Genomic DNA, 71,636 nt, shown 5'->3' with positions numbered 1-71,636 from the left:
GCTATATTACAATTGCCACTTCAGATAGCTGTGAAATTAGGTGATTAACTAGTTGGTACCTAACCTTCTAATTTCTGTATAAGTCTAATTACATGAAATAGAAGTGGGGGTTTTGATTTTTTACTTTGCTTTTCTGTTTGGAGTATCATTGAAACTACTGTATTGTAAATGACAGAAAATAATTGCATATGTTAAAAAATAAATTGTATAAAAATATTATAAAATGCAAATTTAAAAAAATAAATAAATACATAAAATAAAATAAATAAAAAATAAGAAAGGTTATGTAGCTTGCTCTGTGCCACACAGGACTCTGGAGCCCAGATACACAGATACAGAAGCTGAGGACATATTGAAAAGCCGGGTCTCCTGACTCCTTCGGGGTGGGGGGGATGGGGGGAGGGGGCTCTTTCCACTTTGCTGCTGCCACTTTCTTGCCTAGAATGTCTCAGTACTGCTCCTCACCATCTAAATCCTCCTGTCCATCCTCAGGGGCCCATTTCCTGTCCCCTCTTTGCTCAGACTGACTCAGAGGGTCTATCAAGGTCTAAAGCAGTCACCAGGACGTTGATCACAGGCCACCTTGTGCTAGAAATCCCACTGCGGTCTCCCCTTGCTGTTGGAACCTCTCCCACCCATAGCTAATACTCTCCAGTCCCCCCCGCCTCACCTCCACTTTGCTTGCAGCCTGGAGTAGGGGTTCAAGCCAATATTACTTTGATTTTGCTGCACCAGGCAAAGCACAGACAATCCTTCCTCTTTCCAAGGAGAGTAAGAGCAAAACAATAAACTGAGAGTTCCTCACCCCAAGATTGCCAGACAGAGCAAAGTGGATTCCCATTCCAAACTCTTGCTGCAGTGCTGAAAATGCTAATACTCAAACCCAGCGATTCTAGTCCTAGTGGCCCAATGTTTTCTGATACTGGTCACCTCCCTGACTGTATGGAGTGATTTAATGAGGGGCCTCAACCATCCCTGTTAGAACTAGTCACACCAATTCATAGGATTACCTCCCGAAACACTGCAGGCTGGTCAGGGGTTGCAAACCAATAAGGCCGAGGTTTCAAAGCCACTACTGCCTGGAATGCTGAAGGACGGAAATCAAACATAAAGGAGAGAGAGGAAGAACTTCAAGGAAAGCCACCAAGCTGCCCTCCCAAGTACGGTAACACACATGCCAGCCAACAGGCAAGGCCACAGAGAGCAAAGAAGCCAGGGTGTGCCACCCTGCTGGCACCAAGCTATGACTCTGACCGTCAGGCAAGAGAAGTAAGGGGAAAACGCAGCCCGTTCCATACACACTGTCCCCAAGAGAAGAAAATATTAAAATACATCACTGAAATGTAAAAAAAAAACCTGGTTGCAGGAGAAAAATCTTGGTCCATTTTATTGCTCTGTTACATAATAAATACGTTCATTCATCATTTAGCCAGTGTGTCTTTTTGAAATTCTATAAAATGCTGTCTACTTCATCTTGAAATATCTGTGCTTGGAGAAGAATGTGCAGTTTAAGCACAAAAGCTTTAAAATGCCACAAGAGTAATATCAAAAATCAGCTTAAGAACTTAATGCAACAAGACAAAAGACCAATAAATCCCAAGTATGAGTGTGTGTGTGCATTTTAATAAGAGAACCCTTGAGCACAGTATTACAGTTTTGCTTGCCAAACATAAGACCCTTTCCAGTGTCCTATGTTCACAATTGTAGTAAAAGGTCTTATTGTCAATGCCACAATCAGGGGCAGGGGTGGGGGCATTTTAGATTAAAGGGTTTTATTAAAGAGGCTGATTTAAGATTGCTGGGAAAATTTACCACTGATATTCCAGCTCAAATGTAGGGTTTGAAATAAGGCAGTTGAGTCTTGCCTTTTACATTTTTTCCCCAACAGCTTTTAGTTTTAGTTAAAAATGGTTATTACTTGGGAAGCTCCCACAACTTTTATTCCCCTGCCCTTATTTTTTACTTGATCAGAGACACGGTATTTATACTAATGCCCATCCACACATTTACCTCGATGTGCTGAGGAATGCTCAGATGTATTTTTTGTGTGTGTGTGTTAGGAAAAACACTTACTTCTCTTTCAAACGTTCACTCCGAATACACAGGTTCCCATTCATCATTGCAGCAGGTGATGAGGAAAGATGGCTGCGTCCTAGCTTCTAGAGGCATTAGAGGGAGACTGCCATCAGACTCACATGGTCAGAAGACAAGCTCTATGTGGGGTATTGGGTCAGGTGGCCCTGAAGAGGTATGAGTTTGATTTCCTACATCCCCGAGTGGATGGGACAAAGAGCAAAAACAGCTCATTAGACACCACGGCAGCTGTAATGTCCTGAGAGATGGTAACATTGTCCATGGATAGAGGAAAAAATTAGACAAAGCATTATCTGCTTCCTGAAATCATGAGTAAACCTTCATTTTAGGATGAGCTCAAGGTGATTTATTTGCTGTCTACTTACTGTTATTGGGCACACACACATACAAACACACACATACACAATTGTTGAAACACTTTAATTATGCTTACAATGCTTGCCTTCCATCCCTAGAAAGCCCAGGCAGGGGAAACTCAGCCACTGTAGGTACCCAGGACAAAGTACTGGAAAGGTCACACTACTGAGGCTTAGCATGGGTCCCTGAGGTGTCATTAAAGACAAAAAGTTTGAAAAAGAATTTAAAAGTTATTCAGGAAAAAGGAGTAAGAATAAGGTACAGCGCCTCGTTTAGTCACTCTGCAACTCCTTTCTTGGGTCTCAAAGCGTATCATTGGTGTGTGTGTGTGTGTGTGTGTGTGTGTGTGTGTGTGTGTGTTGATAGAGAGCATATTACTTTCTATCAATCCCCTTTGGGCTCATAAGCAAGAGCTTGTTTACAGGAAAAGGAACAGTAGCTCTTTAGCACCTTATATCAACAAAACAAGCCATCCAAAGTGTATCATTGATCACCTTCCTGACAACTCAGTATCCGAAGGTCAAAATCAGAGAGGGGAAGAAAACTAGCTAGGGAAAATCCAGCAATTGGCCAAAATGCTTAGTGCTAAGTCATTATCTCTTCTGATCCCCAAAGGTGTGGAAGCAGGATCCCAACTGTTATCTCCTGGATTTACTTTTAGACTCACAAAGATTTATCTCCCAAAGGATCATGAACAGTCTCCAGTCCCTCTGCTTAATTTCACTATTGAGAAAGCTGAGCCCTAAGTAGGTTTTGGGGTTTCCACGACTTTCTTACAGTCTTCACAGTAGGCAACTAAGTAACAGAAACTAGGTTTCCCTGCTCTCGGTTTCGGTGGTGTGGGGGCAAGAACCTATCGCCAGCCTTGTCCCATGGTGGTAATGGCCATGTGCTCCTGCCCCTCTGTGAATGGTGATTAATATGGCCTCAGGAGTTTGATATGCTATCCTCCTGATAACCTGCATTCTTAGTCTACAGATCAGGAACTGAGGATCCGAGATCTGGGGCTACTCACCAAAGTTACGAAGCTCATATGTAACTCTAAAGTTTGCTCCACTGTTCTTCTCTGCTGTGTCCAAAATTTAAAACAGCTCCACTCACTACAGACATGAAAATCTCACAGAGATTAAAAAAAAAAAAGAAGTGGAAAGCTTCATATACCTACTCCTGACAAGCTGTAGTGAGGCTGACCCATCTCGTACACGCACACGCGCACACACACACACACACACACACATTCACTGTTAATTCACTGTTAAAACAATTGAACAGTACTTAGAATGCTTGTCTTAGATCAGTTTTCTGCACGAAGGCCAGCATTTATTATTACAGTGCAAATTGAATTGAAATTGAAGTGAGATCCTTCAAGGAACTCCATGATCCCACCCTGACTCATGGATTATTGTTACTGCTATGTGTTTCTTTAGCTTTTAGGAATGTCTAAAACTCACACTCCTTAGTAGAAAAATAGGATGAAGTTGCTATTGTTATTGCAGACTGTGGGCAAGTATCCATCCTTGAACATTTCTATTAAGTCATGGTTCATCTCTATGTCCCCAGAACTTCGTGGTGGAAAATGAAAAATCTGATATATTGTACCTAATCCTAAACCTAATATAACACTGCATGCTAACTATACTGGAATTAAGAAAAAGAAAGATAGGACATGAAAGTTTGACCCTACGCAAGCACCAAACACTGGTCTTCACATCTGGAGCCTCTCTGTCCAAAGCAGTGGATCAAAACAGCCAGATGCAGTCTTTTCGAGACTTGCCCCCAGATGCTGTTTGGATAGCAGCTGCAATTCCAGACCAGGGGGTCTGGTCTCTGAGCTGTGCTCAGAGCAGATTTCTATCATGTAAATGGATGTTCACATAAACAGATTGGTACATTAGCCAACACTCGGGGACATGCAAAATGTATTAGGTAATTTATAGCCCAACGGTTTCCTGTGGCAAAGGTAGAGAAACATTTCCAAAATAAATGTCATTTTAATTCTTAATCTAAAGAGAATCAGCATAACCCCTACTAGTTTTCCCTTTTATAATTCTGCATTATCACCTCTAATGGAGCATGCACTATCAAACTGACAACCTGCTACCCTGCCAATACTAGTTTAGCAACAGTTCAGCACTGTTCAGCATTACAATCATATCTCTCAAATGCACAAAAGTCCTTTGAATTCCCTGGAATTACATAAACCTAAAAATCTGGCATATTGTGTAGGCTCTGGTAGTATACTAGAGCTATCATACTCACATACTAAAATAGGATACTATGTTAGCATCAGTAATAATTGTCATTGCTAAAAATGATCTCCAATGGTTGTATATACTTACCACATTTAAAATACTCATGACATTACATTGTGGAAATAAAAGGGAAATTAAAAAAAAACTCTCATTACCTGCAGATACGATTCTGAGGAATGATAACTCTGTATTTTTTAATGGTATGGTAAAATTAGTGATAAAAAAGTAAATGGCTAAAATCAGACAAAGACACCACCAAAAAAGAAAATTACAAGACAATATCCCTGATGAGCATAGATGAAAAAAAAATCCTCAGGGAAATATTAGCAAGCTGAATTCAACGATATATAGAAAGGATCATACACCATGATCAAGTGGGCTTTATTCGAGGAATTCAAGGATGAATCAATATCTACAAATAATCAACATGAAACACCACATTATCAAAACACAGGATAAGCAATGTTAAGAAAAAAGAACAAAACTGGAGGTATCATCTATCTGATTTCAAACTATAATACAAAGCTATAGTAATCAAAACAGTATGGTACTGTCATAAAAGCAGACAGAAACATAGATCAATGGAACAAAACAGAGGAAATCAACCCATGTGTATACTGTCAATTAATCTATGACAAAGGAGGCAAAAATATGCAATGGGAAAAAGACTCTTCAATAATTGATCTTGGGAATAATGGAGAGCCACACACAAAAGAATGAAACTGGACCATGATCTTACACAATATATGAAATTAATTTCAAAATGAATCAAAGACTTGAATGTAAGAGCTAAAACCATAAAACTCCTAGAAGAAAACATAGGCAGTAAGCTCTTAACAATATTTTCATGCACCAGTTTCCTCAGGTAGAGGCAACAAAAGCTAAAATAAAGGAAATTACATCAAACTAAAAAAGCTTCTGCACAATGAAGGAAACAATCAACAAAACAAGTAAGCAACCTGCTGAACGCAGAAAGATATTTGCAAATCATACATCCAGTAAGAGGTTAATATCCAAAATATATAGATAACTTACACAGATAAATAAATATATGCTTATATATATTTAAAACAACCTGATTGAAAAATGGCAAATGACTTGAATAGACATTCTTCCAAAAAAGACATACAAATGACAAGGAGGCACATGAGAAGATGCTCAACACAACTAACCATCAGGGAAATGCAAATCAAAACTGTAATGAGATATCACCACACACCTGTCAAGTAGACTGTTATTTAAAAAAAGACAAAAAATAAGGGCACCTGAGTGGTTCAGTTGGTTGAGCAAACAACTTCAGCTCACATCATGATCTCATAGTTTATGAGTTCAATCCCCACATCAGGTTCAGAGCCTGTTGCCTTCTTCAGATTCTGTGTCTCCCTCTCTCTCTGCCCCTCCCCTGATCACACTCTGTCTGTCTCTCTCAAAGTAAATAAATATTAAAAAAAATTTTAAGACAAAAATTAGTAAGTGTTGGCAAGGATGCAGAGAGAAGAGAACCTTTATAAATTGGTAGTGGGAATGCAAACTGGTGCAGCTATTATGTAAAACAGTATGGAAGTTATTTTAATCAAAAGATTAAAAATAGAACTACCCTATGATCCAGCAATTGCATTTATAGATATTTATCCAAAGACAATGAAGACATCAATTTGAAGAAATATATGCACCTCTATGTTCATTACCGCATTATTTACAATAATCAAGATATGGAAGTGAAGCAAACTAAATGTACATCAATAGATGAATGGATATAGAAGATATGGTATACACACACACACACACACGTCTAATTAGCATCTATCACCATACAAAGGTAATGCAAATTTATTGACTGTATTCCCTATGCTGTACATATACATACATGTATACACACACACACACACATGTACATACAATGGAATATTATCATAATATATAAAAAGAATGGGATCTTGCCATTTGCAATAACATGGATGCACCTAGAGGGCATTAATGGAAGTGAAATAAGTCAAAGAAAAATACCACATAATTTCATTTATATATGGAATTGAAAAAAATAAAACCAACAAAACTTAAATAGGAACAGATTCATAGATACAGAGAACACACTGATAGCTGCCACAGGGGAGTGGCATGGCAGGTGGATGAACGAAATAGGCAAAGGGGATTAAAAGGTACAAATTTCCGGTTTAAAATAAGTAAATCACGAGGATGTAATGCACAGCATAGGGAATACAGTCAATAAAATTGCATTAACTCTGCACGATGACAGATGGTGACTAGACATCGTGGGGACCATTTCACAATGAATAAAAAATAATTTTTTTCACGTGAAAAAAGAGGCACAGAAGTTAATGCAGGTGATAGTGGATTCTACCGGTAGAAATTGCCAATAGCAGATAATACCCAAGCCTTCTCTTTGTTCAATTCAGCAAAGTATTATCTATCATCAAGGCTGCCACTGGCCTCTACAGCCTTTGTGCTAATTAGAAAGAGATGTTCTTGGGGCGCCTGGTGGCTCAGTCGGTTAAGTGTCCGACTTCGGCTCAGGTCATGATCTCACAGTTCATGGGTTCAAGCCCTGTGTCAGGCTCTGTGCTGACAGCTCAGAGCCTGGAACCTGCTTCAGATTCTGTGTCTCCCTCTCTGTCCCTCCGACACTCATGCTCTGTTTCTGTCTCAATAATAAATAAACATAAAAATTAAAAATAAAGAAATGATCTTTAATGGTTGTATATATTTACATTTAAAATACTCATGACATTACATTGTGGAAATAAAAGGGAAATGGAAAAAACTCTCATTACCTGCAGATATGATTCTGAGTAACAATAACAGCTCAGAGCCTGGAGGCTGCTTCGATTTTGTGTTTCGCTCTCTCTGCCCCTCTCCTGCTCATGTTCTCTCTCCCAAAAAGAAATAAAACATAAAAAAAATTTTTTTAAGGATGGGAAAAGTCTCTAGAGCGGTTTTAAAAAGTATAGTTTAAGGCAGGGGATGAGAGTTTGAATTCAATCTCCAATACCCATTAGTATATGACCTTGGAAAAACTATTTCACCTGTTTGATTCTGTTTCTCCTTTTATATCATGGGGTTAATCATTTCTACCTTAATGACTACTCTGAGCATAAAATGAGCTCGTGGACCTAAAGCACATCACATGGCACCTGGTACTTAATAGGTATACAATCATTTAGGTCTCGTTACAATGATCTCATACACCTTACCTGTCCCTAGCCAACAGCCTTATACATAGTAGGAACCCAATAAATGCTACTATCACTGTGCCGCATTAGATTTAGAAGATCCCGGATAGTCTCAGAGAGGAAATCGCAAATGTTCAATGGATGGGTAGGCTCTGGAGGAACTGCCTCGTTGGAGCCTGGACTGTGTTCACACAGAGCCTCTCCAAAGCATCCCCCCACCTCTTCCTGACCATATGTTTGGATGACTTGCTGTGTGTTTGGTTAATAGGTGGTGTCAGCCCCTGGGCTCTGCACCCTTCGTGGATGGACATTGAAAATCACAATCCCCGCTATGTGGGAAAGGGAACCCAGAGCTGATGGATGAATCTGGACTTTTTTTGAAAGCCCTTTTTATTAAATCACTGAAGTCAGCCACCCTTGGACTATTAAGAATAATGACAAACACCCAGCACTTATGAGAGGTTGGGCACCATTATAAACACCTTACTGATACCTGCCCATTTAATCCATGAGGATCTCAGTAGGAAACCGCGCACAGGGGACAGAATCTCTGTGAGGGTTGACCTCACAAACCTTTGGAGCTCTGACAGAAGGGGTTTGCAGTGATGTCAGGGGAGAACAAGAGGAGTCCAGACCCTCCTCAGACCGGGGACACAGAGCACACCCATCATGTTGAAGCAGGGAGCCTAGGAGACTTATGAAAAGATAAGCTCTTTGGGGCCATAATGTAGCTTGTGCCCTTTAAGAGGTTTCAGGGCTAGTATGGAAACGCCTTGGTGCTCTTACTCCTCTCTTCGGACTCAGACACTTCACCCTGCAACCGGGACAGCTTTCACATCACCTTTGTCTTCTCTAAGTTCTCCTGGCATTTTGCTTATCAAAAATACCAGCCGATCTGGGGGTGGGGGTGGGGGGATGGGAAGTGCTCTCTGGCTCCATCCTGTCCCCCCTGACTCGGGGACAATTGGAGACAGGGAGGTCACCTGCCACAGGGCAAAGCTGTGCAGGTGACATGTCGCTGGACGTGGGCACATGTGACTTTCAGGAAGTGAAGGAGAGGGTCCTCTCACTTGCCCAGGACCCTTTCAGAAAGCTGTTTATTCATTTATTTGCTTCTTGGTAGAGAGGGTTCCCAGAACCGCATGAGCTCTGGGCATCAAACACCTGGACGCACCTGGTACCCAGGTAAATCCAATGAGACCTACAGAGAAAGACCAAGTGCAGGCAGAATCGCGGGGGGCCGTCTCCTCACAGGCTCTGAACTCTGCTTCAAGGGCTTGGCATTGTTTTAAGGGTTTGGACTGAGTCACCTACAACCAGAGAGCAAGGAGTTATTTGTGGGCTTTTACTTTTTCAAGTGCTGGCGACTGCTCTCTGACAAAGTGGAGAAGGCTTCTTTGGGTGTCAGACGGAGCACTCCTTCGGGCAATCCTGAACGGCATAACAGAGCAGGACTAGAGCCTCCGAGAACCACCACTCCCTGGGCAGCACTAGAGCCCTTAAAAAGAAAATGAGAGAGAGAGAGAGAGAGAGAGAGAGAGAGAGAGAGAGGGATTGAGAGGAAAGCAGTGCCTCCAGTTGCCAGCGGCTCTTTGCCGGTAACTCAGTAAGACCACCTGTGTCCTTGGGAGGAGGCGAGTGGACAGCTTGCTTAGCAGCTGACTCCTTAGAAATTGCATCTAAGTGGATGGTGGTGAGACTCTGAATTGTTAGCATATCCTCAGCTCGCAGCCCCCCGCCCAGCTCTGTGGTGGCTTCGTGTCGTGAGGAACGCGGGAGGGGAGGTGGTGAACCTCTCAGAATAACAGCCAAACAAACCCCTCAAGGTGATTTCTTAAAACATTCAAGACCCTCCTTTGCATTGATGTATCAAGCTGCTCAGTACTTTGGAATGTTCCAGAACAACAACTCCCTCTGCCTTTTCGCATCCTAGCTGCTAGCCTTTAATAAGATGGCCTCATTCAGAAAAAGCAGCATAAAATTTTTTATATTCAGCATTATTACAACCACATACATATTTTATGTACCTTGGAAGAAAATACATCAAACTGCTACCAGCAGTTATATTGGATTTTTTCCCCCAAATTTTCTTTAATATACATGTATTACTTTATAATATAAAAGGGTCACAATAAATTGGGTGGGGGAGGACATTTTATTAGCAGTTCTGTCCCCAGTCCATGGCCGCCTGGAAAGCACACTAGATGTGCTGTTTGAATAATCCATAGGGAGAGATGGGGACGGCCAGACTTATCAACAGCTCTGAGCAGAAGTCACAGACATTGCAAGGCTATCTTGGTAGAGACTGTTGTCACTCTTCAGCTATTTTTATTAGGCTCTTCCTCTGTACAATTATTTTCCTGCTCATTGATATGGGCCCAGCAGAAAGGTAAAGATGTGGAGGACACACGATGCTACTGCCTTAAGTGACGACAGTAAGCAAATTACTTCTTTTCCCTAAAATTCTGAACCACCGAAGTGCTTATGCAAAGTTAATTTTTCATTTTTCAGCTTTTTTTTAATAGTAGTCATTTGCACAACAGAAAATTATGCCCCTCATTTCAATCAGATGGGGCAAGTATCAACTCAAGCCAACCTGGTAAAAAAAAAAAAATCGGATTTAATTCTGACTACCTGAGAGGTCCCTCCATGGGATAAATTAGACTGGCAAACCTTGTGTATTTACGTTAACTATTGTAACCTAGAAGTGGAGAAGCAGCTGTTTTGAGGAGGAAAGGAGAGAGAAAAAAGTGAAAGCAAGGTTTACTAAAGTTTCCTGATCTTGCCAGGGAGACCAGCCAAGGTCACTGGTACTGGTGATGCTGAGCCAGTGCCAACTTCGACCACCTTTTGATCAGTCTGCCTTTCTTCTGTTCTCTGTTTTTCCTCTCCTCAGACTCTCTTGCTCCAGTGGCTCTTCTGCCTTGGGAGGATTTCGCTCCACTTTGGCCTAGGCCAGGTGTCTAAGGATGTTAGTTGTGCGGTCCTTTGGTTCCCACCAAGAGGAGATTGGCCACAAATAATCCAAGTTAAGAGCCACCCAGTGGGAAATATCTCTATGGTAACTGTTGGGATGTGGCATGATCAGGTTTATACCAGTCTGGTTAACCACAGAATAGTGTCATGTAGAAACTAGGTCAGCCCCTGGTTTTTATATGGAGATCCCAAAGCCCATGGGGTGCCCAAGGCCACAAAACTAGTCTGTGTCAGAACAGACCAGGGAGCCCAAATGCCTCCCCGGCTCCTTCAGTTCCAAGTGGAAAGCAACTGAATATCATCCATGGGTGACTCTGAGAAATCTCAGCAGGTGCTTGGGTGCCTCACAGTGACTCTGGATGACCTCTTCCATCATCAAAGCCCGTCTGTCATAGATATGTTGGGGTATTATTTACCAGGGTGCTTCTTCAGTGGAATGATGATAACCAAGAACTTACGGTAAGATGAAACCTTGTTAACAAAAAGGAGTGGCAGATAGTATATTCCAAAAATGAGCACAACACTTCCAGGATCCTCATGCTCTTCTAGGACCTCACAATTCTCTCTTCAAGGGGTGGAGTCTATGTCCTCTCCTCTTTACCTGGGCGGGCCTTTGTGATGGCCTGGACCAATAGAGTGTTACAAGACTTCTGAGGGTGAGCCATAAAAGGCTATATGGCTTCCAGCTGTCTCCCTTCCTCTGTCCTTCCATGCACCTTTGGAGCTCTGAGCTGCCATGTAGGAAGTCAGGCTAGTCTCACTTTAAGAGCCATAAAAAGAGAGGGAGAGATGCCTCTTGAGTGGCCCCAGCTGTGAGAGTCTTCCCAGTCCAGGCACCAGACATGCGAGTGAGTCTTCAGAGGACTGCACCCCCAGCCCCTGCAACTGCTCCCAGCCGAACTCCAGTGAGTACTGGAGGCAAGAACAATCATGTGAGGAGAAGAGGGTGGGCTGGAGTGAAAGTTGCCTTCACAGAGATGGTACAAATTGACTTTGGTCTCAAAGCATGAATAACAGCCCACCAGACAGACAAAGGAAGAGGCTATCCAGGCAGGGGTAGCAGCAGATGAGGTGTCAGGGTGTGGAACGGTCCCAGGAAGATGCAGGAAGTTCTGAGGGTAGAAATAAAGGATTCAGCTTATAAAGCCAAGGAAGAGCATGGCAAAAAGAACCCATGATCTGATTTTCACTTGAGAAAGATCATGCTGGCAGCAATGGAGAGGGCCAGGTGGAGGTGACCATGTCAGTTAATCCTATGGAAATAGCTCAGGTGAGAGGCAATGAAAGCCCCATGTTAAGGTAGCAGCAGTTGAAAGGGACAGAAGGTGGCAGCTAGGAAAAGAGAAGTGGCTCAGAAAGGATTTGGTCACCTGTTCGAGGGAAGAGGGAAGAAGTCTGAAGCACATCCAGGTTTTGAGCTCAGAGAACAGGGTGACGGATGGTGCTGCTTGCTAAGTTTCAGATTGCAGGTGGCTTCATTCCCACCCCCCACCCCCATCTCTGTGCTTCCAGAGAGGATGCTCAGAGACCAGGATGTGCAGGTCTGATCAACAACAGAGGCATTTCTAGGTCCAGAAAATGAGCAAGCCTTGGAAGGATAAATACCCTCACCATAAAGAAAGGGGAAGGACAGAACTCTGAGAAATACCAGCCTTTGACAGATGGACAGAGGACGCAGACCCTGGAAACGAGGATGGAAAGAAAGCAGAGAAACAAAGAGCTGAGCTGAAAGCTCACCCCACTCTGAGGCAAAAATATCAGCTAAGAGGGATGCTCATCTCTGGATGGAGTCCGGAAGCTTCTCAGGGTCCTTTCACAGATCTTTACTGCAAAACATTCAAAGAAATGTATGGGCCTGCATGACGCCCTGATCACTGATTTATCACTTAGGGGTAGTAATAACAATGTAATACCGTGTTACTTTTTTCCAGTTTACAGTTTTCCAGTTTTTAATGCCTGTAATGGTTTTGGTCAGAAGCTCACTTAATTCTTTAGGTACTCATCAGAAAGTTCAGTAAGAACACACTTGAAATTCAGGAAGCAGAGTGTAGTGGCTTTGGATGTGGCCCAACTGATACAGTAACCAGATCTGCAGGTATATCCAAATTCCTCAGGGGCACACAGGATGAGTGAGCTTGCACATATTTTAGAACAACTAAGGAATCCTGAGATGTGCCAGCACTTAATTAATATTGATGGGTCCCTTCCTAGAAATGTTGAGCTTTGAAAGAACCTTGGATCTCATCACCTCTGACCTCTCCAGACTTCAGGGGTATCATTAGATGGCAGTGGCATTTTAATTCAACTGGAAGCAGACCAAGAAGGGGAAACTTGATTCTACACAGAGCTGACCTGCAGGTGTATATACATTATTGATGAGGCTTCCTGATGAGTGTGGGGGTAAAAGTGGGTTGGCCATCGATGAATCATGGACCTTCTCTCAACTAGAGTGCCTGTGGCCAGGACTCTCATTTTCCAGATGAAGAAACAAAGGACTACAGAAGTTAAGCAACTTGCCCAAGGTCAAACCCAAGTGAAAGCTAGAACCAGGATGCCTTCTGCAATGGATTCCCATATAGTCTCTATTTCCTTCTCAAGCCATCCCTGATTTTGTTGTATGTGTTTTATGTCAAATGTCATAGATAAAGAAGGCAGAAGATGTTGTTGACATACGTTTTCCCAACATCAGTAGCCACTTGCATTGGGGGATTTTTTTTAAAGGTTTTCCAATGTCCTCCCAATTCAACTGTGGAATATGAAAACAAAATACATACTGCATATAGCTGATGTAATGCATCTTAGAGATAAGGTGCTTACTGCTCTCTTAAGATAGGTTTGGAAAATTAAGTGTAATTTTATCTGCAGAGAGAACATGTAATTGTTAACTGCTTCTCAAAATCTAATTATTTTTATTTCTCTAGATAAAGCATCACTGTGGGTTACTAGGAACTTGGCAATTACAGCCTAAACTTGTTGGCTCTAAGCACAGTGCTCCTTTGAGCAGGCAGCAGACAGGAATGCCAGTATCTGCTTGAATCCGGCACTCAGACCACAGTTCTGCTGCTCTCCTAGGGGTCTGTGAGACATCCTATTCACTTAGCCCTACTGGTTTTTTTCAGGCTTTGTTCTCTGCTGTCTCTATGAAAAAATGGCTCCCACTTACCCTCTCCTTTGTACAAGTCTTTCTTCTCTTGGCTTCCATGGCATCAAAGATAGCAAAGAGTTTCTCTCTCAAGAGCCAAATCTGATGAATTAGTGTTGCCTTCTGGAGCATGGTGTTGGCAAGGCAAATCCAAGCTCTGTGGAGAGAATCGTCATGATCTACTGGTGATGTCTGCAGTGGGTAGTGCAAGGAAGAGTGGTGATGATTGGTAGATCTGCTATCTGCCACGGCTGAATGTTGTTATTAGTTCTCTGCCTCCTTTCTTAATCTTGTGAATGTTGGTGTTTTCTAGGCCCTCAGGCTAGCACAGTGTCTGGTACATTACAGTGTACAATGTACTCTCACTCAGAGATTGTGAGTTAATATCTCCATCTCAGTACCCTCTCCCTTAACCCTCTCTCCCATTGTTTCAATTGCCACTGCCATATACCTAACTCTTCAATCTGTATCTCTTGACCTGAGTATCCACCTGCCTGATGGACAACACCACCCAGATGACACACCAGAACCTCAAGTGCAAAATTTCTAAAACCAAATTACCAGGGTGCCTGGGTGGCTCAGTCAGTTAAGCATCTGACTTCGGTTCAGGTCATGATCTCATGGTTTGTGAGTTGGAGCCCCATGTTGGGCTGTGTGCTGACAACTCAGAGCCTGGAGCCTATCTTCAGATCCTGTGACTACTTCTATCTCTGACCCTCCCCTGCTCACGTTCTCTCTCTCTCTCAAAAATAAATAAAAACATTAAAAAATAATTTTTAAACCAAATTACCTTCTCTCATCTGCATATGGTTCCTTTTTTTATATATATACTTTATGCTCATCTCACTTCCTTCCCTTTTCTTGCTTCCTTCAGGCATCCTCTGACTTTGGTCCCCCTCATCAGACAATGGCCATCATCTTTTCTCTGGTCTGTGTATGCAGTCTTCCAGCCCTCCGATTTGTTGTATGCCCTGCTGCCTGATTGGATTTCCTAAACAAAAGTGCAGACCCTATGATTTCTGTCTTTGTTTTGACTCCTCCAAAAGCTGACCCTGAGACAGACTACAAACAAGAAAAAAGATCGAAATGGAAATGATTACAGATGGTAACAACTGCGCAGAAGAACTGAGACAGGAAGGATCTAGGTTGGCAGGGACAGAGGGGCATGAGGGGACCTCTCTGGGTATGTGATATTTTGGTTGAACACAGGAGGCTAACGAAGAGGCTGCCAGGGGAAGGAAAGTGCAGTGTAAACTGTCCATTCCACACTTGCAGGGTAGGGAAGCCTGCCAAGGCTCTGTGGACAGCATTCGTCAGTACCTAACACCTACATCCTAGACCTGGGGTGGAAACTTCAGCCTGAGCCCTTCAGAAACAGGCTGGACAGTCAGCTCCCTCAATGCATATATGGTAGCACCTCCAAGAGGCAGAGGAAATGGCAGCCTTTGAAACTGGGATCGTATGGAATGCGGGTTACACTTAGATGTTGCCTTTGGTGACTCTCGGGGGGGGGGGGGTTCTCGTTTTTCCAAGTGTCTGTAGTGCAACATGCATAGTCCAGTAGTTTTATGGTTTAGGAATAGCTGATTTTAATGGACTAGACCAAGTGGTGTTGATGTGGTTTCTAGAGACATAAGTGCCCTGCCTATCCCTGCAATTACCACTTTATTAAAATGGACAGCATTTGTATAGAGACAGCATTTCATAGACTTAAATGCAGACAACATTAGAACATGGCCAGGAACAAGGAGACTACACATTCTCTTGGTAAAGGGGGCCAAATTCCCCACACACATCTTTGGCCAACATGTAACTTGATAAAAACCCTTCATCTCCAAACAGAGGTTTCGTGAATGGCTTTCTATTTTACTGTTTATATTTTTTAAAAAGCTGTTGAATGTCCCTTGTCATTCTGTCCAAAGCTCCTGTGAAACCCATGAACAACCTCCATACTGAAGCTGGACAGACGTTGTAAACTGGAACAGTGCCAGAGTTGAATTCCGAGTTTCCGCATTTTATCTTTTAATGTTTTCAGCATCTTCCAGAGTGTTGTCTGATATCTGCCTCCAGATATCAGAGCCTTTAGGAAATGAGATACATTGCAAACCCAATAGTTAATATTTGGTTTTATACACAATCATACAACCATCTGTTGGTTTGCCTCAGTGACTGAGAAGACACTATTTCACTGCTGTAGGAATTGAAATAGAGAGCTACACTGGAGCGATCCCATTCTGGGTCCAGTCCAGGGGCCACAGTCATCCCATTATGAAAGATTCCAACATGGTGGCCTGTGGTTAGGTGCTCCCATCACTCCCCTCTCCAATGTGAGAGCCAACACAATAAAACTCCTGGTTTGCTCACTCTGCAGCCTCAGCTTTGACTGGCACATGTAGGTGATCAACCAACCGTATTGAATGAATAAATGAATGGGTGAGTGAATTAATGAATTTTGATATATTATTGGTGCCCCTGGGTGGCTCAGTCGATTAAGCATCCAACTTCAGCTCAGGTCATGATCTCACAATTTGTGAGTTCAAGCCCTGTGTTGCACTCTGTGCTGACAGCTCAGAGCCCAGAGCCTGCTTCAGATGCTGTGTCTCCCTTTCTCTCTGCCTCTCCCCCACTCATGCTCTTTCTCTTTCTCTCTCTCCCTCTCCCAAAAATAAATAAACTTTAAAAAAATTTTTTTAATCTCATCTATTATTATTTTTTTGACTTAAAACAATAGAAATTTATTCTCTCACATTTCTGGAAGCCAGAAATCCAAAATCAAGGCATCAGCAGGGACAGACTCCCCGTGAAGGCTCTAGGGAAGTCTTCCTTGCCTCTTCCTACCTCTGGTGGCTCTTGGTGCCCCTTAACTTGTAGCTACATCACTCCTCTTTTGGCCTCCATCTCTACATGGCCTTATCCTTTGTATTTCTGTTGAAACTCCTTTGTTTTCAAAAGAAGTAACAGTTTTCCCTTGCAAACCTGCACAAGATGTTCATGAGGGTGGGTTTGTGTCTAGTCTAGAGCTGGTATTGAGGGAGGCACTTGGGTCCCGTCTTTACGTGTCCACGTTGGACAAGAACAGATGTTCTGCTATGTCTTCATTCCTTCCGATAAGCCTTGAACTGTTTTTATTTAATCTCTTCCATCCGGCTCCACTTCTTCCATTGTGGTTTGCTTCAAGTCGCTAGAGACAGAAGGCATCCTTCTGATTGTTCTGTCCTAGGAAAAGGTCTTTGTCCTCACTCTCTATGGACACCTAACAGTACACAGAATTAAATCAGGTATAATACATGGCCCAATTCTGCTAGACTTTCTTTTCTAAAATTTCAGTCATGTTCATCTATGTTCCTTTTCTTTTTTTTTTTTTTCACGTTTACTCCATACAGTAAAATGCAACTTTGCATGATAAACAAGTTCTCAGGCCAGTCTGGGAAATGCCAGGTTAAATAAACAGGCCAGCTTTCCTCACTGCAGGATTTGTCGGTCTTCAGGATGCTCTCAAGCACTGGGAAGCTCCAAAGTTGGTCAGAGTCTCCAGATGTATTGGATCACAGAAAATTTCTGGTGATGACCTTCTCTTGCAATTAGTGTTTTGGCCAAGGCCCTTGGAAAACCGTAATATATAAGCTTCTTCATTGTTTTTTCCATGTTTCTTTTTTTAAAAAAAATTTTAATGTTTGTTTATTTTTGAGAGAGGGAAACAGAGCGTGAGTGGAAGAGAGGCAGAGAGAGAAGGAGACACAGAATCTGAAACAGCCTCCAGGCTCTGAGCTGTCAGCACAGAGCCGGATGCAGGGCTCAAACTCACAGACCAAGAGCTCATGACCTGAGTCAACATCAGATGCCCAACCAGTTTTTCCATGTTTCTTTATCACTTCTTTTCGTCAATGTTTCTTTAGGTATAAGATGATTTTCCTTTATCCAATTTTGGCTGTCTTTTAATCAAAAGGTCTGATTTACACAAATGGATATTAAATACATTTCAGTGTTTTGCAGATAGAGGTTGAAATATCGAGCCCCAGAGCACCCCAGGAGGCAGTGACTGCCCATGTCCTGCCTGCCCTGGGAGAGGGGAGGAGAATCCTCCCCCCCCCCCCCCCGGCTGGTGGCCTGACCACAGGGTCTGGAAGGGCTTCTCTTCAGCAGCCTTGCTCCATATCCAGCAGTGATCAGAAAAGTACTAGAAACTCATAGCCCAGCAAAAGGTTTTCCAGGATCCTTATAATCCTAAACGTGTGACTTCCCCATATTCTTTGGAGTCTGGGAGTTTTCGTTACTTTGCTTCTGCAACATTTCCTCTCATTTATACAAATGCCAGGTGGCACACATTCATCTCTTACACTGGAGTAAATTAGAATTAAAGTTGATTTTTGTTTTGGTAGGATGCCTTTGAGGTTGGTATGACCCCCTTGAGAAAATTCTCTATCTTAAGATCCCAGGAGCCCTCAAGGCACAAAGGTCAGTGGAAAATAAAATTCGTGTCCAAGAGGACCCACAGGCAAACTGTGGTCCGCCCTTCCCCCCATCACCACCTCTGTCCTGATGCTCTGCAAGAGTCCCTGCTTCACACACCGTATGACAAGTGGCAGCTCTGGTGCGGGGTCCATGGGGGGGGGGGCCCTGAAGATGAGAGGATGAGTGTCAGTCACCAGGGACTGTCCCTCCCCACAAACCACACCCAAGTGTGACACCCCTTTTGCACACAGGAGCTCCATGCCCCTGGGTTGTGACAGAGGCAGAGAAGCCAGAGGAATGCCAGCGTCCCTGACCCCGCGGTATTTGCCTGTCCTGAACTACATTCACAAAGTGGTTTTCAGTAAATAAATTCCTTCTGGGTTTACTATGGAATTTCCTACCTTCACTATGTTGACAGCAGGTTGTTTTGTCTGTTTATTCTGCAGGCTGAGTCAGGATGTAGGTGTACTTGAGAATTGTTTGGGGTCAGAGGACCTCTCTCCGTGTCTCACTTCCTCCTGGAAACAGAGATGCCTGGCATCCATTCATCCATTGTGTGGCCTTTCCTTTTTCCTCTGCACAAGCCTCTGGCACTTTCCTCCTCACGTGTCCGCCATTGGCCTTCCCTTTTCTCCAGCCCTAGGGTTTCCTTCACGTCCCCAGCTTTCCTTCCGGCCCGCTCTGCTGTGGCTGGCCAGGGAGGCTGCCGACCTCTCTGCCTCAACGCCCAACCACAGCCACGAAGAACCTAACCATCCTCTCGTTACCGCCGGCCTGTGAATGAGGTCCTTGTCAGTCAAGCTGAATTGAGGGCTATGCTTGCAAAATCCAAAGTCTGTTCCACTGGGACCTGAAGTTCAATTCAGCACAGTGAGCAAGCAGGACCAGAAGTCCCTGAGGCGGGACCCTCAGCCTTCTTCATCTGGTCGTCATGAGCCACAGCCCGCTGTGGTGGAAGGAGCCTGGGCTCTGGGGATAGATCTGCCTTCTGCTACTACGTGATCTCAGGCGAGTTACATAACTTCACTGGGCCTTGGTTTTCTCCCCTATGAAGGGGACCTCATAGAACTATCTACCTTTCAGGCTCCTGGTATAAAGTATGTAAGGAGTCTGGTACTGAGCTTAATAACTGAGAGCCATGGCTGTTTAGATTGGGCCCATGGAGTATAAAGCCAAAAACGGAGCCGACATGCTGGCAAGAGCCCCCAACCCCATGGAGGTTCCAGCTCTCACTCTGCTTGAGATGCACCAGCCAGCTAGACAATGACAGAGCCAAGGGCTAACGGGAGTGACTGGTGATGCCCACCTGGTCAAGCGCGACGGCATCATCTTGGAGACTCCAGTGTAGGGGCCTTCTCCTCATCTGAAATGACCTCAGGATGAATCTTTTTCTTGCCTGCTACCAAGCAGGTCTATTCCTCAGCCCTCCCTGCTGGTGACTGTCATATCTAAGGGAGGGAGAGGACACCAGCAAGACCCCTGGGAGTGGCTCTGGGGAGGCAGTAGGAATCATCCACAAAGCACAGCTGACTCTTGGTTGCTCAGTGGAGGGTGCTAAATTCTAGGGCTCTCCGGCAGTCCTTCCTGGCCACGAGACAGCATCCAATACCTTCCAGAAATGGGGCTGGTGAAGGAGGTGAAGGGGAAGGCAAAGTTGAGAAACTGCTCATTTCTTTCCTTTCCTTTATTGGAAATACAAGGTGACACTCATGATAGGAAGACAGCATTCCACCTTTCACAAGCTATATGGAACCCGTTACAGATAATAACCAAAACACTAGCTATTGTTTCTATCAGCCCTGGGCCCATTTCCTGCCCATTCCCTTTAACTTAGTGCCAGAAAATGCTCCACAACAGAAAGGTGGGCATGGAACCAGGCAGGGCCATCTCTCTGGCCAGTTATCAGTCCATCGGTGGCCCCCCTGCCATGGAATTTTGTATACTGACATCAAGGGAGAGATGTCCGCTCTCCTCTCTGCACTCCAAGTAGGGCGCATATTGGCCCACAGCATGGGCAGCAATGTTCCCCACAGTGTAGAAAAGTTACTCCTAGGACCAACCCCACCACTGCCTTCCTGGTATTTCGTTGTATGAACCAATTTACTTTTTCCCCTTTTATTTGTTTGATGAAGCTGGAAGAGTGGGGCTTCTCTCTTTTGCAACTTAATGAGTTCCTGACTTACCCAAGTTCAAGTAAAAGAGCTATGGAATCTCCGAATGCAGCCTGTGACCTTGACCACTGTTTAAACACAGGATGCCGGTATCGTGAATCAAGTCTACTTGTCTAGAAGGAAAATGTTCTTGTTACTAGAGCCCTTAAAAGTTAAATCTTTGGAGAATCCTGGAGAAGACCTGGCTGGAGGCAGATCACCTGCGTCCTCAGACACTTCTCCACTGGACACCTTTGGTTGTCAGCTGCTCTGAGGTGCCATGTCTTCGTTCATTATTGGAAATCCACTAGCCTTTTGATTAGTCGGTATTAGCTTTACATTTGGCCATTCCATGGGCCTTGGGCACCGGCCTACAGAAGCCTCTTCCTCACTGTGAAGACCGGCTTGCATGGGCCTGTCTTTAGATCCTGCCCATCAGAGCCTGCCTGCTGGGTGATACGGGAAAATCAGTCATCTAGTTAGTCCCAAACCAAACAGCATCAAAATCTATGATTTTAAACAAGTGAGGGCACCCTTCTGGGCCTCTGTTTCTTCACCTGTAAACAGACGGTGCTGGTCTAAAAGACACAAAGTCCTTTTAACTCCAGTAGACTCTGATTTTTTTAAATAGGACTTGTAAACTCAAGTCTTGGCATTTGGAGAGGAATCAAGGAGCTGAAACGTGGTATGTTGAGTTCTTCCACCTGAGCAAACACTACACCCACGAAGTATAAATTCCCACCGGTAAGGAAACAATAGGACCACCCTAGAAGTGGGAGAGGTTGAAACGTCATCGGGCCAGAGAGCTTTCTCAGCAGCAAATAACACGGCTGCTGCCAGATTACAGGAAGGATCACTAAATCCAATGAGAAATGGGAGCATAAAGTAGACCTTCACATGTAACGTTAGAATCTCGTTAGGGAACTAAATTAGCATGGTGGATTTTTAAAAAATACTATTCAGTATCATTGCTATATTTTGTGATGTAGGGGAAAATTGACAAGAAAATTGGGAAGTGTTAGGAAAAGAAGTCATGTGCACATGAAAGTCAACTTGGCTGAGTATAAAATTCTTTTAGATGCTTCTCCAAAGTGTTCTGACTGTACTACAAAGAGTTCAGAAGTGAGGCTGGTATTTGTTCTTGTTTTGGGGGTTAATTATTTCCTACCTGGATACTTGTAGCATTTTTTATTTTGTTCTTGTAATTTAAAAATGTCATTAGTGTGTCTTGGTGTGGGTCTTTTACCCACTGATTAACCACTGATGGCATAGGCTCTGAAATATGAAACCTATGCAATCTATTTACTCTGGTCTCTTTCCAGCTTGGAAATGTTTTCTTCATTAAAGCTATGATCACTTCTGTTTTTGTTCTGGTTTTTTCTTTAGTAATTCTATAATTTTTAAATTGGATTTCCATTCTCTTTCTAAGTAGCTGTCTCTTTTTTTCCCAGAAATTCTCTTTTCATGTCATTTCTACTTCAATGTTCTTTTCCTGTACATCCTAGTAGACCTCGTAAGATTAACCTCCAAATCATTGATTCCATTTTCCATGCTGTCAGTTTTGCTTATTTCCGCATCCACAATGGAGTTTAATTCTTCGGCTGCATTTTTTTTTTTTTTTTTTTTTGCAGTACGTTCTCATCTACCTCATCTCTCTTCATAGCTTAACTAGCTGAATTTTTTTAGACCTGATTTTTTTTAAGAAATTTTTTAGGTTTACAATAAAATTGAGAGGGAGGTACAGAAATTTCCTAACCTACCCCCTGCCTCCACACCCACATTGCCTTCCTCATTATGCACATTGCTCACCAGAATAGTGCTTTTTTTGCCAAGGACGAAGCTACATTGACACATCATAATCCCCGAAGGTCAACAGTGTTTATCTTAGGGCTTTCTCTTAGTGTTGGACATCCTGTGGGTTTAGAACAAATGTGTACTGACCCACATATTCATCATTATAATATCATACAGAGTGATTTCACTACCCTAAAAATCCTCTGTACACCCACCTTGCCCAGGCAACCATCGACCCTTTTACTATTTCCATAACTGTGCCTTTTCCAGACTGTCCCACACTAGGTGGCCCTTTTACCTGGGCTTCTTTCGCTTAGTAATATACACTTATGGTTCTGCCATGTCTTTTCATGGCTCAATAGTTCACTCCTTTTTAGTGCTGAATAATATTCTAATTTCTATATGTACCACAGTTTATCCACTCACTTGCTGAAAGACACATTTGTTGCTCCCAAGTTTTGGCAACTGTGAATAAAGCTATTGTTAAAATCTATAAGCAGACTTTTATTGACTCCTCTGGTGGATACCAAGAAGTGTATGATGAGTATTTTTAGTTTTGTAAGAAACCATCTTGCTAGGGGTGCCTGGTTAAGTGTCTGACTCTTGGTTTCAGCTCAGGTCACGATCTCAGGGTTCATGGAATCCAGCCCTGCACCAGGCTCCGTGCTGACAGCACAGAGTCTGCTTAGGATTCTCTCTCTCCTCTCTCTCCATTCGCATGCGCTCTCTCTCAAAATAAATAAATAAACATTAAAAAAATAGAAACCTTCTTGCCACTGTGTTAGAAATCAGTAGGTATTTCCTTATCTCTGGTAGGCAACTGGGAATAAAAAGGGCTTCTCTAAATCTGGTGGATAGATACTCTGGCAATTTACTAATCTATACATTTACATTTATTCAGTTTTCAAAATGAATGCTATACCTTACTAGAGGTTTACTACAAAAAATATTATATGGAAGAACCACCTAAGAAAGCAATGAGCTGTATGGATAAATTCACGTATTTCTAAATAATTTTTTCTAAGTAAAAAGAGAAAAGGAATCATCTTGTTAACTATCATCTGAATCATAGGGTTCATTCTTAGTGTTGGACATCCTATAGGTTTTGAAAGAATGTGTAGTGACTTAAATAACCTTCATTATAACATCATACATTCATAATGACCATGTCTTCTAGGGATCAAAGATCTTAAATTTTTCTTGTATTTCCTACGGGAAACCTGTTTTAGAGGTAAGCTCCTTTTCAGTCTTTAGAAATATCCCTTTCTCTTCTTCACAAGCCATATTTTCACTATTTCTATTCACCTACCCACAAAGAAGGGGGTTTCTGGTGAAGTAGTGAAGCCTTTGGAACACTTACCATATTATCAGCATATAAATTTGGGCTTTATTCTCATATACCCCAATGCCTTACACTACAGAAAAAGGTAGGTTTTTGTTTTTGTTTTTGCTTTTTTTCCCCTAAAGTCCCTTATGGTTCTTTTTAGCCATAGGGAGTTGCCAATAGCTCCTTCACATTTCTGGAGCCTCTGAAGAAAACTGCCCCTGTGCCTGGTGGTGTTTGGGAATCCTGGATCCAGGCAGAAAGTGTTCAGAACTACTTAAGAGTGGGAGAGATTTAGGGGTGTCTGGGTGGCTCAGTCAGTTGAATGTCCGACTTTGGCTCAGGTCATGATCTCACAGTCTGTGGGTTCGAGCCCCGCTTCAGGTCCTGTCCCCCTCTCTCTTGCACTTGCCCCACTCATGCTCTCTCAAAAATAAATTTAAAAAATTTTTTAATTAAAAAAATAGAAGAGTGGGAGAGATTTAGAGCCTGGTGCTTGAATGGGTTTGCAGAAAGATCCAGACCAGAGAGGGAGTGAATTCTTTGTGACCTGTGGGATCTGAAGCTTCTGCAGGTGATTGAAACTGACAGCCTGCTTACACCAGAGAGATTTGGATCTGGAGGTGCATGATCTTCACATCAGGCCTGCTGAGTGGGTGGCGCCGAAGGCTGCCTTGGGCAGTAGTTCTGGTTGGCGGTGAAGGCCGGGCCTCTACAGGCTGCAGAAGGAGCAGCCTCAAGGGCAATGACCAGAGTTTAAGGACAAACGGCTTGTTCCCAATTTGGAGGGCTACATAAGCCAACTGGTTTTAAGCTTCTTATTGGCTTTGGTAAGTGGAGTGTTCAGATCCAGATTTTATTGCATTAAGAGTAATCAAGTAATGTGATTTGCACTGCACTGAGGTTCTGTGGAACAAGTCATCCTGGTTCCACATAAAGTGTTCCCAGAACTCTTCGAAGTAATCCTGCCAGACAGGTATTAGGATGCCCAGGTTAGTTATGGGAACAGAGGTACAGAGTTGGGAATAATTTTCCCAAGTCCACAGCCCATTGTGCAGAATCAGTATTCAAGGGCAAGGCCACCAGACAGCTGAGCTCTTAGCCACTGTGTCATAGTACCCAGGGTATGAGTGTTCTGTGAGTCTTCATCTTTTTGTGTCTTCCTAGGAATCTTAGCAAGAAGTTATTTCATAATACACTTCTCATAACCTTTGGTCACTGGATCGTCCCTGTGAGTTGATGGAAAGTGCTAATTTATAAGAAAGAGAAATGCTTTCTTACTAATCTTAGGCGAGAGAAATTTCTAGATTACAAACTAGGGAGCAATACCAAAAAAAGAAAGGGGGAGTGCCTGGGTTGCTCAATCGGTTAAGCATCTGACTTTGGCCAGGTCATGATCTCACAGTTCGAGTTCGAGCCTTGTGTTGGACTCTGTGCTGACAGCTCAGAGCCTGGAGCCTGCTTCAGATTCTGTGTCTCCCTCTCTCTCTGCCCTTCCCTTGCTAATACTCTCTCTTTCTCTTTCTCAAAAATAAAGACACATTTAAAAAATTTTTTTAAAGAAAGGAAAAAGAGGGAAAAGGAAGCAGGGTGAAAACTCAGGGAAGAAAGGAGAAGTTACTGAACTGTTTGGAGCACTAAGCCTTGAGAAAGACAGTAGGCAACAGACCTTAGATTTAGAGAGACTTTGCAGTTGAAGTTGACCAAAGAATTAATAGAAGAAAATCAGAACGACACCTAATATCTTTGCTAAAATTTAATACATGGCTATATCAATTTCTAAGACTTAAATGGAAACAGTGTCAAAGTTGGGCTTTGTATATTTTATAGTCCTGGCTACTCACCAAGTAAGACTCATACTAATAGTTATCAGGTTGTTGTTTTTAGTGAAGTGTAATTTTATAACAGACCTGAGTAGCCTTTATAACAAATACTCTATTGTCCTCTGCATTGTTTTAAGCAGTAGGTGACATAACCACAGTGGACCATGGGTCCTCCTCTACCCTCCAAAATTTGTGCTCTCTGAGAGCACAAGCAAGGCAAGAGGCAGAGAAGGAATATTCCCCACATGGGGTGACTTCCTAGCTTTCAATGCTCAGTTTCTAGCTCCAAAACAGCCGTGATTTTCCATGTGGAGAAATTGTTACCATGAGTTTTGAGAGGGAAGAATGAAGTCTTTAAGTCCTAATACTCTAGAGGATATCATATGTTTATAAGGAAAACCTCGAAGTCAGTTCAGGTTCTGACTCTAAATTTCAAAGAAAAAGAGACGTGATGGAAAATTAAAGGTTGCTGGAGAACATGGCGGTGTCCATTTAGAAATCACTGTGCGTAAATATTTAATGGTTCTCCTCACCACTCAAGTGAGTCATTGTTTTCTTAATACGAATCATATTGTGTTCTGTTTTTAAGAGCGCCATCCAGGCAGTTTTGTAAATAGCAGGCTGAAACAGGCTGAAATACAGTTGCTTACACAAAACCCAAAGTGCTCGCAGTATCTGAGGCATCCGACTCCACAGGCATGCGGCACAAACAGCCCAGACCGAAGGCACAGGCATGCAGTAGCCAAGTGGTCCGTCACAGGCCCCCAAAGAGCTTGGCATATTGTTCCCCTCCAAAAAATGCACGCCACTTGTCATGAAATTCTGGATGTTACACAGTGGGTCATATGTACATAGTTAGGTGTTTAAATATAATTTATGACCACACCAGTCATGAACAAGAGATGAATGAGCAAAGAATAGAAATATATATGGAGTTCTGCCCAATTCCATTTAAGCCTGTGGCAAAGTGGTATTCCCTCATCCCAGCCTCTTCACCTTCTCCCTGACCAGTCACCACTTAATACAATTTAAGTCAATAATATGGGTTATGAAGTCTCCATTCACAACACAAATTGGTTGTGTACTTTGAGATTCAAAGCTAAAGCAGATGAGGTATGTAGCTATTTTTACCCAAGAACAGATTATATGATTCAGTAGTAAAAGTTCTCACATGGCTTTTTTGGTAAGCTAAGGTATAATTTGCCCAAAACCCACAAACCAAGACCTTAGGACTATTTAATTCTTAATTTTCCCCAATAGCAGGAATGAAAGATCAACATTGCTCTTTCTAAAAACAATTTGGCAATATAAATCAAGAGTCTAAAGAATGTCTGCACTCATGGTCTGCACTCTGGGAAATAGGAAATAACCAGGGATGCAGACAAAGATTTAAATATAAAGGTGCTTCTCAAAGTGCATTAAAAATAGAGAAAATTTAGAGGAAAAAAATCTAAGTGTCCCGCAGTAAGAATATAGTTAAAGCATGGCCTTTGTATGCAAGAATATTATGCAGTTATCAAAAATCACATGAGAGAAAATATAATAATGCTAATGCACTCAAAATCAGAAGCTGTTACGGGTAAAATATTAAGATATTATACCTTCTTTATACTATGATCCTGATAATATAATGTTTATGCATAGAAGAAATACTGAAGGAAAGATGGCGAATTATATTAGTAGCTATTGCTGGGTAGTGCTGTTCTATTCTATTGTCAACTTTATATTTTCCTGTGTTTTCTACAATGGATACAGTGATCTGGTATTAGTTTTACAACCATAAAAAATAATAAGTACAGTCCAAAAGTATATGACTACAGTGATCTGATATTAGTTTTACAACCATAAAAAATAATAAATACAATTCAAAGGTATTATATCAGGCTCATACAAAGAAGCTGTGGACACTCTTCTGAATATGTGGCTTTTCAAAAAGTAATACATTAGCATCCCTCAGGAACTCAAAGGCCCTCCACAGTGAGGAAAATGCCCTACTGGGCTCTAGGAGCTTCGGTGCGTAGACTACTCAGGGTCTTCTCCTATGCAAAGGACACATTCTCCATGGACAAGAGGCTTACGGAATCCCTCTGTTAGTAGTCGGATGCCTACCCCGTAAAACATGACCTAGCAAGTCCCTTTCAGTCAGATCTGAAAGAGGGGCAGAGGGCCCCAGGTAACATAATGCGTCCAGAACATGTCTGCAGCTCTAACAGGTGCAAACTATTCCACTTGTCTAAATATAAATTCACTTAGGCAGTTTGGGAACAGTCTTCCCCACTTTCTATTCTGATCAGGCAAAAGAATGTTCTCTTCTTGAGTTCTGACTCTTGATGCCGGTTATTTATATTTAGACGCACTTTGCAATAATTTCTCTCCAAAGAGAAGGAAAAGTTAGCACCCTAAGAAGAAAAGAAAAAAGATTTTTCTTCCAAAATCTTGGAGGAAGGTAAGACCGAAGTTTGGCTGTTTGTGAAATGTGTTAGGTTGAGAAGGAGGAGATAAGATATTAATGTTTTTTAAAACTTTGTGGATGAACAAAAAGTTGATGTTAACACATGCATAAAGAAACATTGTCTAATATTTAAGCCAGAAAGAAGACTTAATTTTTAATCAGTACAGTGGAAATTCTTTGGGGGAACATATAGAACTCTGCTCCTTTGCCAGTTCCTGCCATGCTTTCTCCCATTACCCCTAAACTCTGACTCCCCCTTCAGGATCCTGTTCAACGCTCACTTCCCTAGAAGCCTCCGCTGATCCTCCTCATTTCCCGTCTCACCTTCACAGCCGTTCATGCGCAATCTTCCTCTTAGTTCCCCAAATGCAGAGAATTTACCCTCCACACAAATTTATCCTACATCATTATTAATTAGCGTAAGAGCTTCTTGAGAGTAAGATTATATTTCATTTGTTTTTCCACTTCCAGTACCCAGATTTATAGTAGTTACTCAATAAAATGTTAAATGAATAAGCAAATGTGTAAGACTCAAGAAGTCACAGATGAGCCCAAGTGCGAGGGGTATAGCAGCCAAATAGCCACGAATAGCCCCCAGAAAGACATTTTATGGGCGAATGATAATTAGCTTTGCCCAGCTACTACTAGGCTTTGGTTTATTTTTGTGGGGAGAGTTGGCTTATTAAATGAAATTAAGGCCAGATCAAATGAAATTCAGTGCCAGATATTCTAAAAGGAACTCGGTATGCATTGACTAAAAGGTTGACACTTCTGTTTTTACTTTCTTTCTGCTCTAAAATGAGGGTGAGGCAAGGCTGTGGCCAGGCCAGCTCTCGGGTTCAGAGGCACAGGAACTGCCGAGTTCTGGGGAACAGCGTCCGGAGTTGCGCCTCAGCTCTGTTCTGATCTCCAAGGACACTGTGCTCTTTTCAAACTCCTGGATGCCACACTCCTACCTACCAAAACTGTGGTGTGCCACAACTAAGTTTAGCCCCACTCTCTGGGTCTGAAATAGTCATCTAAACCACAGGGGAAATTATTACCCATGGTTTCCTAGATCTATGTAAGGAAGACGCTTCCAAACCTTAATGCTATAAGTTTGTATTTACTTGTCCTAACTCCTTCCCGGTTTGGTTCAGATTGCTTTTTGCCTGCATTCATGTTGCAATACCGGTTGGCTCTTTATCTTTGACCATTCTTCCAGCATGCTTGCTACCCTTGAGAAATGTAGCCAACACTCAGCTTAATAAATCTTCAACCTACTCATCAGCTAATAAAAGGGGTTGAGAGTTGGCAAAGGGAATATTCACTGGAAACTGTGTTTGCCAAACGCCTACCAATAGCTGATTTCAGAGGTGGTCCTTTCTCATATATGCCACTGAAGGAGAAGGAAGACGACTAAGAATTGCTTCTCAGACAGGCAGACTGTGTCTTGAGCTGAAAGCTTGTATATGATTAATACCATTAACCACTGTTTTAGTTTTACATTTCTAGTAAAATCAGAATTTGCTCTCATATCCCTTAAAGCAGAAGTTCCCTAATGCCATGTTCAACATAATGAATTTTCACAAAACTAAATATATCCAATGTGAAGGAACAGCCTTTACCCTGAGATTGCTATTTTGCTTTTGTTGTGAAAGAGTATTTTTTAAAATAAAAGGATGGTAACACAAGAAAGCAGCGTTTGTTTATCTTTACGTCTTGGCACTGAAAAAAACTAGCAACCCTCAATTTCCAAAACTCACTAAAACTAGAAAACTAGGATCGTCATCCCTAAAGTGGCTAGCTCGGAGCTGGGCATCAAGGAGATTAATATATATATAAATATATATTTAAATGAAATTATACGAGAGGAAGGGTCTGGTCTCTTTTAGGTTCAGCATTCTCTACAGACCTCAAGGTGTATCAAAGAGATCATAGAGGCCCTGTTGGTACAGGTAGTTGTAACAGATTCAAGTCAGGTGATTTCCTCTACCTATGTACCTATATATGCGGTACTCTGGGAGATGGCCCCAAAAACAAATTTATAAAACGATTTTACTGTATCCCTTTCACAGTACACCCGGACCCATGACTAGCACAAAGCAAGCGTCAGTAGTTACTTGTTTCCGACATGACCCTTACAGCTGAGATGTCTGTCCAGAGGGCCTCCACCTAACAGGGAGACAAACACACTTTGTATTCCCCTTGGGTTCCTCTGGGATCCGCAGGTGAGGGGGAAGTAGCTGTCGTCTGTGGACCCCCTGGCTCAAGTGTAAGACGAAGGCGGACGGCGGGACAGCGTGAATGCAACTGCAACCACGTCTCCAAGTGTAGGAAGGCTTTGTCCCGCCAGGACTTTGCCTAGGAAGAGGGAATTTGGGAAAGCTGCCTGCGACCCAGCCTCTGGCTGTAACGGGACGCTCTTCTGTAGGAAAGTGCCTCTGCCCCCTGGCGCCCGTCCCCAGGCTTCTGATGAAACAGTGACCCCACTGCCCCCTTGCCAGCCCCTGGACTGCAGCCCTATCACTCCGGGCGCGCGGCCCATCACGTGGCGAAGCGGTGCCATCCAAGACCGTGGCTCCATGGCCATTGGTGGACGGCTCGCGTCCCGGGCGCGCCCATTGGCTGTGGGGGGCGTTCACGTGAAAAGGGTTCCGGGATGGCTCCCCAAGTCGGGAGAGGTGCCGGAAAGTTAAAGGGGGCAGCGCGGCGGCCCGGAGCCTGAGTCCGGGTGACGGCCACGGGAAGGAGGCGAGCGGGCTGCTCTCGCGCACGGACGGATGCGTCTGCCCGCCGAGGGCACAGACCTGAGTGCCGACCCCCACCCGTGCCGTCGCAGCCGCCTCTGCTCCTGCCACCTCCTCGCCGGTGCTGCCGCGGGCTGGTGCATGTGTCCTGCGGCGCTTATGAGCTGTACTAGGTACGTCAGTCCCCCAGCCTCGGGTCCCAGTGCAGGGCCGAGAAAGGGCGGCGAGGGCGCGCAGTGGAGACCTTCTTTGGTTCCTGCCACCTGCACCTGCACTGTCCAACTTGCAGTTGCACTACGGGGTTGGAACACGCTGGGCTCCCTTGAGGCTGTTCTTCCAGGTGGCGAGAGCAATCCAGGCACCAGAGGTGGATGGAGCCTGGCTGGATCCACGAGTGCCACTGAAGTGCGGGTCTGGCTGCGAGGGGTGGCCGGGGCTGGGACTCTTGTGAAGAGTTCGAACCTGGGACGAGGCGCTTCCAGCCTGGGACCCGACAGTCCCGGAGGGTGTCTCCGAAGTTGGGCAGTGGGGACTGGAGTACAAAGGAAAAGTCTCTCCTTTCCCGGCGCCTCGGTTTGCCGGTGCAAGGAAACACACATGGGCCGTTTCTCAGGTCGCCGAGTTGCGATGGGACACAGAGCCGCCCCGGTCCCCGGTCCCCAGGCAGGGGCTGTCCCGGGCCGGCGGAGGAGAGGCTGCCGCGCGGGGACGCTCGCGCGGCGCCACTCAGACCGGGCTTGCCCCGCCGCCCCGCCCTGGTATGATAACTTGGGCTCCTCCCCCTCGTCGTCCTCCTCCCCCTGCCGGTCGTATCTCCGGGAACCGAGCGCAAGCCCTGCCTCCCGGACACACGACGCTCACGTAGTCAGGTGGCGGCGGCCTCCCCTGCCACCTCCCTGCAGGCACTCCGATGCGGCGAGCCAGCTGGAGAGGGGGCTTCCCCACGGTCCAAAAGGTGGGTGAGGGACAAGTCGAAGGAGGCTCCAGGAGTGCTTGGGGGCGAAGTGCGGGCCAGTTAGAGTCAGAGGTGGGCAGGGTCAGGATCGCTCTGACCTTCCAAGTCTGGAAGCTCTGGCCTGCCCCCTACCGTGTTCATGCCACCCCTTGAGCTCAGACAAAGGGATGTGGAAAAGAGAGCAGGACATACTTGAAGAGCTGTGGCCTGTCTATTGTTTCCTGCTGTAGAGGAGAAGATTGGGGACAGACTTGAGTTGACTACTTTGGAGAGTTGCTGAAAGGTGTTGGAGCCTGTGGTCTGTGTGGCCGGGCCTCCTTGAGAGACCCAGGGTCAGGGAAAAGAGAAGTTAGAGCCTTGAAGCTGAGGTGGGGAGAAGAGGAAATGGTGCAGTTGGCAAGGTTGTCCAGCAGCCAAGACTAAAGTGAAGACAGCCCGTGGACTCACCACAAGAGGAAAGTAGAGGTTTTTAGGGAAAAGTGAGTGGGAAGAGAAGAAGTTAAGTTAGTGGGCATTATTAGCAGCCAAGAGCGGCTAAGCCAGAAAGGACCTCAGAGGAGAAAGCTTAAGCCCAGAAAGATTCAGTGATTTGCTCCAAGAGGACAGCGAGGTGGAGGCATTCCCAGGCTGGTGCTCTTTCCTGTTGGGCACTGCCAATGGCAGGTTCTATGGCGTTTTCACTTAAGTTCTTTCCTGTAATATTCAGGTGTGTGTGTGTGTGTGTGTGTGTGTGTGTGTGTGTGATGCTTTAGATAATGGTTATAGGGATAGGAAAATTCAAGTGGCTTTTAAGGCTGTTAACATGGTCTCAGTACAAAGGAAAATATGTCAACTTTATTCATACTGTGTCAGCCAAACCTTTGGGGAAGGGGGGCAAAGTAATGCCAAAGGGGTAGATGGACATGTGTTTTAAAGAGTATAGCCTAGTTGTGAATGCTTACCTAACACAGTTTCGGTGTTCCTGGTGGGTTCTCGGTACATCTGATTTTCCTGCCTTTTCTTATCAGAGTATGAAAATGGAGGAAAACTATCTTGGCCTCAATCCCCACAAAAGTTTATTCCTATAAAAGGCACAGCCAGAAAGTCTGTAGCTCAGCTGTTTCAAACTGCGAGGGTCCTGTGGTTATTGTCTATACAAGTCTGTCATTTTCGCAGGAAAAACCACCGTGATATCTAGTCTGACCAGCAGTCTAAAAAGGTGTGTTTTTTGTCACAAATGGAACAGGAAAAGTATTTCTGCGAAATGCCCCCTGTTTTCTACAGTTTACATGGAGCGCTGGGCTTTGCCCTCTTTTGACCAGGAACCCTGAAATCTACCCTCGGGCATGGCCCAGTCCCTCGTGGGGCAAAACTGATCTCTCAGGAAGCTATTTGGAACTCAAGCGTTTGAGACTCTGAGGAACACTCCCACTCTGCTGATCTTGTCCTGCAGCGAACTGGTGTCCAATCCTCTGTCATCCTCTGCTCGTTCAAATATGTGTCCATGTCTGCTCCTCCTGGCTTTTGCCCTGGCCAAGCTTGGTGACTCATATTCCCTGGCCGGGGAGAGGAAAGGGCCGAGCAGCAGGGAGAGTGAGGTCAGGAAAGGGGGCCTGGCAGGCAGCCTGAGGCACGCCGTGATGGTACCCATCATTTTTATGCCATTTGAGGATAAAGCACCTACCCAGGTGCTTTCCTTTCAGAGACTTAGGACACTTACCTCATACATCTCCATTGCTAGGAGCACTAGAATTGCTAGAATCATCTGGTTCATGAAAGCTGGGATCCACCTGTGAGGATAGGCAAGCCGCCAAGGGTCAGACCGTACCCTGTATGGGGCCACAGCGGCTAATGTCCTCCCCTCCAGTTATGGTGACACTGAAATAGTGAAGGGGACCCTGGGCAGTGACTGCTTGTGCAATGCCCCTGAGGCAGTAGCGCTGGTAGTAACCCTTGGGCCGCCAGGTAGTTCGCTTTATTTTTGCCTTTGGTGGAAGAATGTTGCAAAACCAATCAGGCTTTAGAAAGTGCCCATGGAATCGTTTAATTAGAGCTGGCTCTGACCAGACCGTCACCTTGCGGCCCCCAGTTCCACTCGTTCTTAACAGGTTGGTGGTAGAAGGAAGCTCAGGGGCAAATTTACACCCACTGGGTCCAAACAGGGAAACTTTACCAAGGTCTTCAACTAAGTCTTTTTAATCTTTAAGATTAGAAGTTGAGAGTGACTTTAGTTCAAGTGTACAAATTCTTTACTGATGCACTTGTTTTAGAATTCTGTTTCCACAGTATCCTGAGTTTCCCAGCCTTTTTCTAATGAGCGTTTTAACATGGTGCGGGAAAGCACGTAGGAGGTTGGTTTGCAGACTTGAAGAGATCTAGAGGATAGAGAACTTACACTTGACCTTGTGCTGACTCAGGCAAGGAGGAAGGGCTATAGCAGACTGAGGGGAACTCCACCCACCTTGGGTCATGCCCAGGTTATCAAGTGTGGGCAGAGTGGGAGGAACTGAGATGAAAGAGTGGGATGCCCACTTTGGGGGTATTTTTAAGCCACATTTAATTAATTAATTAACTTTCTTAACATTTATTTATTTTTGAGACAGAGACAGAGCTTGAGCGGGGGAGGGGCAGAGAGAGAAGGAGACACAGAATTTGAAGCAGGCTCCCGGCTCCCAGCTGTCAGCATAGAGCCTGACACGGGATTCGAACCCACAAACAGTGAGATCGTGACCTGAGCCGAAGTTGGTCGTTTAACCGACTGAGCCACCCAGGTGCCCCAGGCCACATTTAATTAAAAAAACAAAAACAAAAGGAAAACTACCTGTGTTAACAAAGCTGGAAGTACAATTCCAGTGCATTCTAACCAAATCTTGCTGTGGACAGGGGAACAGTAAAATTCAGGTGCTTTGTGAGTAGAGGGTGGTTTTTTTTTTTTTAATATATATTTACTTATTTTGAGACACAGAGAGAGAGCAGGGGAGGAGGCAGAGAGAGAGAAAAGGAGAGAGAGAATCCCAAGCAGTCTCTGCACTGTCAGTGCAGAGCCTAATGTGTGGCTTGATCCTGTGAACTGTGGGATCATGACCTGAGCCACAATCAAGTACTAGATGCTCAACCAACTGAATCACCCAGGAGCCTCTAGGGTTTTTGTTTTTCTTTTTTACACTGAACTCATTAGGCAACCCACAGACCCTCTATAAACCTGCTTCAGATTCGGTGTCTCCTTCTCTCTCTGCCTCCCCCACTTGTGCTCGTGTTTTCCTTTCCAAAACAATTGCATGGGTAGAACAGATAATAGAAAGCAAATTTGCGCCTAAAATTTTCACTCGTTGATTTTGTTAGAGAAACAGTAAGACAAGTATTCTCTAAAATGTATGTTTAGATAACTACATTGTGGCTGTAATTTACTGTTTGGGGTCTGAATGTGTATGTTTTTCCAGTCATCACCAAATGGTTCCTGCATCCAAGGGAAGGGTTGTATTTCCTTTGGAAAATGGGACGTCTTTGTTATTTTTCTTCATATATTTGATGAATCATAACCAGAAGATTAAAAGGAGACATTTATTGGACTGAACCATGGCCTCAGGTCCTGATAGAAGATGAGCAACATTTTGCCGGTTGCTTCTCCTTAATTACCACCATCACCTGAAGCTCCCCACCAGGTGGGCAGGAATTAGGGGAGGCCTGAGAACAAGCACCCCAAACACCACCACATCCCTCCACCTTTGCCATAGCGAGGTGAGGGACGTTTGGAAACGAGTCCATGCCCTGTGTTCTGCGGTTCACAGACTAGATTTTAATCCTGGTTTCATGGTAACTATCAAATCAATATAAATCTGCCGTGGTAAGTGGAATGATAAAAACTGCTAGGCTTTAGTGAGGCCATAGTGTCAGATAGGATAGGTTTTTGGGCAGTCTTAAATATTTGAGGCATTGATTAGATTCATTTTACCCCCTGATGTGATTTTAGAAAATACAAGAACACAAAGCAGGAAAACAAAGTTCTTGAAATCACAACACCTGGATAGTCTAATGGTTTCAAATATATCTCTAGTCTTTTTTTCTGTGCATATACCTAATATTTTCTCCCACCAGTCTAGTCTTTAGGTACAATTTTATCTTCTCTACTTTTTATATTAACAATATAGTATATATTTCCCCCCCTAGAATGTTGCATTGAACATTTTAGTACATTAACTCCCATGCATTTTGAACTAACTCCTTAAAATGATTACCTTTATGTGATATTAGAACCAAAAATGATTGAGGCACCTGGGTGGCTCAGTCGGATAAGCATCTGACTCTAGCTCAGGTCATGATCTTATGGTTCGGAGGTTTGAGCCCTGCACCAGCTCTGTGCTGACATCTCAGAGCCTAGAGCCTGGAGCTTGCTTTGGATTCTGTGTCTCCCTCTCTCTCTATCCCTCCCTTGCTCATGCTCTGTCTCTCTTTCAAAATATATAAAATGAATATGTCAAAATGAATAAATGCTTAAAAAAAAGAAACAAAAATGGTAAGAATATTTAGAAAGGTTGTGCTAACTTAGACTAATACATGTGTTTATGTTATCTTTAAAAAGTCTTTACTGGGCGCCTGGGTGGCTCAGTCGGTTAAGCCTCCGACTTCGGCTCAGGTCAGATCTCACATTTGTGGGTTCGAGTCCCGCATCAGGCTCTGTGCTGACAGTTAGCTCAGAGCCTGGAGACTGCTTCCGGTTCTGTGTCTCCTTCTCTCTCTGCCCCTCCCCCTCTCATGCTCTGTCTCTCTCTGTATCAAAAATAAATAAAACATTAAAAAAAATTTTTTTTAAAAAGTCTTTACTAACTCAGTAAGCAAAAACAGGCCATCTAAATTCTTAAGGTTAGACATTTTGCATATTTATGAGCCAGTTTTAATTTTTTCAGGAAGTTTCTATTCACGCTTTTTGCTCATTTTTCTGTGTCAACTATTTGACTGTTATTGTTTTGAAAGAACTCTTTGTATAGGACGGTATTAATGCTTTGCTGCCATGCTTTTTAAAAAATGTTTTCCCAGTTTGTTTAATCTTTTGGTTTTATTTTTCCTCACTTATAGAAAAATAGAGTTTTTATGAATTCAGATTTAACCTGATCTTTTAGCATGATTCTTTTTGCCTTTTATTCTTATAGAGGCTATTTTTACTAAAGAAAAAAAAACAAATATTCACCTATATGAGAGGTTTTAAAACTAAATTGTTTGCTTTTTTTTTTTAAGAAAAAAATACACTGTAATATAAAAATCTAGGGGCACATGGGTGGCTCAGTCAGTTAAGTGACCAACTCCTGATTTTGCCTTCGACTCAGGTTATGATCTTACAGTTTGTCAGTTCAAGCCTCACATCAGGCTCTGTGCTGACAGACAGGAGCCTGCCTGAGATTCTCTCTCTCTCTCTCTCTCTCTCCCCCTCCCCTGCATTCACTCTCTCAAAATAAATAAACCTTTAAACAATATTTAAATAAGTAAATAAAAATAAAAATGTACTGTACAGCTCTGTGTCTATCTTCCCCATTGAATCCCAGTGTCTAGCATAATATCTGGCATATAGGAGATACCAATACTTGTGGCATGAATTCCTTTCTTTTTATCCTGCTAAAGCCGTATTTACCAAAGAGTGTTCCTCAGACATGTGCTCCGCAAGCTACCCCACAAAGCGAGGATTCCTTAGTCAGAGAAGGCTGGGGAGTCCCGTAGACAGCGCTCTGTTCCTTACGCCCCGAGGTGCTCTGGCGTACGAGGCCCCCAAGAAATCCCAACAGAAAACCTGTGCACGTACTTTGTTTTTCCCTTTGTTTTAACCCTAGTGCTCTTTTTCACCCCACTTTACAGTCCTAATGTCCCCTGAAACCAAGGTCATGCTGGACCACGCTTGAGTTAATACAACCGGCCAGGGGGGCGGAGCTGAGGACAGAACGTTGTGGGCTCGAATGAGGAGTTTAACTTCCACCTGATCTCTGGGCGCCTGGGTGGCTCAGTCGGTTAAGCGACTGACTTCAGCTCAGCTCAGGTCATGATCTCGTGGTTTGTGTGTTCGAGCCCCGTGTCAGGCTCTGTGCTGACAGCTAGCTCAGAGCCTGGAGCCTGCTTCAGATTCTGTGTTCCCCTCTCTCTCTGATCCTCCCCTGCTCATGCTCACTCTCTCTCTAAAAAATAAATAAAACATTTAAAAAACCCAACTTCCATCTGATCTCATAGCCGTTTCTTTCTTTCCCTTTTTGCCAGGGTTCTAGCCTATTCCTCTAACCCAATGATGGCTGTGGACATAGAGTACAGGTACAGCTGCATGGCCCCTTCCCTGCGCAGGGAGAGATTCGCCTTCAAGCCTTCGCCAAAGCCAAGCAAACCACTGAGGCCTTGCATTCAGCTGAGCAGCAAGAACGAAGCCGGTGGAATGGTGGCCCCCACCGTGCAGGAGAAGAAGGTGAAAAAGCGGGTGTCCTTCGCCGACAACCAAGGGCTGGCCCTGACAATGGTCAAAGTGTTCTCGGAATTTGATGACCCGTTAGATATTCCATTTAACATCACTGAGCTCCTAGACAACATTGTGAATCTGACGACAGCAGAGAGCGAGAGCTTTGTTTTGGATTTTTCACAGCCTTCCGCGGATTACTTAGACTTTAGAAATCGGCTTCAGACCGACCACGTATGCCTTGAAAACTGTGTGCTGAAAGACAGAGCCATCGCTGGGACAGTGAAGGTGCAGAACCTGGCGTTTGAGAAGACGGTGAAAATACGGATGACATTTGACACTTGGAAAAGTTTCACAGACTTTCCCTGTTGGTATGTGAAGGACACTTATGCTGGGTCAGACCGGGACACGTTCTCCTTTGACATCAGCTTACCTGAGAAAGTTCAGTCTTATGAGAGGATGGAGTTTGCCGTGTGCTTTGAGTGCCATGGACAGACGTACTGGGACAGCAACAAAGGCAAAAACTATAGGATCATCCGAGCTGAATTGAAATCCACTCAGGGAACAGATGAGCCACAGAATGGATCAGATTTTGGAATATCCTTTGACCAATTTGGAAGCCCTCGCTGTTCCTACGGTCTGTTTCCTGAGTGGCCTAGTTATTTAGGATATGAAAAGCTAGGGCCCTACTATTAGTGACCGTGCATGGTGGAGCCCGGCTAAATGGGGACGAGGGGCCTTAGCTGCAGTCACAGGCAGGTGGAGACGGAAGCCTGGAGAACAGTTTGAACTGCCATCAGGCACAGTTTTTGAAAAAGAAAGGATCCTACTCACTTTTTTTCTGAAGCCAGCAAAAGCCAGCCAGGGTTAGCTCACAGAACTGGTTTCACCCCAGAATAGATGTGGGTTGCTGGTCTGCTTGGCACCTGGGGCGGCCATGAGGGTCGGAGCAGGAGACCGGTGCCGGGAAGGGCCTGGGCGGACAGCAGCCCTCTGGGCAGTGCTGGTGAAACTGAAGGACAGTGGCTTTGAAATGATGCAACCCAGGAGCGTGATCCGGCTGCCCGGAGAGTCTGCTCCTCCCCCCTGGGACGTGGAAAGTTGGTCACCTGAAAGTCACTCCATGCCCAGCCACCTCCCACTGGACCCTTGCCGTTCATCTTTGTGTGCTCTGCCCCCAGCTGGGTCCTCCAGCTTGTTGCTGCTGTTCACGTCCTTCACGCTTTATCTCTGTGCTCTTTTTTTTTTTTTTTGCATTTTATTTTCTTCCGCAGCTCATCTGATGCCAATGCCGAGGAAAAGATAAGCAAGGGAAATTAGCCTGTGACGGAGACAGGCATTTCCTCTTTCTGACCCCACAGAGAGGCCAGCAGAGAACCACGCCCAGTTAGCAACGGTAACTGGCTGCTGTGTTAGGTCACAGACCGCAGGCCTGTGACAAGCAGGGCAATCTGGGTGGGACGCTGGTAGCTTGTCCTCTTGGCTTTTGGGGGAGCTTTCGAAGGACTCGCTCTGGAGTCACCAGACGGCTCCGTTACAGGATTTGTTGGAACTTGCTCTGCCGGTTTGCAGGCGCCTCATTCTTCACAAAGGGATTTTAGACTCTCCTTTCCTCGAGAGCCCTCCTTCCTGCTGTGTGCACGGCATCCTGGTGTGCAGATCCCATCTATCCTCAAAGCCTTCAGTGAGGGTTTGGCCTTACTTTGACCATGATCTGCTGCATCCGGGACTCTTTCTGAGCACCCAGGGACTGTGATCTGGGGCTGCTTATTTACGGAGTGCAAGTACATAAAGGGATCAGGGAGAAAAACCTCACCAAGTTCTCATGTTTTGTTTTCCGTGTTTGGCGACTCTGAAATATCAGAGGTGAATTGTTCTTAACCATGTTGGACTCCTGCATTAACTGTCATCGTTTCATTCAGAACTCCTGGGACGTTCATTGACAGGTGTATCCCCAGACCCTGTGGGTTTTCTTGTGCAAGTTTGGTTTGTACTTGGGGCTGTTTAGAGAATATTTTTACGTATGTATTTGAAGAAGGTTGGGGTTTTTTCTGTTTTATTTTTGTTCTTGAAGCTTAGTTAAATGACTGTCTCCTTTTCCTTTTTGGAGTCGGCAAGCAAAGGGTGGTCTTTTGCCTGCGCGTTCCAGATCAATTACAAACCCCTCCTGGCTTCTGTGGCTTTGTCCATTGGTGTCAGGCAGGTTTGGAGGGTCGTGGCTCCTCGAGTTTTGTGGTTGGGTTTTTTTTTTTTTCCTTTCTTTTTTGAACTTTAAAATATTTTGACTTTTGAAATGTTCTCAAGTGGTGCGGTGGTTGATATTAATTCTTGCTCCTAAAACTGGCTGTTACTGGTCTGCAACCCGGTGCTTTATTTTGTACGCCTGTCCCAGGTGCGTGGGACTCGGGGATTGCTTGATATATGGGACAGTCACGTTTTTCCCTTGTGCTGACACTGGGCAGAACTGAGTTTTGGTCGAAGCGTACCCTACATCAGGCGCACAGAGGCACTTTCATAGCTACAGATATGGCGGTCAGTCCGGTTGATAGTGCAAATCAAAGTCGAGTGGAAGCAAACCTGATTTGATAGGGGTCGTGAATAGATTTTGTTTTAAGAAGTCCCGGGCCGCCTCCTTCAAGTCCAGAGAGGTACAGCGCCCACTGTCATTTACAGGTTACCAGACTAGAGCTAACAAGATCATTCTCTATGCAAAAGAAAAACGCCCAGGTAGTTCCTGTTTGTTTTTCAGTCATGGCGATCCTAAGACATTCCAGGGTCAAATTTGAAATATGGTAATTCAGTGATAAGTATCTCTTAAAACAGCCATACCCTCCCCCACCATTCTTTACTCCCAGCTCACCCCAGCTTTTTTGCTGGGGGCACTGGTTGCAACCCCCTCTCTCCCCCCCTACACCTGGGATGCTACCCCCCCCCCCCGCACCCCAGGCAAGTCCTCACCTGCTTGCAAAGACCCTCCTCTGACTAGAGAATGTGGTTTCAAGACTTCCCTGTCAGTCATTCTGTGAGCGAGGGGCCTCTGAACAATACCGTCTTTATTCAGCAGTCAGTCCGTCTCCCTCTGGCCCAGTTCTGTCCCAGGATACCCACAGGTGGCCCCGGGACCCGCTTCAGCAGAACCTCTCCTTTTTTCAGAGCTCACTGTCAGTAAATAGGTCCACAAACAGTGATAAGTTTTAGTTGGAGATGTCATTGCAGCCGGACTTGGGGGCTCGACCCTCAGACAGGTCCTCAGACAGATCTGTTATGGTGAGCATGTCCCTCAACCCCAGTGCCCTTCCCAGATTGTCCCCAAAGGACCAGCCTCCTGCCCCTGGCATTGCCCAGAAATGGGGAACCATCTCTGTTTCATTTCCTATTTATTTCCCCCAAATGCCCTGGGGAGCACTGGCAAATTAGGTGCAATAAATAAGCTGGACTATAGAAAGATACATAATAAATAAGCTTTCAATGTTTCTTGGAAGGCATGGAACATTTGAATGGTTTTCTTTTTCTTTTTCTTTTTGTAAGTATTCTTAGGATAGGGGAAGTGGTGAGAAATAATGGGAGTTATGTAGTTCTCCAGAAATTAAAACAATTTCAGAGTCAAGGTAGAATTTATTTTTTCTCTAAGATTTAATTTTAATGGTGGCAAAACATTACTCTTTTCAACGTTTTTTTAAAGGTGTAAATTGTGAACTGCTAAAAGAATGTTTTTGTGGTTTTGATCCCTGCATATAATTTGCATTTTAAAAACAAGCATTACTTGTAGTCACTTGGATGTTAAATGGATTGTATATTGTGCTTATAAACCAAAAAGGTGTCAGCTCATTTTTTACAAGTGCCCTGTTTTCTGGGCTCTTCCCTCTCCGTGGAGTGAACGTAAAACCTTGATTATCTTCCACTCACGTCCTTGTGTAAAATTCCCCGCTGGGTGTGGGGCTCTCTGCTCTGGGGGCGCTGATCACCGATCATCGAACTTGGGGATAAAAGTCATGAGCATAATGGGACCTTCCAGGGTCCAGGAGGACCATTCTGGCAGCTTCTGTGCACTTCCTGACTGGGAAGGGCGGCTGCGGTTACACGCGCCTTCTCCTCGCCTCGGTGGTCAAGCTCCGCGACCCACGTTGTAAAGCCGTGAATGTTTTTGCAGTTTGGGTGATCAGTTCCCAGAAACTGCTGGACGCCTGAGGGCCCCAGGAGGGCAGCTGCGTTGCCCGCCTCACTTTTACTTCAGTGTGAATGTAACACCAAAGGCTCGTCTTCATTCGATGCCTAAAAGTGCCTTGTCATGAAACGTCCGCATGTTTAAAAAAAAAATACATATTTTTGTACACAAAGGGGAAATGCACTTTAAAATCACAAGAATGGGTGTCTTTTGTGTGGTGTCAGAGAGTGGGTTGTCTGTATCTCAAATGCAAAAATGTAATAAAGGTAGAAAAAACAAAACTGAAACTTCTATTTTAAAAGTGACTCTATTCTGGGGGTTGGTCAGAGGCTGAGAAATTTTTTTTATCATTTTCTTATTTTTTTCTTTCTTTTTTGAAAGTAAGCGCTATGCCCAACGTAGGGCTTGAACTCGAGACCCCATGAGTCGCCACGCTCCACCGACTGAGCCAGCCGGGCACCCCTGGGGAGAAGTATTCTCAATCAGTGTGTTTCAACGTAGAGAATATAGGTTTCCTGAGGGATGGACCACAATCAGTGGCTGAGCTGAAAAGCTGCGAGACACACAGGAAGGGTGGTAATTGCTTTTGAAGCTGTCACAGCGGTGAAAGCTGGTCACAGGGACAGAAATAAGTGCTGGGGAAGAAGCACAGGGCCAGCGTTGTTCGGAATCCATTTTTACTGATCTGAGTGAGGGCTTGTCTCCTACCCTTTCATTTGCTTCTGAAGCATATTTTTAGTTTACTGGGGTTTTTTTAAATATTTTTTTTAAATTTATTTTTGAGGAAGAGAGCAAGCAGGGCAGGAGCAGAGAGAGAGGGAGACAGGATCTGAAGCGGGCTCTGTGCTGACAACAGAGAGCCCAATGCGGGGCTTGAACTCACAAACCACGAGATCATGACCTGAGCTGAAGTTGGATGCTGAACCGACTGAGCCACCCAGGAGCCCCTTTGGTTTACTGTTTTGAAAGGTGGAAAAACTGTAAACACCCATGATAGCTTTTAACTGCTTACTTCGACAAACCGTAACCAGCAAAACTGACCAGCTCCTGGGGGGACCCCTTCTCCTTTGGGGTGTCAGATGCTCGCCCTAAGTAAGATTTCCAGGGACGTTTTATTTCAAAGTTCAGAAGGCGGGTCGGAGGGAGAGGCAAATTGCTGCCAGATGTTTCCTGTAACTTGGGCTGCGTCCGAGGGCGGTGGGGAGGTAGAGCCTATTAAACCTCAGCACCTAGTAAATAAATGCAAAAAAGGAGCTACACACAGAACTGCCTTTCTGGAGACTGTCAGGCACTGCCCACAATTGGCCTTCGCGGAAATGGGAAAGGGGAAGAAAATAACAGTGGTTTTTATGAATGTCTATTTGAGATTCAGTATGGTTTTCATAATCCTTACAGAAGTCTGACTTGTGAGACAGACATCTCAGAAGTGTCTGGAGGAAATTAAACAACAACAACAACAACAACAACAAAAACGGAACAAAACACTTTTCTAGGACATAGAATAGCAAATATCCCCAGCGCTGGGTGACTCGGTTGAACATTCACTGCTTCTCTGTCACGAGCAAGGCGGTGCTATGAGACATGCTAGGTGAATCCTCTAAGGGCGAAGAAAAGCCGTGGGTTATATGCTGTGTGTCGGTATTAGGAGGCCGGAAGCCTGGGCTCTGGCCTTGACCCTGCTGTCCCTGTCACGTGCCCTACTGACGGGGCTCTGAGTGTTTCCAGCACGGATGAGGTAAGGATAAGGAAACTGAGGACTTAAGAGTCAGCCAACATGTTCTTTTTAAAAATGCTCCTAAATATAAACTTGTGCGAAATCCCACGTACGCTGCTTCCATTCTTCGTAAGAATCACGGGAATGAATAGCATTCCAGACCAAGAGCTTAAATTCATAACATCTGTGTTCGAGCTGAAGCGATACCAACTCATTTTCATGGGTAAAAGGTATGAAGGCCCACGGTATGGTTCCTAAAGGCCCAGAGCCAGTCAGTGACAAGGCCACGGGGGCCACATGGGTCCTCTTTTCTTCTTTCCAAGAGCTCTCCCCGCAACACTAGAGCCACTCTCAAGAACTGGATCGAAGAGGTCATTCTAAAAGGAAGTCCCTCAGACTGGAGAGATGCAGAAAACCAGGGAGGATGCTCACGCCTGTAGATGCACCTGGCGCGTCCCTCCCAAAGGCTTCCTCAGCACCTGCGAGGCCTGCAGGCCACAAGCCAGCAGAAATTTGAACGGCACAGGATTTGGGTATCCAAGGGCCCAAGTGGGCGTGATCGGGGGCAGGAAACCAGCAAAGGGGCCTGTGGCTACGGAGCCATTCTAGCTGATGGCCAGGACTGGTGGCCTCAGCAATGCCTTCCCCCAGAGCCGAAGCCGTGTGGCAGCAGTGCAGGGCTCCAGCCCTCCTTCCTTTCCCTTCGCCATGAGGAGCCGTGGCGAGATAGAGAGGGACTCTCCGCAGAGGTCTCTGTCCACATGAGTCTCTGGGGAGTGACATGGCCACTCGGAGTCGTTCATAAGCTTACAGATGTGCCTCGTTAGCATGGGGCCCTCTGCTGGACTTGAATTTGGCAGAAGTAAGATGGGGATGTGTGATGATCATTTTATCCCTAGGGTCAAAAACATTAACGATGATCCAGGCTCCTGGCCTTGCACTACCAACTGCAGGATGAGAAGTTTGGAGCAGGGGGTGGCCTGTTTCTGGAATTGGCCAGATAGCAACTATTTTAGGTGTTCAGGCTGCATGCAGCCTCTATCACAGATTCTTTCCACAAACAAAACAAAATAAAACTTTAAACATATAAGAGCTGTTCTGAGCTGGGAGCCTGTACAAAAATATAAAATCAGGCCAAGAGCTAGACTCGAACTGCTGACTGTAGTTTGCTGGCCCTGAATGAAGAGCGGCGGAGGGAAAGCGGGGCTTCCGAGCGGACTCGCAGATCCACGGCTGGGGCCTGGAGTCAGCTTCTCAGTTTGTTCACTTAGAGCCTATGTAGTTTATAGCCCGAATGTGAATCCTTTTAAGAAGGAGCAGAGGTGCTACGAATTACCAGGGAGCACTCAGCATGAGCAGAGAGCACCCCAGCAAACCCTGCAGTGAGCCCTGCTGGTGCTCCCCTGGCCTGAAATTCTCAGACTTTTGGGGAGCTCAGAAAACCCAGCCGTGGGCTTGGATCAGTTCTGGCAGGATAGTGGGTTTGGGGTTTTTTTGTTTTTTTGTTTTTTGGTGGGTTTTTTTGGATGGGTTATAACAGAGTGGTGATTTTGTCTGTGTTGGTTGGGTTTTCTGTTTCCTAATTGTAGCACTGAGGGCCAAAAGTCCTCTGGAAACTCCAGTCAATTCAAAGAGGAAAGGGGTTATTAATGGTTTGGACTTGACATCTTACTACCTCTCTCTCCCTGCCACCCCGTCCCCACCAAATAGGGCAGGCCAGACCCCCCGAGAAACTTGATTACTGTGACAGAGACAGAGGCTGAATCTAGCAGTCATGCAAAAGCCGCAGACCCCACAAAGTAACACGAAAGTGCTCTTAGGAATTTTGCCAATGACTTGGCCTCAGCTCAGTGTCTCTGGCTTAGAAAGTTCAAGAGACTTTAGGAAGCACAAAAAATGAAGGAGGTGGAAATTCATCTCCAAAGCACCCTGAGCCTCCTGTCCTGCGGGCCCACATGCTCTTGCTATTAAATCTGTCACCTTCTCCTGCGGGTGTTGAACTTTAGCCAGAACTGAAAGGTCTGCAATGCTGAGAAAACTCTCATATTAGTGCTGTGGGGACTTGGAAAGGTTTTTAGGAAGCCCCAGTATACCCAAAGGGAACTAGTTGGGTGGAGGCCTTCCGGGGTTCACCCCTCTTTCAGAGAAAGTAGGTCCACCACCCATCACAACCTACGCTGTTATAGTTGATGAGAAAGAGAAATGACTCGCTACTTCCACCTAGTTAATTGTCCTTTGGGAGACACCTTGGTCCCATGGGAAGGTAGAGCTAGCTAGATGACACGTCACTGATCTCACTATCATCCCATTTAACTAAAAAGGATTTTATTATTAATCATTTGCCACGAATCAATGACTGAAACACTGAAATGCCCCCAAACATTTTCGTAAATTCTGTATGCACACTGTTTTGCACATTTGCTTATGCAACAAAGCATTTGTTCATTTGAGTTCTCCACTAGCTTTTCCATCAGCTGATCCATCACCTAACCGCCTTGAATCCTCATGCATTATTATTACATGCATTATTATTCACGCATCATTATTATACACACACACACATACACACACACACACACACACACACACACACACACAGTGAAAAGAAAACTCAAAGAAAAAGTATTTTCTTTCCAAAAATTCCTTTCACACCAGTTCATTTTTCTGCTCTCAAAAGGGGAGTTTCTGCCCCAGAGCTTTAGGAGAGGCGTTCTTGGTTCCGGCCAAGACGAAGGGCAGCACTGAATGAGCTGCACTGCCTGCATGGCCAGATCAGGAAAGAAAAGCACTTGACACAAGGTGTTTGTTCTTCCAGGCCCTCTGGCATCCCTCACTCGTTATCTCCTCAGCATCCCTGCTGTCTCCCCAGACAAGGAATGCAGAGACACTCCAGCTCTAAGAACAGTCACCTCAGTCAGGAGCCCCGGGTGCTTTTCAATGTTTAAGGAAGAAGGCTTGGAATCTGTTATTAAGCCAAATCTTACGGGAGCGCAATTTGCAAACAAGATAGAAAAGGAGCTGCCGAAGGCGGAAACTGCCAACTGCCAGAAGCAGGGAACCATGCCCATTTCCCCTCCCCGGACTCCTGAGGCTCTTCCTAAGAGCCCCATGGCCCAGAAATAAGGGTGAGAGACTTTTCCTTAGAGCGCAGGAGTTAGAAGGCTCCTGCTTCCTATGCTAGTGAATGTAGTTCAAGGATATCCTGTAAAATAAAACAAAAGCAAGCTGACAAACAAAATTTCCATGGGAGCAAAACACAAAAATTTAACCCCCTGTTCTGCAAAAGGACTTGGTCATGTTTTGCTTATCAAAGATAAATAGCCTTTGCTTTCCCTGAATGACATATGTTTTTACTCCATTTACTTGCATCAAGCTAAGCCCAGACAGCCCTAACGTTTCTTTTTTTAAAAAGTGAGATTTGTTATTTTGAGATCACTGTAGATTCACATGCAATTTTAAGAAATAATGAGAGCTGGGGTATGTTTTCCAAGATTCCCCCACTGGTAACATCTGGTATAAGTATAATGCGACGTCACAATCAGGATGCTGACGCTGATGCGATGAAGGCATAGAACATTTCTGCCATCACAAAGGTTTCTCACGCTGTCCTTTTATAGGCACACAGCCTTGCTCCCTCTGTTCCCCGTCCCCTCCTCCACCCTAACCCGCTGGGGCCTTGACCCCCGGCAACCACGAATCTGATGTCTATCGTTTATAATTTTGTGCTTTTGAGACTGTTATATAAATGGTTACGTACATATGGTATGTAACCTTTGGGGATTGGCTCTTTCCACTCTGCATACTTCCCAAAAGATCTATCTCAACTCGTTCCATGTATCAATTTGTTACTTTTTATTGCTGAGCATTCCATGGTATAGGCATTCCAGTTTGCTTAACAATTACTATATTGAAGAGCACTAAAGTTGCTTCTGGTTTAGGGCTGTTCGGAGCATTCATGTACAGGTTTTTATGCGAACGTGAGTTTTCGTTTTTCCGGGTGACTGCCCAAGAGTGTGACATCACAGGCTGATATGGTAGCGCCAGGTGTGGTCTCGTAAGAAATTGACAAACAGTTTTCCAGAGTGGCTGTACTATTTCACAATCCCACCAGTAATGTACACAATTTTTCCACACCTTCCTCAGCTCACCATTTTTTATTTTAGCCATTCTGAGAGGCGTGTGGTGCTTTCTGTCCGCTTGGTCCTCATGGCTAATTAAGGCGGACGCCCTTCATAGATGGCTCTGGCACCATACCTTCTACGGTGAAATGTCCATTCATATCTTTTCCCCTTTTTTAAGATTGTTCAAGGATTTGTTGTTGTTTCTTAACTGTTGAGTTTTGAGAATTCTTTACATATTCTAGATGTAAGCCCTTTGTCAGATGTATAGCTTGAACATGTTTTCTCTTAATCAATAACTTCCCTTTACATCCTCTTCACATGGATTTTCTCAGAGGAAAAAAAAAAGATACTTTTTATCAGTTTAAGGGATGCTTTTATGTCAAGTCTAAGAATTGCCTTAGCCCTAAATCCCAAAGATTATCCCCTATATTTCCTTCTAAAAGTTTTATAGTTTCACATTGTAAATTTAAATATACGATTCATTTTGAGTTAATTTTTGTATAAGGTGAGAGGCTTAGGTGCAGGCTCATTTTTTTCAAGTCCCTGAAATCCACTGATTCAGCACCATTTGTTGAAAGTTCCTCCCTCCGTGGAGTTGCTTTTGTATGTTTGCCCAGAGGCAGCTGGGCGTGTTTGCCCGGGTTCTCTCTTCTGTTCCACTGGGGTACGTGCCTGTCCCACAGTCCCTTGATGACTGTGGCTCTGCAGGAAGGCCTAATATCAGGTAGAGTGACTCTTGCCACTTTATTCTTCTTTTTTACAATTGTTTTAGCGATTCTAGGGATTGTCTTTTCATACAAAGTTTAGGCGAATCTTTAGCAGCAGCAGTACGTAGCGTTTTGCTCTTCTTCCTGTAATTGCAAGCACGCACACACACACACACACACACACACACACACACACTAAGAAAGACAGGTTTGTATTGTAGTATCCAGAGAAAGGTCTTCCCAGTGTGATCAGATTGCACTTTTCACTCTCCACTTTCCTTGTCACCTTGCCATCTTTGTGCTGTGGTTCAGGATGGGGCCGTGAATCAGTATTTCATAAGGTCCCAGTGAAAAAAACTATAGGACCACAGACAGTTAGAGATCATGATGTCCAACCTCCAATTTTATGAATGCAGACAATGAAGCCGGAGAAGTTAGGAGAGTCGGTGAAACCTGAACAGAGTTTAAGGCAGAAGCTGGCCTACAACCAGGGCCCTGACTGCAGTCCCGAGCCTGGACATCCTGCTACTCGGCCCTGAACTTGAAGTAGCACACTTCCTGGCAGGGCCATTTGACCATAGGTCAGGGCCATTCTTGCCTGAACTCTGCCAGCCTCTATAACAGAGGCAGGGAGGGAGGCAAGGAGGGCTTTAGTCCTGCCTCTGACTCCCTTAACCAGCTCTGGAGTTTATAGACTTCAGTTCCTATCCAACATGTAGAGAACGGAGGCGACCAGAATACTACAGGAAAATAGACACGGGTCCTAACTCAGTGATAGGGTGAACAATCTAACTGGAAGAAAAAAAACATCAAACCTTGAGGCATCAACTAGTAATCAGCCACTAACTGCAAGTCACTGTGGGTGATTGCCTAAGTGTCCCATCCTGCCCCTTGCCCTCAGGGAACTTACAATCAACTTGGAAGGACCAGCAAACACTTATTGCCCAAGTGACGGGAAATGTGAGCGCATCATTACGTAACCATCATCCTGACTATCAGGACACATTTATTTTTCCGGTGTTCATTTCAACAGAAGTCAATACCGCCTTGAGGATGTGTAGGATAACCGCTGGGTGGGAAACGACTGAAAAATCAATTGTTTGTTTTTGTTCTTCTTTCATTAGACATGATGCATGTCTGGACCAGGTGAAATGCATTCTGCTGATTTAGCAACGTTAAAGTCAGTGCTGACAGCCCTATTCCTGCTGCAAGAGCCAAGGCCAAAATGCACTGCAGAATCACAAGCACTACCTCCTCCCACCCACCTGGACATAGTTACAGGCCTGAAGTAGACTTAGAGACACGTAAGGCCCCTTCATGTCAATAGTCATACCATACAGGCAGATGTGCTGTCTCACAGTTAACTCTTAAGGTGCATCAGTGAATCAGGAAGTAACTATTGCAGATCATTGCAATTTGGCCTTTGATAGTTTTTCTTCTAATCAAGAACACAAATTTGGCTTCCTTTCTCTTCTTTCTAATTGAGTCCAACAGACATGGGGCAGGAGCAAGCAGGAGGGGTAACAGAGCCTGGGAAACAATGGTATTGGAATAAGGTGACAGGGGCAGCTGATGACGGCTAGTAATGACAACCTTTACAAAGACAGTGTCAGAGCATGGCAAAGAGGCAGCCTCACATAGCCGGGGGAATGGCTAAATACAGGAAATTGAGCAAGTGAACGTACGAAGGAAAGTGAGCCCCAGAGAAACAGAAAGGTACATGTGCGTACATACATACGTGGGTATGTGTGCATGTATGTATAAAACTACAGTAAAACCTTGGTTTGCGACCATAATTTCTTCCAGAAACATACTTGCAATCCAAAGCACTCATATATCAAAGCGAATTTCAAGAACCACTGGCTCAGTGGTGATCATGTGACCTTTGGTGCCACGTACAACGATATTGCAAGACATGGCTTGTGCATCAAGTTAAAATTTATTAGACGTGTTTGCACGTCTCACAGAACACTTGCAGAACAAATTACTTGCAATCCAAGGTTTTACTGTACGTGTGTTCCTGAGTTCTGTCCACTGAGAGAAACAAGACTCTAGTAGTGAAAGGCACACTTAGCACCCAGATCGTGGCTTCTAAATATCACTCTCCAGGAAAAGGAATCGAGGTCTTGTGGAGAACTAGCTGACTCAGACCTGGGGCAGGGAAACTACAAGGTAGTTTGTTACAGAGAAAGTGCTCGAAAATGAGGGGCACAAGTCACACGGACACAGAAGCCAGGTTCACGGGGCTTCTGGTGTCAAAAGCTGGGTCAATTTGCACCTCAAAATAATTAATGATAATAATTGATTATAACCCGTTGAATAATAGATTATAATGAATAAGAACTCATTTGTTTGTAAGCAAATGAATGAACTTAAGAATGGGAGATGAGAAAGTTCCTGCTTCCAATAGAATGCCAGCCAATAAATGTGTGAGAAATGATACAATCAGACATTTTTCAGTTGGCAAACATCATAGTGATAATAAATCAGGCAAGGAAGTGCAAGGGGTGTTAAAACTAGTAGGTGAAAGTAGAATGAGTAATTGTAATTCTTATTCATTATAAAAGAAAAAAGTTTATAGTGGAGAAATGAGGCAGACACTATCTTCATCAAGTGATCAAAACTACCACAGGGACACAAAGTTAATGGAACAAAGTGACCTCAGGGGCCACTGCTGGGGTGCCATAAGAACAAAATATCACTTTTGTGACATTCTTGCTCACAATGCATAACGTGGGACTAGTCATAAGGAAGCAGGGGCCAAACCCAAGTTTAGGGTCATAAAGATCAAGGACCAGACACTCATTCCAGGTGTAGAGAGACGAGATCATGTGATCAAGATTTGAACTCTGCTTCCAAGCACATCATGGATGAAAGGGTCTTGGGTGAAAGGTATACACCCAAGCTCAATAATTATACCTGGTAAAGACGATGTAAGTGACAGCGACATGTATGCCAGTCTGCAGAGTTCCCGTTCTCCATCAGGGGAAGGGGCGTGGGCTGTAGTGTATGTGAGCCTCCTCAGGAAGCACACTGTACTTCCGCCCGTGCGCTCAGGAAAGCTTTGCTTGCTCCATGGAGGAAGTAGTGCATTGATTTACATCTTGGACCAGCCCCCTCCTGCCACCAGGGACAGACACTTAGAGCCGCACTAGTGATAATGATGGTAAAACATGGATTTAAATTTCATCAAGCTGTTCAATTGGACTTTTCTTCTGTGAGCGTCAGAGTTAAAAATAATCGTAGTAACGGTCCAGTTCAGAACGTGCTCCTGAAGGCATTTTGGATGAAGTGATTGGCACTGGCTTGAGCCTGCGTGGCCGTGAGTGTCAGCCCAGTAACCTCATGGACTTGTCCTCGTTTCCATCTGGTGGTATCCCAATAATCCTCAAAGGAGGGAATGCCTCTCCACACTTGCTTGGCTCATTCATTGATTCTTCACCAAGTGAACACTGGTTGGATGCTTGCCACGGAGAAGAAAAACACTGACTGAAGAAGGATCTTTAAGTGAATCAATGAAGGGAAATGTTTCATGCAACGTTAAGAAAACCCTCCTTGAGGGCACCTGTCTGGCTCAGTTGGTAGAGCATGTGACCCTTGCAGTTGTGAGTTCAAGCCCCAGGTTGTCTGTAAGAGATTACTTAAAAACTTAAAAAAAAAAAAAAAAAAGAAAACACCCCTCGTACCTAAAAGAGATGTTTCTAGAAGATACCATGCTCAGAGTTTATGTCTAACAAACTGAAAAACAAACATCTGCCCTTGATTTTAAAAGTTGTTTGTTGTCTATTTCCTTAAACGTTTATTCACTTTTGAGAAATGGAGAGAGACAGAGTGAGAATGGAGGAGGGGCAGAGAGAGAAGGAAACACAGAATCTGAAGCAGGCTCCAGGCTCTGAGCTGTCAGAGCCCAATGTGGGGCTCAAACCAATGGATCACGAGATCATGACCTGAGCTGAAGTCAGATGCTCAAACAACTGAGCATCCCAGTGCCCCAGTTGTCTATTTCTTAATGATCATCATATTTGAACAAAATTCTTGTTGGCATGTCCCTCTCACAGTTTGTTTTTTTTGTTTGTTTTTGTGTTTTGTTTTTCTTTTTGCAGACAGAGAGAGCGAGCAATCAGGGCAGAGGGGCAAGGGAGAAGAAGAAAAAATCTTATTCAGGCTCCACACTCAGCACAAAGTCAGACTCAAGGCTCATCCCATGACCCTGGGATCATGACCTGAGCATAAATTAAGTCAGACACTCAACCAACTGAGCCACCTACGTGCCCCATTTTGCTATTTTGATGGATTCTACTTGCTCACTCCAAACTAGTATGAGCCCTTTTTCTCCTTAACGTCTTGTATTGACACACCAACTCCTACTGCTCTGCTTCCATTGCCAAGAACTTCCGCGCCAGGGTAAATAAAATCACCTGACTTGTACACTGCAGTTCAGAGCAACAGGGACTTCAGGATCCAGCAGCTTGGGGGTGGCACTCCAAGCTGGTCAGATGGCTTTTGCGGCCGTCTGAGTCCAGCCACAGGACCAATGATCAAAGCAACTGGCAGGATCTTCAGTGCCTGCCAGGCATGGTCAGCACCTGCTGCGCACTCAGGGAGGACATAAACACCAGCACTACCTTGACCCAGTGAATCAACTGTCCTGGCTGCACTAGTTCATCTGTGGCACCCAGCGGGGATGCCCAACACAGGGATTTTGGCCCAGGGCTGGGTGTCCCCTCCAAGATAGCATTGTTTGTTTTGGATCTCCAGAAACTGCTTCATCAGCTCTGCTAAGTGCTACGGCACACGTGTGCTGCATACATGTGGATAGACACCCGGAGGGGGCAGGGAGATTTTCAGAGAAAAGGGGGAACCATGAAAAAGAGATCATATTAGGGCACATGTGGTGGCGGCCAGGGGAGTCAGAGCCCTAGAGATGGAGCTATATCGGAGGTACCATTTCCTTTCAAAACTTAAAAGCCATGACACTGCCTGATGTAGGTTCTCCATCATCTGGCTTCTGCCCGTCTCCATAGCCTCCATTAGCAGGATCCACGGCCTCCCGATGACTCACCCCCCACCAAGGCCCAGTTGCTTGACAGTCCCCACATAACCCATGCTATTTCCTACCTCTGGGCATTGCTCATAAAATTCCTTCTTCCCTGTTGACTAAGGACCCAGTCCTTGGCTTGTAGAGACACTCAGGCATGGTTGTTGAGCTGAGCTAATAAGACCTCAGGCCCCTTCTGTTTATGTTAACTACACAAGCTGCTTCAGTTTCCTTGCTACCAACTCTTTAGGGCTTCCATTTCCTACGGATGAGAGACCTGGCATGTCTCAGCAATAGATTAATCTTATCTCAGAGACAAAGACCCAGATCAGAATTTTAACCTGGAGAAAAGAGCCCTTTGTGGTAGATTTAGCCAACAACACAACATGGTCCATACAAATATCTCAGCTAATGAAACGAATCATCTCATCCAAACTAAAAAATAACCAGGGTGTACCAATGTCTGCTTCTGCAGTAACAAAGCACTAATCATCATAGTTCTTCATTGCCATGGTAATTTTCTCTGTTGACTTGATTCCCATGGGTGAGGAGACCTAAACCTTGCCAGTCTCCATCATTAAGGCAACCATATAAATTATCATCCAAACTAGGGCACTTTTAAAGGTCAGAAGGACTGATATTAATAATTACTCCTACAACATGTACAAATAGGACAGTTTCTGGGCAACTGGGATAGATCGCCACACTACCACTCAGGCTTTATGGTGTCCCACACAAATATGCCCTTAACAAGTGCTTCCCAACTGAATGTACTTTGGGTTCTTTCTGCCCAGTTTCTTATGGTCCTTAAGAACATGGGTGACATCTAATGTTTCTTCTATATTATTCATAATGTTAGATACATAATAGCTGCTCAAAAAGTACTTATTTGACTGACTTAAGGTGAGGTGTTCCTCCCAAGTGCAAATTTCCTGAGTAACTGTAAATGTAAGAATAGAACTTTGCTGAGAAGTTAGGGCTAGAATATTTGGGCGGATGTTTAGCATGGATAAAATAGTGTTAACTATGAATTAAAAACTCTTCCAAAGTATCATATGCATCAAAGAAAACTCCAGCCAATGATAAGACCTGAAATACTTCCCTAAGACAAAATCCTGCTGTCTCTTGCTGAGCAAGAACAAGATAAAGGTCATGGGCTTTTACTAATCTTAGTACTTTGTAAAGTGTGAGAGGAAGGACAAGAAGAGTTTGGAGATTGTTTTGTTTAGTAAAACAAGTCACAAAATGAATAATTTTAGGCAACATTAGCTTTGATAATGATAACTGAACACAGTAAGAGCAGAAAGGCAGACTCAGAATATTAACACAAGACAGAACCTTGGGCCACCTGTGATTCCTATTGTCTCATTTTACAGATGAGAAAAACTAAGACTCAGAGAAGTTAAGTGACATCTGGTTACCTGCTGCCATTCTGGGAACTCTCTGGCTGTGAGATTTTAACAGCATTTAAGTCACCATCAGTGATTACTACCGGAGTCTGGGGACATGGATATCTTTGTTCTAAGGCATCAAGATTTTCTCCTTTTAGATAAGGAAGCAGAAACCCTTGCCAAGTGTATGCCAAAATTTTTTCAAAAGTTTTGCCAAGATGAGGGCCTTCTCTTATTCTTGCTGACTCTACTCCCAACCAGGTCTTAAATTAGCAAATGTGGATCAGCTCTTGAAAACAACAGGAGTGTGAAGAGGGAGAAAGCAAATAAAAGTCATAAGCACAAGCGATGAAATCTGACCCCCCCCCCCCCCGTGTGTGAAAGTCTGCCCTTTGCCGTCCTTGGCACACAGATGGTAAAATGTCAACATCTGATTTAGACATCACCAGAATGAACTAGAGAGTTCAGTCTCCAAGTAAATTGAGGACATTAAGTTTATGACAAGTCAGAGAGCTCAATTTAAATACTGTTATGGTTTTAGCAGTGACCAGAAACACCTTTGTAAGGTCAATTTATTTTTCCAAGACTCTTGTAATATTTCAAGGCTCTTCGCTGACACAAAATTATGAGAGGCAACACCTTGGCATCTATCATTCGCGTGAACCACAGAAAAGTTCAATTCATTTCTCAAAGTTACATAGTGAGTCAAAAGTACAGTACAGTTTATGCTTATAACCTCCTACTAAAGCCATTTCTGGGAAGAATGTGAAGGTCTCTACAGGCTGTGCGTCCAAGCTGTCATTCCCCAAAAAACTGCTCCAACATTATGAGTCTGCACCATGTACCTCCTTCTATCCCACCTTTCCCCCCCACCCCAAACTAGAAGCTTTTTCCAGTATGGTTATTGAAAATAGAAGAAGAGCTAGGTGTAGATGGGCGGCGGGGGGTGGGGGTGGAGGAGGTGGACCTCAGGGATTCCAGAAACTGACAAGACTCTGGTGCCAAGAAGGCATGTTAGTCAGAACTTCAGTTCTTTCATTTATCTAATAAAAACTTGTAGATTGATGAATTCCTCAAAGAACAGGTCCCACATCCATCCTACCTTGCCTTGAGTCTATGGTTGAGCATAGTGGCTGAAAGGTAGGCATGGAAATGGAGCGCCACAAGGGAATTAGAAATGTAAACAACCTGTCCTCCCACCTTGAACCGGTCAAGCAGGTAGATTCTTTCTGTAGGTGGGAAAGTTTAACCACCCAACCCCAGAGCGCAGGCCACCAAGATAGATGACTATTGTACCTTTGAGTTTGTTCCCTCTGTAGGAATTAAAGTCCTAGAAGCAAAGAGTGGCCTAGCCAGATCAAGATACCCCTAAGTAATGCACTGAATGGGCAAGGAGGCCTTAGCTGGAGTCAGAGACTGAAGAACACCATGTTAAGAGCCTGGTTTTGTTATTTGTGGTTAGTTGCTGGAAGGTATCTGGGAAGTAAAGATATCAATGACACTAAATATGGATACTGTTAAATCCAAGCAAGGTTTGGACAAGAGGCTTCTTTCTAGCTCCTGGCCACCAAAAGTAAACCTTAGAATTAGGCTGTTAGGCAGCTTTGGAAAAGATCTCAGAATTTATCCAGATTTCCTGATGAGGAAGTAGAGGTAACGGCAGTGACTGATCTAGCATCACAACGGAATGTGTGATGCTGGCACTGTGGTCCTGGCACTGCAGGGGCCACTGGACCTAGAGAGTATCCCTATTGAAGCAGGAGATCAAAGAATCAGAAAGGTAAATATTTATGTGTTTATAGGACCATGAGCTATGCTACCATGTTTTGTCTGCAGGGAAGGAGAGGTAAAACCTATGTTTTCTTATATTTATAAGAAAAGAGGCTTTAAAGTCAGGCAGATCCAGATTCTAGTCCTTCTTCCACACATGTTCAGCTGTGTGACTGAGAGAAAACTCCCTTGATCCCTTTAGGTCTCACTAACTCATTTGCATAATGAGGATAATAATTATACCTAACTTAAAGGTTCTGGGGAGGGCTAAATGAGATCTGTCTATGGAACACTTAGCATAGTGCCTTGCAAAGAAGACATAAGCTATCATCATTATTTTGCCTTCTGCATGGTAGTTGGCCATGGCCAATCAGCTCCACTCAAAGTTAGCTTGAAGGCTGCCCCGTATCCAGGATGACCTTCTTCTCTGTGTTGGAGGCCAGTGTCCTATGGGGAACATGTGAGCACCTCAGCAGAGCTGGTACAGGGATCCCAGCCTGGGGATATGTCTCTCATTCACATAGATGTACACATCCCTCCAGCTAAGTCTTAGCACTCTCTTCACTTCAACTTTCTTCTCTCCAAAGTGAAGAAGATGAATCTGCTCTTGGTACTAGAATAGTTCCTCTCAGACCAATCCTACTGCAGATAGCAGCCATAAACCTTGTATAAAATACCAAAGACAACTACCAGAAAGAACCAGAGAATGGCCAAGAGCAGGCAGAAATTAGAAGAGTCACTTGGAAGAAGGAAAAGGCACTTGGGGGGTTCCTGACTATTTCAAGATATTTTTCTCAAGCTCCGGCTCCTGACCCACAGGACACATCAGACTCAGAAAGAAGCTAAAAGTTTTAATAGATGGATGTACCCTCGGTAACTAGAAATTGAAGAGAGGAAGGATAGTCCCAGAAAGAAGACATCTAGAAAGGGGAGACCCAAGTTCTGCATCGAAGTTTTCCTCAGGTCTCTGACTCCTGAACTATGCAAAGTGGGATAAACTCCCAACAGCCCATGGCTAAAAGAGCTCAACACTGATTTCAGCCTCTGCTCACCATGAGAGTTTGGAGTTTGAGGCCAGCCAAGTTAATTAATTGTTTATATTATACGCTCTTATATTCCTCCAAAAAAATATATATACACATATACACACACACACACACACACACACACACACACACACACACACACTATATTCCTTTGGCAGAATATAAGAGAATCCAGACTCTTTATAATGCATTATCATTATATCTGTCATATAACCTAAAATTACATGATATATGAAAAATCTGAAAAATGTGACACTTTTTTTAAAAAAAAGTAATTAAGCAATGAAGAACCCTGAAAGGAAATAGACATGAGCAGAAATGGGGTTTAAAGCATCTATTATAACTATGTTCAAAGATACAAAAAATATACTCATAATAAATGAAGAGGCAATCTTAGCAGAAAAAAAGAAACTAAAAAATAACCAAGAGATATCTTAGAACTAAAATACTCAATATCTGAATAAAAATTATGTACTTGGCATATTAGACAAAAGAGAAGAGTGAGTCAGTGTACTTGAAAATATATGAATAGAAATTATCCAATTTTTATAAAAGGGAACATTTTGAAAAAAATGAACAGAACCTCAATGATTTATGGCATAATATCAAAAGGTCTAATATGTGAGTAATTGGAGTCCCAGAAGGAAATAAGAATGAGAAAGGGCCAGGAAATAAATGTTTGAAGAAATAATGACTGAAGATTTTCCAAGATCAGTGCAAGGCAGTAATTTATAAATTCCAAAAAATTCAGCACATCCCAAGTATTAAGTATACAAAGAAAATCACATCTAGGCACATCATAGTCAAATTACTAAAAACCAAAGACAAAAAGGAAATCTTTCAAGCAGCTAGCAGAATAGATCTTATAAAGGAGAGCCACAATGTCCATTTTCACTGACTTCACATCAGAAACAGTGGAGGACAGAAGACAGCAGAATAGTATCTTTCATAAGTATAAAAACAAATGAACAAACAAACAAAAAACCCCAAACAACTCTCAACTCAGGGTTCTATATTCAGAAAAAAAATTATTCAAGAATGAAGGAAATAAATATATCTTTAGTGAAAATTAAGACATTTTTAGACAAAAACTAAATAAATCATCACCTGCATATCTGAACTATAAGATATATAGTATAAGTTCTTTAAAATGATGAAAAAGCTATAACAACATGGATTTTCAAAGAGGTATGAAGAGTATGAAAAATGATAAATATAGGAGTGTCTGGGTGGCTCAGTCAGTTAAGCGTCTGGCTCTTGATCTTGGCTCAAGTCATGATCTAACAGTTCATGTGATCAGGCCCCACATTGGGCAATGCTGCTTAGGAGTCTCTCTCTGCCTCGCTCTCTGCCCCTCCCCCACTTGCTTTCTCTCTCTCTCTCCCTCTCTCTCTCACTCTCAAAACTAAATAAATATTTTTAAATGGTAAACATATTTTCTCACTTAATTTCATAAATAGTACATATTTAATTTCTTAAATTTATAAACGGGTGTTTATAAATATTTGTAAAATGGTGACAACTGTATCATAAAAGTGACCTGCCAGGTGTAAAGTTTTTATATTTTATGTGAAGTGGTATAAAAGTACCTCTAGCAGACAATGAAATTAAAGCTGTGCATTTTAATCCTTAGAGTAACCACCAAAAGCTAAGTCAAAGAGGCATAACTAAAAAGTTAATAGACAGGAGCGCCTGGGTGACCTAGTCAGTTGAACATCTGACTTTTGATTTCAATTCAGGTCATGATTCCAGGGTCATGGGATAGAGCCCTGAGTCAGGCTCCATGCTGAATGTGGAGCCTGCTTAAGTTTCTCCCTCTCTCCCTCAGCCTCTGTCCCCGCTCACTGTCTCTCCCTTTCTCTAAAATTAAACAAATAAAAAATAAATTTTTTCACTGGATTATTCATTTTTCGGGTATGGAGTTTAGTGAGCTCCTTGTACATTTTGGACACTAGCACTTTATCTGGTATGCCATTTGCTCACTAAACTCCATACCCGAAAAATGAATAATCCAGTGAAGAAATGGGCAGAAGACATGAACAGACACTTCTCCAAAGAGGACATCCAGATGGCCTACAGGCACATGAAACGATGCTCAGCATCACTCATAATATGGGAAATACAAACCAAACCAAACTGAGATACCATCTCACACTGGTCAGAGTTGCTAAAATGAATAAACCAAGAGAATATAGATGCTAGCAAGGATGTGGAGAAATGGGCATCCTCCTACACTGTTGGTAGGAATGTAAACTGGTGCAGCCGCTCTGGAAAACAGTGTGGAGGCTCCTCAAAAAACTATCCATAGAACTCCCTTATGACCCAGCAATAACACTGCTAGGGATTTACCCAAGGGATACAGAAGTGCTGATGTATAGGGGCACATGTACCCCAATGTTCATAGCAGCACTGTCAACAATAGCCAAAACATGGAAAGAGCCTAAATGGCCATCACTTGATGAATGGATCAAGAAGATGTGGTATGTACATACAATGGAATACTACATGGCAATGAGGAAGAACGAAATCTGGCCATTTGTAGCAAAAGTGGATGGACCTCGAGGGTGTCATCCTAAGTAAAATAAGTCAGGCGGAGAAGGACACATACCATATGTTTGCACTCATAGGTCTAACAGGAGAAACCTAACAGAGGACCATAGGGAGGGGAAGGGGGAAAGAGAGTTGGGGAGAATGAGGGACACAAATCATGAGAGACTATTGAATACTGAAAATGAACCGTGGACTGAAGGGGGAGGGGGAGGGAATGAAGACGTGATGGTCATAGTGGGAGGCACGGGGAGAAGCACTGGGTGTTATATGGAAACCAATCTGACAATAAACTATTATTAAAAAAATAAATAAATTTTTTAAAAGGCTAAAATTTAAGTTAATTAATTAAAAACAAAAGTCAATAGACAAATTAATAGAAACTTCTAAAATGTTCAATTAAAAAGCAAATAGATAAATTAAATAAACTTCTAAAATGTTCAATAAGCTCAGAAAGAATGAAGGAAAGGAGGAACAAAGGAACTAAAAGTAGATGGGACCAACAGAAAGCAAAGAGAAAAATAACAGGCTTAAATCCAACCCAAATGATAATTATATTAAATATTAATAAACTAAACATTCTAATTAAAAGGCAGAGATTGGGTTAATGGATAAAAGAGCAAGACCTAAATACATAGTATCTACAACAGATGGGCAGAAATTATAGAGGCATGGAGCACCTGGCTGGCTCAGTTAGCAGATCAGGTGACTGTTGATCTCCGACTCCTGAGTTTAAGCCCCACATTGGGTGTAGAGCTTACTTTATTTATATTTTTATATTTAATAAAATATATAAGTTTATAATATTTTAAAAGGATATAATGCAATGATTTCAAAGACATATAGGTTGAAAGTCAAGGAAAAAAATGGAAATAGACATACCATGCAAACAGTAAGCATTATAACACTGACAGTAACATCAGATGAAGTTGACCTCATGATGATTAAAGTGTCAATTAATCAGGAAGATATAATAATTGTATGTGTGTATATACATGAAAGTATATATAACACATATATTCCAAATATATGTAAGTAAGTATATAAAATGAGGAAGTTGCATGTGAGATTTTATTTTCCTACGTGAGAAGGTGGTAGGAACTACTGGTGGCAGGTGGAGGTGAAGTAGGCACTGGGTTTAGGTAAGTTCTAGCGAGGCATTCCACCTCCTCTCATAAGAAAAAAAACCTGGCTCCTTTTCAATAAATTTCTGAATAAGACAGCCCTTTGTTCTTAGCCACTCTTTGGTATAATTTCCACAACAACCTGGGCATCATTTGGAAGTGCTTCACTGAAGCAGGTGAATAAGTGTACATATTGATAACTAATAGTAATATGAGTTTGAAATCAACAGACTTTTTTGCTCTGAGACTGCCATTGTGCCTCATGCTGGAAGCTCTTGGCCTTCAAAGAGTTTAAAATATATGTGGGGAAGGAAGTCAGAAAGACAAAAACAAGCCTTAACAATACAAACTGAACTGAAGTTTCAAATTAGCGGTGCAGATACAAAGTCGCTCGGATAGGAAGGCTTTTAAAAATGGGTAGGATTTGGTTAGGGGTTCCAGGGCTGGGTGTGTTGTGAGCAAACATTCAAAGGCAGTCAGTGATCTGGCTTCCCAGGAAACAAAGAGCATGGCAGACTGGCTGGTAAGGAGCTGCACATAACAATCCTGACCTTCAGATGAATGGAGCCCATGGAGACCTGAGGTTATTGTTGGCTCAGTCTTTCTCCATTTAAAAAATAATGTACACGTTTGGATTAAAGCTATGCAAACAATGATCAGGGACTGTAGGCCAGATGTACCCTACAGGAGGTGAGAAGAAAGCAGAAATCACTCTTCACTTCATGCAGGGAAGATATGTTTTTGATGCCAAGCAGAGCCCCCCAAATGGTGTGAAAAGCCAAGGTCTCCACGGTTGGTGGGATGGACTTTCCAGGCAGGGGATGGCAGAGGGGCTTTTTCCTTCTCTTCGGAACAAAGGAGAATGACTTTTTCCTGAGCAGGAACAGGCAGGGGATAAGGATTTAGTGTCGACTTAAGGAAACGAACGAATGACGTCACCCTGCCCCATTCTGTGAAGTTCCTTCTTACTTGATGTTCCCTCACCATTTTTGGTATAGTCTCTAACTCTCCCAGAGGCACCTGCTTATCCAAACATCTTGGATCTTTCTTCTCATTCTCTTGCATATGGGTGTCTCACTACCACTTAATGATAAGCTCCCCCAAGTCGGGAGCTACATCCTCTTCCCTTTCAGGCGCCCTAAGGTCCAGGATACGGCAGTGCCCTGAACGGAAATGTCCACGGAAACAATCTGGAGAGAGTTGCTTCCACTGCTGAGCCCTCTGCACATGGTTGACTGGGCCTGGGCTGACCTAGCCAACGCTTCGAAAGGGGCTCTCCTCTCAAGAGGTGTCCTCGGATAAACTGGCCCCTGCTGCGTTGTTCAATGCCTGTCACTCTGAGAGCACAACGGATGCCTCCTATCTCACCATGGCATTCCACGGCACGACAGAAGATGCCTGGCCCTGAGCCAGACCCAGCTCTGTTAAAAGTATAGGGATGTTATTAGCATGTAAAATGCATGCACCAGGGAAGAAAAGGGAACTAAACAAAGTTAACCATGCAACTTTCTCTTTTAAATTGTATTTATTTATTTTTAAGTTTAAACTTAAATTCCAGTTAGTTAACATTCAGTGTTATATCAGCTTCAGGCGTACAATGTAGTGATTCAACAATTCCATACGGCACCCCGTGCTCCCAACCCCAGGGCATTCCTTACCCCCATCGTTTGTTTAGTCCATCCTCCTATCGGCCTCCCCTCTGGAAACCATTGGTTTGTTTCTTAATTTCTCTCTTTCTCTCTTCTTTTTCCCCCTTTGCTTATTTGTTTTGTTTTTTAAAGTCTACATATGAGTGAAATCATATGGTATTTTATTTTTCTCTGACTTATTTCACTTAACATTATACTCTTTAGCTCCATCCATGTTTTGGCAAATGGCAAGATTTCATTATTTCTTATGCCTGAATAATATTCCACTGTACATACATATACCACGTCTTCTTTTTTTTAAAATACTTTATTGTCAAATTGGTTTCCATACAACACCCAGTGCTCTTCCCCACAAGTGACCTCCTCCATCACCACCACCTTTTTCCCCCCTCCCTCTTCCCCTTCAACCCTCAGTTTGTTTTCAGTACTCAATAGTCTCTCAAGTTTTGCATCCCTCTCTCTCCCCAACTCTCTTTCCCTCTTCCCCTCCCCCTGGTCCTCCATTAGGTTTCTCCTGTTCTCCTGTTAGACCTGTGAGTGAAAACGTATGGTATCTGTCCTTCTCTGCCTGATTTATTTCGCTTAGCATGACACCCTCGAGGTCCATCCACTTTCCTACAAATGGCCATATTTCATTCTTCCTCATTGCCATATAGTACTGCATTGTATATATATACCACATCTTCTTGATCCATTCATCAGGTGATGGCCACTTAGGCTTTTTCCATGTTTTGGCTATTGTTGACAGTGCAGCTATGAACATTGGGGTATGTGTGCCCCTATGCATCAGCACTCCTGTATCCCTTGGGTAAATCCCTAGTAGTGCTAATGTTGGGTCATAGGGGAGTTCTATGGATAGTTTTTTGAGGAACCTCCACACTGTTTTCCAGAGTGGCTGCACCAGTTTACATTCCCACCAACAGTGTAGGAGGGTGCCCATCTCTCCACACCCTCGCCAACATCTATAGTCTCTTGATTTGTTCATTTTAGCCACTCTGACTGGCGTGAGGTGGTATCTCAGTGTGGTTTTGATTTGTGTTTCCCTGATGATGAGTGATGTTGAGCATCCTTTCGTGTGCCTGTAGGCCAGCTGGATACCACATCTTCTTTATCCATTCATTAATTGATGGACACTTGGGCTGTTTCCATAATTCGGCTATTGTAAATAATGCTGCTATAAACATAGGGATACATATATCCCTTTGAACTTGTGTTTTTTGTATTCTTTGGGCAAATACCCAGTAATGTGATTGCTGGAGCATAAGGTATTTCTACCCAAACAAATTTTTTAATATTTATTTATTTTTGAGAGACAGAGTGCAAAGAAGGGAGGGGCAGAGAGAGATGGAGACACAATCTGAAGCAGGCTCCAGGCTCCAAGCTCCGAGCTATCAGCACAGTGCCTGATGTGGGGCTTCAATCTATGAAGGATCATGACCTGGGTTGAAGTTGGATGCTTAACTGACTGGGCCCCCCCAAGGGACTTCTACTTTTAACTTTTTGAGGAACCTCCATACTGTTTTCCACAGTGGCTGCACCAGTTGCATTCTCACCAACAGTTCACAAGTGTTCTTTTTCTCTACATCCTCACCAACACCTGTCGTTTCTTGTGTTGTTGATTATGCAATGTTCAAAAGGCCATTTCTAATCCATCACTGAAACACACAAGCTGCAAATATTTCCCGAGTGTCTGTAGACACAAAGCACCGAACCATTGGCTAGCATAGGAAGATACTCCCCACTTAAAGCAGGCATTGGTGAAATGGCAGACTAAGAGGGTTTTAGCAAAAGGTTTTGCTTAATGCATAAATGAGCTCCCAAGAAAAAAAGTGAAATTCTCATTTTCCCCAAATGCAGACATTTTATGTTTTAAAAAGAAAAACAAGAACAAACCCAGAAACCACACTAGCTGATGTTGTGCCTTCTCAAAGGTAGGTTGGAAGAATGAGCTTTTTAATAACATGATGATCAAGGGCAGTGCTTCGCAAGCTCTGGTGTGTCCATGAGTCACCCGAGATCTCGTTAAGATGAACATCCTGGTTCTATAGGTCTGGGGGGGACTAGCGTCTGGTTCCTAACAACCTCCAAGACGCTGCTGTTGCTGCTGATTCAGGGACCACACTTCGGATCTTGGCAGCATCAAGTTATAAAGAAATATCTCACTTGTGCATTCAACTTCAACAAGGCCTGCTAGAGACAGGAAGCTAGGAGCTAAAATTCTTGCCTTAAGCTAGGACCCTAACAGAGTTACCTCCCCTGGTAAGTGACAGACTGGAAAAATCTACTCATTTGACTGAAGATATTACAAGGAAGTTTTCCTGTTCTGTCTGGACTATGGGTAAGGAAATAGAGTCTCCCCTGAAAAAAATAGGACTTCTGGTTTATGTCTCGCCTGGACAAAGGATTCAAATTTACCTGTGTGGCCTAGAAAAGGCTAAGTTCAGGAATTAGTATAAAAGCCTGGTCCTAGGCCAGTGATACCCAGAGTCCTTGGCAAGAAACAGAGGCAACCATCAGAAGTTGCCTCAAAACCTATGGTGTCATGAGAGCTTCACACACACACACACACACACACACACACACACACACACACACACAGTCTCTGCTGGAGAACAAATAAACAACTACGAACATGTAAGGAGACAACCCACTATTTGCAAGAATGAGAAGGCAAAGCAAAATCAAGAATTAGACTTCATTCAATAGAATGGCAATCTGAAATAGATTATAAAAGAAATATTAAAGTGATTAAATACATACTCCCCCAAAGGGAAAAACCCCAAGTAAAGACAAGGCATTTTGGGGAGAAAAAAAAAAGGTCTGAACAATCTTTTTTTCTAAAAATGAACAAAGGTCATTATAAAATTAAAATGCCATGTACGGTTTAACTGCAAATTAGCAAAGTTGAAGACAGACTATGTGAGTGGTAAAACAGACCCTGTAACTTAAAATTGCAAACTAGATATGCACAGGTGACCCATTCTGAAGCCAGAGAGAGAAAATATTAAGAAGCATCGAGAGAAATAGAAAATGGAAAAGAAGGACCAACATTTAGTGGGGGTTTAAGTTTTGAGAAAGTGAGTGAGAGTTCATATTTGAAGATACAGAGGCATTTGTCCCAGACAGGACAGAGAAGAATAAATGTACACCACCTCGACCCCATGGCAAAGCTGTAGAGCACACACACACATACACAGGGACACACACATTAAACAAAAAACATCTTAAAAGCATCTTACCACAAGTAAGAAAGAGAGGAAAAGGAAAAACAGAGAGAAGGAGGAGGGAGGGGTGGGGGATGAAAAAAGGGAAGAGGAGGGAAGCAGAGAGGAGGAAAGGGAAAAGCTAATGAGAGAAGAAGACATACTACACAAAGGACACCGGGGGGCTTGACAAAAGCTTCTCAACAGCTGGAAGAGACACTAGAAGGCAATGTAATAATATTTCCAACTGCTGAGGGGAAAGTCATTTTAATCTGGAATCTATGCACAGCTAAACGACTAAACATGAGTAGAGATGAAATAAGCTATGTTCAGACCCAGAGAAGTACTATTCACACATCCTCAATGAAAAGGGTGGACTTTGGGGTGCCTGGGTAGATCAGTCAGTTAGGCATCAACTTTGGTTTCAGCTTTGGGTCCTGGTCTCACAGTTACGGGTTTCCAGCCCTGCCTCAAAGGGGTTCTGTGCTAACAGCAGGGAGCCTGTTGGGATTCTCCTCCCTCCCTCTCTCTGCCCCTACCCCACTCTCTCTCTCTCTCCCTCTCTCAAAATGAACAAATATTAAAAAAAGAAGAAAAGGGCGCACTTTAAGAAGGAAATTGAACCCACATGGAAGAAAGAAGGTGCAAACAGCCTTGAGATCTGAACCAATGAGAGCAAAACAGCAGATGCGCAAGACGAAAGGAATGGGAATCGGAAGGCATTTCCAGACACAGAAATTGTTAAAATGCACCCAATAAAGACGTAAAAGCTGGTGCTCTCTCCCCTTACCCTGCTCTGTTCTTTTTCACAGTACTTTTCACTACCTGACATTATACACCTGGTTTTGTTTCTTGGCGTTCTCCTACTAGAATCTAATTGCAGGAGCTCCCAGATCGGGCATATAACTGGTGCTCATGGATTTATGGAACATGAGAAAGGGAACCAGGTTGTGCAGAAAGGCTTCCAGCTGGGTGGAGTTTAGACTTCCTTCTCTGGGGATCAGGTAGCATGAGCTAGAGACGTAATGAACATTTATGAACATCCACCAGGTCCTGGGCCACCCAAGTCTCCTCTCCTTTTATGCAGGCTGGGCCAGAACAAAACCCATATGCCAGGGAGCAAAAATGACCCGGGCTTTCAATCTGGCTTAAAACACAAGCTGAGCATTTTTTCATCTCGATTTATTGTTTATAGATATTACTGCCTGTTTCCAAGGGAGATGTGGGCTGTGATCGTACGACCAACGTGATGTCATAGCCAGCTGAGGCAGAAGAGACAGAATCCTGTTTGCGCGCTCGGGTAAAACTTCCACACTCAGAACATGTGTACACTCACTGCCACTTAATGACCTAGTAATTCCAGTTTCCTAACACCTACCTGTGTAGACCCCAGGCCACCGAAACCCTGAAATTCCGGTTCTAACAATGAATCACTGAAAATCAGAAGGCCCCATCTTGAAGTCATGGCCGGCCCCGCTCCTTGCCAGCGAGCTTCCTCCTCTTCTGTGCTCTCAGCCACACAATGAAGACACCCCCCTTAGGTCCCCTCAGGTCCACGGGCTGCAGTAGAGTCTCTCCAGCTCTGACAGTCAGGGTCTACCCCGCCCCCATCCAACGCCCCGCTGCCGGTTCTAGATACACACTGCCCAGAACGCCTATTCTAATGAAAGGTGTCAGACACAGTGTTCTCTTTCAAAGTCCTGATGGCGTGAGGGTAACCCTGTAAACACAGAACTGAGGGCAAAGAGCAAGAACCATTTCTTTTCTCGCCTGCAGTGAACACAAACCTGGAGAAGGTGCTTTTGAGAACAGGCTGGTGAGCCATGCAGAAAATTCACTAGTGAGACATCAAGAGCGTGCTAAGATGATGAGAAATAATCCTGATTGAGAAGCACACGCGGTGTAGCCCCACACCGCTGTCCCCACCACACGTGTGGCCTACCTTCTGCAGGAGCTTCCTTTCTTGTTGAAACAAGGTCAAAACCAAACAAACTAAACCTTCCTCTCACCTTCTCTTTACCATCTTCTTTCTCTGTTTTTATTCCCTATCACTGAAGCCTTGTCACACAGTCATTGGAATTGCTCTCCTGGCAGCAGCCCGCCTCACAGTCCTGTTTTCCATGTGGCTCAGGCTTCTCCCCTAGAATGTAAGCTCCATGAGCACAGTGGGCGCCTGTTGGTCTTTCTTGCTCATCCAAAACTTTGTACATAGTAGGTGCTCAATAATTGCTAGAGGGAGGTAAGAAAGAGAGAATGGCTTTGGAAATGATGTCAACACATACTGTATTCTTTCAAAAGAGCCACTCTCTGAGCCTAGTGACTTCCAGAGAAAGTTGCAAGGGTCTGATTTCATACCCATGTTGCAGTAGGACAATGATGTGGTTTGAAGTTCTGTTCTCTCACTGCTCCTAGACGGGTTCAGCTAGCTGAGAACGTACCCTCATGCCTCTCTCACCAAGCCAATTTGTCTAAAGGGTCCTGCTGTCACTCTAGGCCACTCCCTCTTGCCTATAATTCACCAGCCCTGGGGTGCCTGGGTGGCTCAGTCAGTTAAGTGTCCCACTTCGGCTCAGGTCATGATCTCGCGGTTCGTGGGTTCAAGCCTTGTGTCGGATTCTGTGCTGACAGCTCAGAGCCTGGAGCCTGCTTCGGGTTCTGTGTCTCCCTCTCTCTCTGCCCCGCCCCTACTCATGCCCTGTTTCTCTCTGTCTCAATAACATTAAACAGAATACTTAAAAAAAAATTCACCAGCCCTGCCACGCAGGTCATAACAGATTCTACCACATTCAGAGAAGGGGGGGGGGGTCCTAGCTTGAACTTCTTATAAATTCTCCAGAAAGTGGCAAATTGGCAAGCAGGTGCTGTTCCCTCAGCATGGAGGAGAGTGAATGGGACAAAGCAAGCAGAAGACACAGACTTGGATTCCAATGAGCTTTTGCTCTCATTTTGACAAGATTAATTTATGAACCAAACAGACAACGTTTTAATTAGCACAATACTCACTTCAGACAGGAGAGAGTATTGTTGATAGGAGAGGTAGAAAGAACTTCCTGGAGGGGGTGGGGTTGCAGGTTTGTCCTCGGGCACTGTGGACTATGGTAGCAACCTCCTGAGAAACTCGGGTCTCAGGTCTGTCTGTGGCATTACATAAAACCAGTAGCTGGGTTCTTCCAGGGATCCCTTAGAAGGTTCTAAAGGGAGGAAGGATGTGACCGATGCTACAGACACTCTATTCCCCTTAAAATTTTTTCTAACATTTACTTATATGTAGCGGGAGAGAAATAGTGCAAACAGAGGAGAGGCAAAGAGAGAAGGAGACACAGAATCTGAAGCAGGCTCCAGGCTCTGAGCTCCAAGCTGTCAGCATGGAACTCAACAAGGAGCTCAAACTCACGAACAATGAGATCATGACCTGAGCTGAAGTCAGAAGTTTAACCCACTGAGTCACCCAGGCACCCCTTTAAAGGACTCACAGGATGGGGATGGAGTCGGGGGAGGGGTGCCTGCCCTGCTGTTAAGTGGAAAAGAAGGGCCCCAAGTATACTCCTTCCTAGCTGTCCCACCTATGATTTGGAGCCCAGGGCTCTTGGCACACAAGAGACAAATGGCCGTCCATGTTTTCTGTGACAGTTTCCACTTAAAAATGAACACCCCTTAAGTAGCACTGATGGCCACCCTGCGCCTGTGGCCTGGAGTGGGGTTTACACAATAGTCACTGAAAAGGGCTGACATGTACGGATGCCTCTGGCGATAGTGGCGGTTATATTTAGGCCCGAGCTCAAGTTAAACATGGGAACTCCTGCAATATTCATGAAGAGAGCACGAGAACAAACACAAGTGCAGGGCCAGTGAAAATAAAAGAGCAAAGTGCAGGACGCAGAAGAATAAATATGCACAGGCTCCGGCCCCGAGATAGGATAGAGCAGGTGCAGCTAGTGGCTGTGGGTAGGGTCGCAGAGGTGGGGTTGACTGCAGAGGGGCTTTCCCCAACGCCAAGTGCCCACTGTGATTAGAATGAACCATCCGGAACGCGCCTTCATTAACCATTAACCATCTGCTCTCCACTGCTGTACTAACCAACAGCAGCCCGGGCTCAAGAAAAGGCCATGAAACCTTGGGGAAGTCCCATAATTTCCCTGTGTTTTAGTTTCTTAATATAAGAACCAGGGAATTGAGCCACATGACCCCAAATTCCCCTCCAGGTTTAGGATATTTCCAGCTCACCTTGCTAGCTGCCTGGGAGACAAGGCTGAGAGACACCTTCTTTGTTTTCATAACACTGTAGACATAGTGATCTGTTATCTTCACCATGTCCTCTAAGAGATCAGTTGAGCAAAAAGCATGCTTTTTTCCCCAGACGTAAAGATGATCTACTGGAGGGTTTAAGAGCTAAATTGCTCAGGGAAAATTGCACAGTGTCCAGCAGCTGCACGTGGCACTGGAAGCCCACACGGCGCCTCGGAGAGGTTAGAAAAGGAGCTCCCTCCGGGTAAGCAGGGCTCTGAGGGCCTCCCCTTCCAGCCAGCCCCATCCACTGTGGCTTCTGCCCAGGGCAGAACCTGCAGGGTCTCGGGCAATGGCTGCAAGCAACATGCGTGGCTCAATTTCCAAGCCTCTTCTCTGCTTACATGGTATCGTTTTCAAAAAATTTGTCAATGTTCATTTATTTATTTTTGAGAGTGGGGGAGGGGCAGAGAGAGAGGGAGACAGAGAAACCCAAGCAGGCTGACATGGGGCTCAAACCCAGGAACCATGAACTCATGACCTGAGCGGGAACCAAGAGTCTGATGCTTAACAGACAGAGCCACCCAGGCACCCCAACATGGTATCATTTTCATCTATACCCTAGGACTGTTTTTGTGATTCTTGTACCAAGCTTCTTCTCTGAGGTATGTAATTAGCATGGGAACACATAAAATCACAAAATGCTACAGTGTTTTTACTCACTCCTCTAAGTTGTAACCCCTTGAAGGCAGGAAGGGACAGAGTTGATCTGTGCAAAATGCTTGAACATAGTGGGTGTTCATATACTGTTGAATAAATGAGGACTGGATGGATGAAAACCGA

General features: G+C 44.1%; 1 protein-coding gene across 4 annotated transcripts; it reads left to right on the top strand.

Annotated features, from left to right (window-relative positions):
• Nucleotides 1–30,733: 30,733 nt before the first annotated feature.
• On the top strand, nucleotides 30,734–42,546 carry PPP1R3B (protein phosphatase 1 regulatory subunit 3B). Of its 4 annotated transcripts, none has more exons than XM_029935417.1 (2): nucleotides 30,734–30,909; nucleotides 37,908–42,546. In XM_029935417.1, exons 1-2 carry the CDS (start codon nucleotides 30,770–30,772, stop codon nucleotides 38,788–38,790), a joined length of 1,023 nt encoding a protein of 340 aa, XP_029791277.1. In that variant the 5' UTR covers nucleotides 30,734–30,769; the 3' UTR covers nucleotides 38,791–42,546. The 4 variants fall into 4 exon arrangements, with proteins under 4 accessions (XP_029791277.1, XP_029791285.1, XP_029791292.1 ...); XM_029935425.1 differs by lacking the exon at nucleotides 30,734–30,909 and adding an exon at nucleotides 31,542–31,691; XM_029935432.1 differs by lacking the exon at nucleotides 30,734–30,909 and adding an exon at nucleotides 31,753–32,889.
• Nucleotides 42,547–71,636: the final 29,090 nt, after the last annotated feature.

Source organism: Suricata suricatta, chromosome 1, assembly GCF_006229205.1.
Source record: "Suricata suricatta isolate VVHF042 chromosome 1, meerkat_22Aug2017_6uvM2_HiC, whole genome shotgun sequence".
NCBI classification, from domain to species: domain Eukaryota; kingdom Metazoa; phylum Chordata; class Mammalia; order Carnivora; family Herpestidae; genus Suricata; species Suricata suricatta.
The sequence above is the reverse complement of the archived record's forward strand: the minus strand, read 5'-3'. Positions and strand labels throughout refer to the sequence as shown.

Excerpts from the sequence above, each read along its gene's own strand:
- PPP1R3B (XM_029935417.1), top strand. The coding sequence starts at position 30,770 with ATGCGTCTGCCCGCCGAGGGCACAGACCTGAGTGCCGACCCCCACCCG. Across the intron at positions 30,910-37,907 it reads GCGCTTATGAGCTGTACTAG|GGTTCTAGCCTATTCCTCTA; the intron begins GTACGTCAGTCC and ends CCTTTTTGCCAG.